The sequence below is a fragment of the Nelumbo lutea genome, chromosome 3 (genome assembly GCF_056320005.1).
Source record: "Nelumbo lutea isolate HS-2025 chromosome 3, American lotus-T2T, whole genome shotgun sequence".
NCBI classification, from domain to species: Eukaryota; Viridiplantae; Streptophyta; class Magnoliopsida; order Proteales; family Nelumbonaceae; genus Nelumbo; species Nelumbo lutea.
This window is the reverse complement of record NC_142686.1, coordinates 100600552-100672640: the sequence shown is the minus strand read 5'-3', so window position 1 is coordinate 100672640 and position 72089 is coordinate 100600552. Positions and strand designations below refer to the sequence as shown.

Here is a 72089-nt window from a genome sequence, read left to right as displayed (position 1 = left end):
TTTTCATTGTCATGGCAACTCATCTTCAAGACTTCAAGTTCTCAGATTCTTACCAGTCATAATCTCATTGAGTCCTGGACGCAATTTCTTTAATTTTAAAATCTAATTAACGTTTGAAAATAACGTGTTCCTTGGAAGCAACATATCACTCATAATTTAACAATGGATATGGCACTAAACTTGCTACGTAAATACGTTTTAATATCATAAGAAAAGAAGTGGAACTAAACAAAAATGAATGGACAAACAGCATTCGTATAGCTGACCCCATATCATTGGGATAAGTCTTAGATAATGATGATGACAACGATAATGATATTAGAAAATAACATGAGCTTGTGGAAATTTCTTTGATACTTCTCTACTGTCCCCACCCTTAATCCCCTTGTAATCTATAATATGTAATACCCAAAAAAGGTCCAATGCTTTATATATATATAATTAGGGTGGATTCTATTCGAGTTCAGCTCGTAAAAAAACACCAGGCTCGAGTTTAATTGGAGCTACAGACATAAGCTTGAATTCGGGTATCCCCTAGCCTGTTGGATTTTTGAATTGAATCATATAAAAAATAGGATTCATTTAAAAATAAAATTGGATCGAATTCGAATCACCATTATATAAAGGGTTTTGACCGAATCAAGCTTTTCACGAGTTAAGCTTGAATAACAAAAAATTCCGAAGAGTCTGTGTCAACACAAGTTTCGTGCTAAATTTAGAGTATAAAAGAATTATGTGGATAAATTCAAAGAAATTAATTTTTTTTTTGCAGAAATTTAAATGGGATACAAACTCTCTTTTTCTTGGAAAAAAAAACCCTCTGATTCTCTTGTCTTGGACAAAATCCGAAACCGAAATTAGAATTTATAATTACGAGACGCAAGTAACAATCAACAAAATTTCCCTCACAATCAATCAACGATTGGAACACAAACGGACAAAAAGAATGTCTTCAATTGTAAAAGGCTCTTTGAATGTAGCAGATTGGGGGACGTCTTCTTGGCTTCAAGGGTTCAACGAAAACCCTCGTAATTTGAAAGAAAGATCTTCAATGGTTTAAAGACCAAAGTTCTTCAATCGATGTAGCACAGAATTACAGCAGTTTCAAAGCTTCTAATCATTGTAGAACCCGAACCCTTATAAGAAAAGCCAAAAAAAAAAAAAAAGAGAACTTTGGATGGGAGCAGGAACCCTAAAAAGGGGAAGAAAAAAAATGTTTCTTCGACTGTTGAAGGATTTTAGTTGCAGCAGTTTTGAGGGCTGTAACCTTAATTTTGGTGCAGCATTCATTTCCTTCTTTTTTTTGTCAAACAAAAGGGAGTCAAGGGAAAAGGTTTGAGGAGCCGAAAGGGGGAGAGCTGCCGGAGGGCGAGAGTAAACCCCCCATCACATTTAATTTGGGGGTCTCACAAAATTAGGTATAGATGACCATTAGCAGATTCCCTCCACCAATTTTGGGTTTAATTCAATTAAGATTGATTGGTGAGAGAATCGGTTAAACGTGCCGATTTAAATGAAGCTAAACATGGCGGGGATTATATTTGTTGATGGGACGATGGGGCAATTCACCCTTGGGCTGAAGGATTAGTGGGCCCAATTGCTTCTAATTGGCTCGTCTCACTTCCATTTTTTTTTATCAACAGTCAATTAGAGAAGAGAGCAGAAAAAATCTATGAATATTTAATGGGGTAGATTCAGGTAGCCCACCAAAAAAAGCTCTGTGGGCCAAAAGGGAGGAGAGGAGAGGGGAGGGGGATGCACTTGTTGGGTTCATGTGGGTTTAAAATGCATAAGTTGAAGTGACCTTTAATGTTGCTTTTGAATGGTTTAGATCATGGTGTGGGACTCAAACAGAAGTACAAAGCGGTTGTGATGTGAGATTTCCAGCACTAATCCATTAACTACTAGCGAGGTTCCTTTGTCCTTGAATCACTGTGAGTCTGTGGGATCGGAAAAACAACTCACTGGCAATTGTCTGAAAATGGGGAACTGAATTTATGACTCAAAAATTTCGTTGATGGGTAGGACATGGATTTACGCTTTCCAGGTTGTCTTTCGTTAATTAGGTTGGTTGATGATTTGGATTGTTAGTCGTTGAACGTTACTTTTTATCATGTTTTCAAAACCGGCCAGACCGGACGGTTGGCAGGAAAACTTGGGAATTGCTCAGGTGATTGGTTCTGGTTTCCTTAAAACCGGATTTTTCATAAAAACTGTTGACTCGAACGATTAACCGTTTGAACGATTTTGACCAATTTTTATTTTTATTTTTTTGTCAAAACAGACTGACCATGCTTTTATTGTATCAAGGGTTCATATATGCTTCAAGTTATCATTATCATAAATGGTAACATAAAGGCAACTTTAGAATACAATTTGGATTATATTTACAAAAAAAAATGGTTAATGGGGAATAATTAAAAGAATTCAATTATAATGCATTCATATATATATATATATATATCAATTAATTATGTTAAAAATAAGTTTATTTAATTTTTATTGGTTTACATTTATAAAGTATATTTTTACGTATATACTATTTACGGTCAAGATTTAATGGCATCATAATTAAAATTCAGCTGTGGCATGTCGTCTTATCATCGTTGGTTCACATCTTTGATGCAGTTCATTCATCCTAGATTTTGCCTAATTAAAATACCTATGGCTATACTGAAAAAACTCATATGACACACACAAATGAATTAATATGGTGAAATTGAGCTTTAAACTGACTATAAATGAATTAATGTGTTAAATAAACTCTTTTTTATTTGATTTTGGATATTAGGAACATACTATCCTCCGTCTTGTGTAATCATACATATTCTAATTGAGGAAATGACCAACCAATGACTGATTCCTTGGTGTATTAACTGATTTGTTCTAGTGTTAACGTTAAACAAATCTTATAATCATCACTTTGAGAAAAAAGGGATCAAGGGAAAGTTATTAACGGTGATAAAAAATAATTAATCCTTAATGGAAATTGGGATCTCCCTGTCCCAACATGATTCCAACATGAAACTACTGTAGTCTTGATGTGGCATATCCAACCTTTTAGGCAATAGCCCATTGCCCCCATAATAAAGACTCTATTTGACAAGTGAGGAGACAGTTGATGCCGATGGATTGGATTAAGTGGGGAACCCGCAATGACAATCGAACTAGGGTTTGAAGCTTTTTTTAGTATAAATGGATTATATAGGGGATGGGTTGGGTTGAGTTCAATAAACCCGCTATATTTAATCGGGTCGGGTTGGTATAAGCTTAAGTTGGAATGCCACCTCCCGTGAGGATTGAATATTATAATGTCCACGGACCAACAGACAAGATGGGGTTTTGAAGCATACACAACTTGGAAAAATGGACCGAAGCACCGCCATAGAATTGGTCATGTCTATTGGGTCTCCATAATTCTAAACACCCATGCAGCATGCCACGACAGCATATCCAAGTGGTATATACGAGTAAGAATCAAAGAAAAACAAGCTCACATACAACAATGACAGGACATGTTACTAGAGAAGTTTGCAACCAATCCCAAATTATTGACGATGAGTCGGTTAGAAGTGAGAGATATGTGCCAATCCGCGTTTTTCCACGTGGCTACTACATCCACTTCCACACGGTGAGTTTTGGGTAGGAGACAAGAGAATGACTTTGTTAGTCAAATCCCCTATAAGTTTTAGTACCTGGGTCATGGTCCATGGTTAGGTAAGGTTAAGTAAGATAAGAGGGGTGCTATCGATTGCTTATTGATATAATTAATACGGGATGTATCGTATCAATTTTTAGCTTGTGGGGTATAATCTGGCCCTTCCGGCTTGATCAGGACATTCTCTTACAGAAGAAGAATAAGAATGGTAGTTATATATATATATATTCATAAAATGAAATAAAAAAAGAGTGGATATTTGATATATTGCGATATGACTTTTTGATCATAGTGTCCTGATTTAAAAGAGAAACATGGTCACATATATGGGGGATAAGGGACCATGCATGCATGGGTCCTACAATTGGAGAGTACCATACCAAAAATGAACATCATATTTTTCATCATTCAGTTTTTCTGAGAATTGGTGATAGAGGATGTGTTTGGTACCATGCTGTTTAAAAATGTCAGATTTGATATTTCAACTATAAACGTCTTGATGAACCCAAAATGTTTCAGTCAAAAACAGTAATGGTACAAAATACAATCAAAGTATGGGCACGCTTAACTGGAGACAAAAACATACACACCCGGCTGAACCATCTATCATGGTTGAATATGTCAGTATTTAGCATAGATGGGTCCCAGATGAGGCTCACAGTGAGCATTGGCATGTTCAACTGTGATAGGTAGTTCAGCCAGGTATGTATGATTTATCTCGAACCCATCCCCACACTGCCAAAGCACAAGTTTCTATCCTTGTCAAAACACAAAAGAAAAAAGTGCATACTGCCATACGTGGATCCCATCCTCTAATCGGGTGACAAAGATGAAGCCATGGGCTTGCACATGCAGGCACCCTTTGTTTACATCCATTGACAATTTCTTCTTCTTTTTCTTTGATATGGTATCTCCTGAAAGCAAAAGCAGAAAAGCAAATGAACATGCCGCGAGCATGGTTGCCCGTCTCACATTGGGAACAACTTTCATACTTTGTGTGTTAAATTTAGAGAAATTTCCAATTAGTACCCTATATTTTGGGTTTAGTGTCACTTTGGTTCTCAAATTTTAAAATGCAATAATTCAGTATCCGAATCATGATTTTTAAAAACGAACCAGTGATCGAATCGGTCAAGGGTCTAATGACCCAAACGGCCGGCCCGTTCTAACAAAAAAATAAAAAAATAAAAAATTAGAAAGCGGTCAAAACCGTTCGAACGGTTAACTAGCTGGTTCAGCAGTTTATTGGCCAAAATCAACGATTTTAGGGGAAAAAGCGGTTTTGGAGGAAAACAGACCGGTCAGGTCCGGTTTTAAAAACAGTGACCCAAACTTTTAAAACTAAATAATCCAGTACTTGCGTTAATCAACTATTAACTAGCCATTAAGTGGCATTTGAAAAATGCACAAATGCCCTTCGAGTGTCATCTAATTTTCTTTGTCAACCATCCAAACATTGACAAAAAAATTAATAGTCCCAAATCCTTGCCCCTTCCATTCAAAAAAGTTGAGGTCACCTCATATTTTAAAAGTTTGGGGACGAAAGTGGCACTAGGCCCAAATTAATAGGGAATTCTCCCTTAAATTTATGCACTTAAGAGATGGGATGGGCTATGAATATTGGCATGCAAATTTTCACAAGCTATGTAATCGATCACAAGTAAACATTTCAATGTTTATTATTATTATTTTTACATGTGGTCCCACATATAGAAACGGCAATAGGGTGGGATTGAGCTGGGTTTAGCAATTTGCATGCCCCAACCCTGACCCTGAACTCAAATACCCCGCCCCAAACCCCACCAGGGGTAGAAATCCCAACCCCATCCCCGTCCCCAAGGGGGAATGAAAATCCCAACTATATACTGTTGGGGCAAATACGATTCATGGTTGGGGTGGACAAATACCATCCCTACGCCATTCCCGGTCCCCAAAGTTTCGGGTTCCCCAAATCCTGATTAGTGGTAAAAAAACCTGCTTAAATCAGGGCAAGGCAGAGGCACCCAAGGATGGGTAAAATAGCTATATCTGCTCACACATATTGTGCGGCTCATATATATAAAACATTGGCATGTTCACTCATGATAGATTATTCTTATATTCACAGTAGATCCTGACACTACAACTTGTGTACATGCATTCACGAGCTGAACCTATATATTCTTTTTCCAAAAGAAACTTATCATGACTCAAATACCTTGGGTCGAGTTATGCCAATGTTAGTAAGGCTGTAATACATGAAGTTTCGACATCAATGTTAAAAATCCATTTTAAGTGCAGAGGCAAACGTGTTTATATAAATTTCACTAAATTCCATTAAACAATCGTGGTAATCTTTTAGAATTATGTTAGGGCTGTAATAAGGTTGGGTTCAGATCTCCAATCACATCTCAATCCAATATGATTATTAAAATTCTAAGTTTGAATTCAATCTAAAATTTGAAAATTTGGACTCCAATAATTTAGATTCAGATTTAATCTGAATTTTATTTACAAGTTTTTTTGGTATCATATCTTTCTAGTATCATAATTGAATTCCCTATATATATTATACAATAAATTTTTAATTGGATTTGAATTTTAATCTAATCAAAGGGTTAAATCCACATTTAATCTAATTATTAATTGAATTTAAGGGCATGCTTGTTTCCTCTTAACTCTTAATATCTTAAGAAGAATCTTATAACTTTAAGAGAAAAATGGGTATTCGTTTCCTCTTATCTCTTAAAGGGGAATCTTACAATTTTTTTTTTTGTTTTCTAATAATACCCCCAAAACGAAAACAAAAGTTTTCATATATGGGATTAAAATGGACATTTGACAATTTTCAAAATTTAGAATAACATTCTCTACATTCAGAATTCAGAAGAAAGAAACATTCATTAATTCTAATATACCTCTTAATGTAATTATTGCACTTGGAGATGTTAGACGTCAGAGCAATCATCTAGAATCATAAACGTGATAGCCAATCATGTGTCAACAATACCAATATCCAGTTTGACTATTCAAACCAGAATAGTCAAACCGGATTCAATATAGAAAAGATATGACATCTGAAAATTTTTTGACCAATCATCTAGAATCATAAACGTGGTAACCAATCAGGTGTTACCTATCAAAATTCATGGGTGGGTTTTGATTGGTCATAACTATTTTTATACCATGTCTTTCCCCACATCATATATATATATATATATATTATATATATATAGTTTTTAGCTCAAAAGATTTCAAACTTAAAAGGTGCCTTAATTTTTGGGTTATTATTGATATACAATAAAACTTTAATGGCACAATGATTATCCAAATGCATGTCCTTCGTCATCTTGCCAAAGGGGCTATTTTTAACAGTTGAATATGCTAAACGAAAATCTTATTGCTTTGTCTTTTAGTAAATAAGTTTTCAAGGTAGTTGTGGACTTCTTAATGGCTGAAACTAGAATTGGGCAGATCGTTATACCTTTGCTTTGAGAATTTTATTATTTAATTGTTTTAACAATTAGAAGACAAAGAAATGCCTTTCAGTTCAGTAACTTCAGCCGTTATCCAATGGCCCTTAAGTGTGTGGGTGCCACAAACTTTTTAGCCTTTCATCCGTTATCGAGTGCCACCTTAGGCTGTGTTTGGTGATTAAGTGGTTGTTAAATTAAGCAATTATTTATTTTAACAACCACTTAAAGTTGTTTGGTAACCCATTGGCCAAATCACTTATTGTGTTTTTTGAGCATTTCTTGGGTGGGGATGTTTAATGAGTTACTTTCTTTACAAGTGTTTATGTTAATATAAATGACAATTTTAGCCTTCACTCATACATATAAATAATGCTTTTCACATATTATACTATACATTTCAATGAAAAATCACCATATCACCACATTGTGACACATGGGAGTCCACGTAGGCCCATATGGACCCAAATAATAATGATAATAAATATTGATAAATAAAAATAATAAAAAATATAATAAATAATAATACCAATAAAAAATAAAGAAAAAAATGCAATCACAAATTAAGAAAAAATGCAAACATTTAACTAATAATTCATATAAAAAAATCAAGAAAAATTTTGTAATCACATATTTCAGCATTTTTTTTGCATGATTTTCAACAAAAAATATCTGAAAAATCCACTTATTCATAGGAATCATCACACAAATAATGCACAAAAAACCCAAAATAAATATTTCGGATTTCTCATCTATGAAAATCTGAAAAATCAATCAGCCAAATATTCATATAAAAAAAAAAACAAAAAACAACATCAAAGATGGAGGTGGTTTGTTTTTGGGCGAACTAACCTTTGTTCGCCGGCGTTTGAATGGTGGGTTGTCGCCGTTAAACTTGCCTAAAATAGATATGGGAACACAAAAATGAGAGGAGTTTCATACGTTAAATTACCCATAAAACTAGTTCAAATCAAAGAAAAAAATGCATAAAATGGTACACAATGGCAAAACGATTGGTTTTCCTGTCGCCAAGGTGGTTCATGTGCCGCCCCTGTGTCTCTTGCATTCGAATGGAAGAAGAGGGAAGAAAACCCAAGCATGGGGGGTATAATGGGGATTTGAAAAAAATCCTAGGGACTGAATTGTCCCATATTATTCAAATAAACACTTCTCCAAAAAGTACTGAAAAAAAAAGCAACTAACAGGTTACTTTTTGCATAAATAATTCTTTTTTATTAGTGAATTTTTTACCAAATATGCATAAACACTTAATTACCTCTTAAAGTGTGGTCCCAACACTTAGAATACTAAGTGAAATCAAACAGTGTCATAGTTTTTATAAGAAAACTGACAAGAAAGAATTTTTGGACTAATTTATTTTCTTCAGTAATTGTTTTGGTCGTCCAGGTATTGGTGGACAATGAAATATGGGAGATGGAGTTAAAATTGTTTGGTGCAACGATATAATTTCAGCAAAATTTATGATGCATCGGTTGTATCATACAGCGAAAGACAAAATCGATTGAATGTAAAAACGTGAACCAATAAAAATTAAATAAATTTTAATGTGATTTATTGACATCTTAGGAATTGGAGGTACCACTTTGTGTCAAAACAAAAGAATGCAAAGGTTAATAAGTCACTATCAAATTCACCCCAGCTAATAGAAAAAGCCATGTCTGTTGGTACCCTCTAACCGGAGCTTTCATGCATGATAAATTGGTACAAGGAGAAATGGAGAGAAACTGTGTTTATTTATTTGTTTATATTCAGAAAGTTTGGACCACGACCATCATTATTGATTTTCAAATCTAAGGTGGTGTTTGAATATGTGTTCAAAAGTTGATCTGAAAAATTTAGATCACGGGCCATCGTTGAACATGCTCAAAAATCTAAAATGCCCCTAATAATGTTTGAATAGACAATGTGTGTCCTTTTTTTAAAGCAAATTTCTTTTCATTCTAGTTCTTGAGCAACAAAGGGATTTTACGCACTGTCCAACCACCTCACTGCCCGACCGACAAACACCTAACCATCGGCGATGCAGCGGACAAGTCTCTCGGCGACCTAGGTTTCCGTTCTACTGGGGGTCTATATCCCAGCAATCAACGACTGTCAAGCAATCTATACTCCATTCTCCCGACGACCACCGGTGACTCATTTCTTGGCACATTTTTGCTGATGCCAAAAATTGTGATAGCAGAGAGAGAGAAATGGATATATTTGCTCTCGATTAATAGTTAGAAAACCATTTGATTGCTAGAATAGACTTTTTAAGCGGGCATCGTGTTTTTTTTTTTTTTTTTTCTCCTTAGTGTTCCAACAGGGTTTGATTGCTATAATAGATTTTTGCTCTATGTTCTCCCATTTTCTTCTTCTCTTCTGATGGGGTAGAGTTCGGTTTTGTTGGTCTCTCTCCCCAGTCTTTCCGCCACCGCCAATGCAACTCTCAGTAGCGGCGATAAACACCCTCTCCCCTGTCTTCCTATTTTCTAATTTTATTAATTATTAAATATTTTAATATTTTAAGATATTAATTTGCTAATTAGTAAATATTTTTTTCATTGCTTCATGGATTTTATTACTATTTTCATTATTATTTTAACTTTTAATAATTTATTTTAAATTTATAAATTAGCTGCATCTCCTCCAATGCCTTGTACTCATTAACAACTTCCTTAGCGGCCTCCTGCCTCAACTTGTCTCGCTTAGCGATCTCTCGCTTAAGCTCTCGGACAAGACTAGCCTGCTCAACCACCTCCCTCTTCAGTGCGGTCGACCGCTCCCCAGTGGCCTGACACTCGGCCAACTGGGCCTTCTGTCGTAGGTACTCAGAGTGTTCTTGCTTGTATGATGATCGAGGGTCTCGGAGATGATCATCCAACGCGACTGCCGCACAAGCATTCTGCAGACGAACATGATAAGTATACCGAAAAGCAGAGCAAAACGCAAGGAATAAGAATAAGAGGATTTACCTAGGCAGTAGACCGCAATAGTGCACACTCCAAGTCTCCGCTACCGACCCCGACCGGTTTCCGAGTTATTGACATTGTCATGATTCCCCGCGGTAACTGATGCTACACAATCTGGGCACTCCTAGCTGGCTATGACTTGGCATCTGACTCGAATGGACGACACTTGAGAGGAAGGAGAAGGTGAAGGGTTCCTCGGGGGTCTTCCCGATGGGAACACTTTGATGGCTAAGTTAGAACTGGAGAAATCTCAAAGAAAGAGAGTAAGAGTGCTGAAAGTGCTTAAGCTTCAATACCTTTGCTTCGTGAGAGTTGGAGTTCTTTTATGTCGGAGCTCGGTCATACCTGGCATAACTGCCACTGCCCTATCCGTTACTGTCTGGGCAGGTGTGGCAGGCGCAGGTTGCTACTACAGACTACTATCGCCAGGTACGGACTTGATTGACGTGCCATGCTTTTAAGAGACGGCAAATAGAACGTCGCTTGGCAGGTGGAACGCTGCCTGGCAAGGGATCAGAAACCTGCCATCGGGTCCAACAGGTATGGATGTCAGGCAGGCTTCCCCACAGCCTGCCGAGCTACTGTACGCCGGACTACCTGGGGCAGGTTTGTCTCGGTACCGAGGTGCTGAGGTGCCTGCGTTGGAGGTGGTGCTGCCTCGAGGTGCTTCTCCCTCGGGATACTTAGTTGAAAACCGGGGTGCTCCCTTCTTAGGAAGGGAGAGCTCAGAGCCCCTTAGGAAGAGCTCGGGCCTCAAGGGGAGCTCAGGCCCTGGGAGGAGCTCGGGACCTCCCACACTTGGTGAGAGTCAAGGTTAGTCGGGTGTTAGTCCTCGGCGAATCGCTTAACCCGCCGAGTGGCTAGTGTTGGACTCGCGTGTCTCTCCCATTGAGTCGTGGTTGTACTGTCAGGTTGAGCTGTTCACTGAGCTAGGTCACGCACACGTGTCCCCGTGCTACAAGGTCGGACCAAATCACCCTCCATCAGTAATTGCTCGGGAACCCTAGGCGTCTCCAAATTATCATCCATGCAAACTGACCACCTCAACACGTGCAAACCCAAGCTGTTGCCTGCCTTAGTTACCGATGCACCTATGGGACGACAGACCCTTCAAGGTCAACCACGACAACATCGTCCTCCTCGACCTCCCGCTACCAGACTCTTCTTCGCCAATGAGCCACCCTATCCTCGGACCGTTGCTGCTCTTCTGCCTCGGGACAAGCCTCCGGTAGCACACTGGTTTGTTCCTACCTTTGTCGGAGTGCCTTCATCCGGCGAACAATCTCTTCCTTGCTGGCCATACTCACACCTGCAACACAGGATACCTAAGGTAAGTACAAAGCAGGCAAGGTAAAGGAAACAAACCAGCCACCCTTTCCATTAGCCTGGCGAGCATCAACATCTCCGAGCATGTGTACACGAAAACATCGATTTCGTGGATCATGCTCAGGGCCAACCTCTCCTTCCAAGTAAGCGCCGAACATTGGGGTTGCGGCAAAGTCATCCTCAGCCCCCGCAGCTTGGCAGGAAAAGGGAGACCCTCGGGGATGCGCATAAAGAAGAATGACTCCTTCCAGTGCTTCATAGAAGAAGGGGCCCTGACCAACGATCGAATATTCCATCGGGTGGAGAAGTAATAGTACCTCTACTGGTGGTGTTTTAGTTGGAGCATAAAGCTCACCATCCCTAGGGTTAGTTCAATATCGCAGACGGTGCAGTAGGACATAAGGCCGAGCAAAAACCTGAAGGAGTTCTGCATCAGCTGCATCGAAAACACCATGTACGGTTTAGCACCTCGACGAACCTCTCACTCAATGGGAACCCCAGCCCAGCCTCCAAGTTGTGCTCATAAACACACAACTCACCGGGCTGAGCATCAATGGCCATCTCCCTAGGCAGCAGACACCTCATTTGGTATTCCGCGGCAATGGCATACGTAGTTTGGATCCAAGCCATATCCTCGGGCGCCAAGACGCCGGACGTGGTACCGAACCGGCGACCTGCCTGAAGAGGAAGCTCCGCCTCCATCCCGGAGGGACCAACTTTGGCTTCCTCTTCTTCGGCAACCACGAAATCTCTCAGCTCAGGCTCGTAGGTTGAGCCGTGAGTAGAGTTGGAACCAGAACTATTGGAGGACAAGGATGAGGAAGAGGACCAACGAGATGAAGGGGACATACTGGACAGTTTACGGAGCTGAAGAGCGAAAGCTACCGATCTATCTACCGAGCTATCCGTTGAGCTGTTTATCGAGCTATCTGCCCGAACTATATGACCTACGAATCTGCCGAGCATTGAATGCTAAACACTCTTGCAAGCAATACCGAGGATAGCCCCCCCCTCTTCCCTTTCATAACCATCAGGGGCACAGATCGAGGAGAGATCAATGGTGCAGATGAAGCACCTCAAAAACCGAGGCCTCGAAAATCGACGCAACACCCTCGGAAGGCAGTGGTTGCACCCATTAATTGCACCGATTCAACTACAGTACCAGTTCGGCCTTTGACATGTATACTCGGCTAGGGCATTCAAATCCTCAGCTAGGCCACTCAAATCCTCGGCTAGGCAGCTTACGGCCACAAGGCCGCATAGTAGTCTGGTCGAGTACTCCCCCTCCTCGACAGTAGAGTTGGGGGAGTGGTTCGGGAACCAAAATTTTGGTTATCATTTAAGTTCTTTAGCTGACAGTTGAAGGACTCCCTGGCAACGACCAACACCGCGCGGACAATACGCATGCTTGGAAGTTCCTCAGCCAAGCAACAAACCTAGGGAACCTCGTCCCTCGGCTTCGGAACTGGGGGAGTGATGTTGGGGACATGGCTGAGCTGGCCCAGAGGCCCATGGCCATCTGTCACAGCTCAGCCACGTCGGCACAGTCCGGCCGAGCTACGGCATTACCATGATCCCGCCGACCACGTCAGCTATGCCCCTCACGGATAAGCCCGCCTAGCGGATAAGGATGGGAAGACAACCTTGCCGAGGAGTAGGATTCTACCCCTATACCCTCGGCGGGGAACTCTGCCCCGATTTCCCTAGAAACCTACTCCAATCAAGATACAGACCCTTTGGCTACAAAAAGGTACTCCATGCTCGAGGTAAGCGACTCTCCCAACTTCTAACACCCATACTACTAATTAGTCCAAACTAGCATCCCTATAGCTCAGCCTAGCCATCCACCACCTCCTATTGACTTGAGTGTTGGAGTACTTACCCAGGGATAATTCCTCGAGCCTCTAACTTCTTCCTTGATCGCAGGTATTGGAGCGCGGCCTCGTCCTTGAAGCTCGGCCCTGACCTGTCAGCAAGAACTATCTAATTGGCATCCTCGATTCATGCACTACCTCAAATTGAGCGGCATCAATAAAATAAGCAATTCACCAAAATATGATAGAGATTCAAAGCTGGTGATTTGTATACAGGGAACAAATAAAATAGTTTAGAGATTCAACTGAGCACCATTGTTATGGAACATTTGGAATATGACAGTAGCACATTAAATGAGAATGATATCTCATGTCTACACAGAATGAAATCAATGTGTAGATTTGTATACAAACAAAGATAAAGATGAGACACAAAGGTGAGATAGAATGAGAATGGGCCCAGAACAACGTTTATTAGAAAGGCTAGCAACAACAGACTTTTGGGAAAGGGTTATGTCCCCAACTAATGTATCCATCTTTTCCATGACAGAAAGAGAAAAATTGAAAAAAAAAATAGCATAACCCTCATTTTTTGTTAATTCAAAATTTATTAGAGGAGAACATGAAGAAAGAATATTAATTTCTAATGTTCTTTATCCCTCTTATTATTATGATTGAAACTTAGATTTTTGGCCTGTTAAAAATATATAAATTGAGAATGAAAGAAAAAGGTAAATGCAATTTAGCTTTGTATCAAAGTACCAACAAAAAGGGTGAAAATAAAGAAAAGGAAAGTATGCTTATGCCAGCTGTTTAGATCTATCTCCACTTTAGGACTCTCAACTTTAAATGAGTGTTTTCAACCAGTTGTTGACATCGTCATTGAACCATTCTCTGGTTACAATTTCAGGTTGGATTACTAAAAACTGTTTACTTGTTAAAACCCATTCAACCAGGTGCATGGTTGAATTGTTGACAATCTAGTCTGGTTATAATAGAGACGAAAGTGATGTTTGGTATCTATGAAAAATGTTTGTATTTGATCTATCTTTAAAACGGAGAAAAAGTGGTTGATAAACGTTTATTTATTATTATTTGACAGTTAGATGTTATTAAGTGTTACATAAGTAGAATAGTGATAAACGCTTTGATGTTGAGGAAAATATGAAAATGAAGCTTTCCTCAAAAATAATTTGATGTTGAGAGAAACATTAAAATGAAGCTTTTCCAACGTATGCGTTACACATAAATCGAAACAAACATTTATTTAGTAGACATTCTTACCAAATAGCATTTTGGGACAAAAACCCATAAGAAAATGCCATTTTAAAAAACTAATTCTAGTTTACAATAAAGGTAAATCTATAATGATGGAGAGGCATGTTAGCTCAAGAGCTTTATGTCTTTGACTAATCAAAAACCCATGAATTTAATTTTGATGAATACCCACTGATTGGTTATAATTTTGGTGAATAGAGTAGATCAAATAATACGTGGATTTTATAATTTGACAATTTTAAAACATATGATGATTTGCTTTAAAATGTATTTTGTTATACATGTGTAAAGGCCTATACATGTAGAATAACTAGGATTTATACAAGCTCTCAACACCTCGTTGCACAACGATTAAAATACCTATAAAGCCTATTCTTCATTTTCAAGTTTTAAATATTCAAAACTTAAAAGAAAAATCTTTACATCAGTGTATCCATGTATATCTGGATATACCAATATGGATATGGATATGGGTATTATCATATTGATATTTTAATCATTAGTTGCATGGCAATTGATTAGTCTAGGAAGTGTAGGTAAAATAAGTGCTCATTAGGCTTGCACAAATTGGGGTCTGAATCGGAATGACAATATTCCCATTCTAATTCTAGTCATTTAGTTGGGCTGAATGGGATTTCAGTTCCCATTCTGGTAGAATGGCATTCTCCCATTTGAGGGAATGGCCATTCCGACCCAAGGATTAAAGTATTGATTGAGGTATATTGTATTTGTATATTGGTGTACCCATATATGCATGGATATATTGATACAACGATTTTTAAATATTTAAAACTTTAAAATATTGGCCATGGGTATTGGCAATATTGATATGTACTGATACCTATTTGAGGGCATTGGGTGTATCAACATTTTAATCCTTATTCTTGTACTTCTCCCCTTGGGAATGAGAATCTCACTACCCCAATTGGCCTAAAAACAAGAAAAAAAAAAGAAAAGGACAAATTATTTAAAAATCTCCCAAACCCTATTTCTCTTTATGTGATGCCAATCCTCTTAAGGAATCATGCATATCTTATTGAATCCAATTCCAATTTCTGTTTCAACCATACAAGCAGGGGAATAGGCAATTTTGATTCTGATTCCAATCATGAACAAAATGAACCCTAAGTCGATTTAGCAAATCCAGACTCTAAATACATATGCATACTTCAATATGTTCTACAGAAATAATATATAAAGAGCACATCATTTTTCAGCTTATATATATATATATATATATATATATATATATATATATATATATTTTCTAAACCGAACTGTACATGAATTTTTCTATTGTACTTATTATGCTATGTATTTTTTTATATAATCAGCTTATATGATGATCACATTTAGATTTTGAAGAGTAGATAACATTTTATCCCAATTTGAAAGTAGATTTTAAAAATGGCATTTTCTTGTATATCCATTATCCACAATTGGCTATCACTTAAAGTGGAGCTACACATGAAAAGTTAGGTATTGTATGGCAATTGGCAAGTCTTTTTAGGAAGAACTTCTGGTAGCTTAGATAGCTTGGATAGACAAAAGACATACATGTCAAGTTTTTTGGCTCTTTTGAGTTTTTTTACACCGGAACTGGGTCTAGTAGACACAACAAAGGAAGTACGTTAAATGAGCACTGATAGATGTTTTGACAACTGTCAAAAATGGATATTAATCATTTTCAAGAGTAGGCTGGGGGTATTTTAGGTTGTATTTTGTTTGAAGGAAAAAGTAGGGAAAAGAAAGGAAAGGTAGGAAAACTCATACGAACTTGTTTGTAAAGGTTCCCCTACCTTTTCTTTCTTTTCCCTACTTTTTCCTTTAAACCAAACAAAACCTTAAGGAACAGGTATCAAAAAAATTTCCAAGTGATCATTTACAGTGACTACTTGATCCGAGCTGTGAGTCTGTGACCATGTGACCATGCGTCTTATGGTCTTTCTGGCTTTCCATTACAAAACAGAAAAAAGATTGACTTTTGGGCTTCCAAACTTGTCAAAACCCGGAAGACGGCATGAAAGCATTTGCCAAATACCGCCTTAGTCTAATGGGTACTTTTCCCCACATAAAAAAAAAAAAAAAAAAAAAAATCATCTGAGCTCTCTTCAACAATAATAAAAGTCAATATAAATGCCATCAGAAATCTATATAACATACTAGAAGCAGAGGTTGAATGCAAAGAGGACTCACTCAAAATTTCAATCAGAAGTAAAATTTTACAAAAATTTTGGTTAATATATGACAAAATTCAGAAACCTCCATATCAGTTACATCTTCGGGTTGGATGTGTTTGTTTCTTTGTAAAATCTAAAATAAAGAACAATTTTTCAGACCGGAATATTTCAACAACTATTTCTGCCTCTTTTATCATAAAAACCTTTTTTCCCTTCCATTTGTTTTGTTTTGATGTAAATGACAGGAAAACAAAGCTTTTATTGTAAAAAGAAGGGAAAATAAAATATAATTCTCATATTTCATTTTTCTCCTTTGATTTCACATAGAAATAGAGTTGGCTCTACCTGATAGATTGAGTCAACTGAACCGATTATCTTGATTCTGGTTCAATTCTATGGTTAATGTCCCAATTAATCATTGGGTTGGGATGGGTTCTTGTTATTCTGAACTGATTATTAATAATATATAAAGGTCTTCTGGTTTTTATTGTAATCTTTGTTATATTTTGTTTTAAAAAGGTAAATTTAGGAGGTATTCTATAGTATAGATGAAAAATTAGTAGGTGTGGATCAGTCAACTATTCTAAATAGTGTAGATAAGACTAATCCTCTCTCAATCACAAATGTCTAATTTTTGCATTTTATATGATAAATAAATTGAAAAAAAGGTATTGATAAATTAATATTAACCAATAAACATTATTTTTAATAGAAAAGATAGTAAAATAATTAAAAAATATTATTTTAAATATTTAAAAATATTATTTTATTGATAAAAACATTAAAAAAATAATATTTAAATAAATAAATAAGAGTGGAAAAGGAGAACTGCTGGACTTATGCTATAATTAGAAAAAATAAAATTTAAAAATTATTATATCAAAATTTAAAATTTAAAAAGAAAGAAAAGTATGTAAAAGAGATGTATTGTATCAAAATAGAATGAATAAATGTTGTGGACCGGCCACATCGAGAAGATATGTGTGGCCGAAATTTTGGTTGTGGATGAAAACTGATGTAATCGGTTCTGGTCACGTACCAATTTTTTGTGATGTATCATTTTTTTTTTTTGGCTAAGTGCCTCGCCATTTGACCTACTCCTAGGAGAGGATGGTGGAGCTCCCTGGTGGTGAACTACTTGGTGACGAGCTCTCTGGTGGTGAGCTACTTGGTGACGAGCTCCCTAGTGGAGAGCTACCTAGTGGCGAGCTCCCTGATGGTGAGCTACTTGGTGACGAGCTCCCTGGTGGTGAGCTACTTGGTGATGAGCTCCCTGGCGGTGAGCTACTTGGTGATGAGCTCCCTGGCGGTGAGCTACCTGGTGACGAGCTCCCTGGTGGTGAGCTACCTGGTGATGAGCTCCCTGGTGGTGAGCTATTTGGAGGCGAGCTCCCTGGTGGAGAGCTACCTAGTGACGAGCTCCCTGGTGGTGAGCTACTTGGAGATGAGCTCCCTAGTGGAGAGCTACTTGGTGATGAGCTCCCTGGCGGTGAGCTACCTGGTGACGAGCTCCTTGGTGGTGAGCTACTTGGAGACGAGCTCCCTAGTGGAGAGCTACCTGGTGACGAGCTCCCTGGTGGAGAGCTACCTGGTGACGAGCTCCCTGGTGGTGAGCTACCTGGTGGTGAGCTACCTGGTGACGAGCTCCCTGGTGTAGCGCAACCCGACTACCCTCTGCATGAGGTGATCTCCTCTCCTTTGCAGGCGGCGGGAGCTGAGGGACCTGCAAGAACTGAATCAGAGGACTCGGGGGTATTTTCCCGGTGGGGACTCTCCGATGCCTAAGTTAGCATTATGATTGTAGGGAGCTTAGAGAGAAATGAGAGAGCTAGAGAGCAAGGATTACCTCCATTTTTTCATTCTCTCTCCCTTGTCTTTGGAGGTCGGAGTCCTTATATAGTGGTGTCCTGTCAAATCAGGCATAACAACCTCTGTCAAGTTAGGCGTAACTACCTCTGTCTCTTTGCCGCAACCGTTACTGCCAGGGCTGAGGTGGCGGGTGCAGGCGGCTGTTGCAGAGTACAGCTCTGCCAGTCAAGGGACATCTCTCAGGATTGGCAGGCACTACGCCGCCTAGCGAGAGACGTGGGCGCAGGCTTCCGGATCTGTCAGGCAGGAGATCTTCCTGTGATACGCCGAGCTGCCCCTAAGTGTCGAACTACCTATGCCAAGCTACCTGTAAGTGTTGAGCTGCCCCTAAGTGGCGAGCTCTTCGTAAGACGCTAGGCTGCCTGCGGAGTGGCTAGCTGCCTGTGGCGAGTTGCCTATGCCGAGCTACCTGTAAGTGCTGAACTGCCCCTAAGTGGCGAGCTTTTCGTAAGACGCCAGGCTGCTTGCGGAGTGGCCAGCTGCCTTTGGCGAGCTGCCCCTAGCTATACTGAGCTGCCCCTACCTATACCGAGCTCCTCGAGCTATGCCGAACTGCCTGAACTGCCCAAGCTGCCCAATTGTCAAGAGGCTACACTTGGTTTGCATGAAGTACCAGGTGTCACAATTTCACTGGAGGGCCAAATCCGCCCTCATAAAAAACGATCCACCATATATTGTGGATTGCACCCGTCCATAGCCAACTGAACACTGTGACCATCTTGTAGCATGGACCGAAATGCGTCATCCATGAAATGACCACAAAACCAAAAACCACCTTACTAGTCAATATATAAGACAATTTTGATTAAGAACACTTATTTAAGACTATCCTATTTTATTGAAAATTGGTTTTGGATATTTATATTGCATTTTTATATATTTTTATAAAAAATATGTATATATATGACACAAATAGATGAAAATTTTGTTTTTCTCTATATAAATTGTCATATAATTTATCAAAAATTTCTGAAATTAAATGAAATTCGATTAAATTTGAATATCCAACATCCCTAATAAATTCAAATTCAAACCAATATTTTCTAAAGCACAATCAAATCTTTGGATAGAATCCATAATTTGTATCACTATTCCCAAAACCGTTCCATATGAATCCATACGGTACCTTGCATAGCACATCTCTCACCGTGCATCAGAAACATCCCCCATCAATCTGAGATCGGCTTCTATCAAGGTAAATTTATATCTAGACCAATACTCTTTTATAATCTTACATTAGGATTATCTCCTCATGAAATAAAGCACATAGTATAAAGATATTCTCAATGCATGGCAATAAAAACTGGCCAAATGAGCTTTGCCAATGCATGGTGGGTGTTGATCCTGTTGGAATGTGGAGTGAAGCTTGGTGAGTGGTGAGCCAATGCAAATTCTTCCAACATGTTCTCTGATACAAGTAAGTAAGGAATTGGGATATGCTCTTTACACATGGCGCCTTACAATGACGGGAACATCCCACTGTGTTAGGGGTGAATAGGTGTGGCAACGGGCTAAGCTTTTCACGAGCTGTTCGATTCATTGGCTTGATTAATAAATGAGTTGAGCTTGAGCCTATTAGAGTTCGGCTCGTGAAGCTCGTGAGCCGACTAGAATATATATATATATATATATATATATATATATATATATATAATAAAATTATAGAAAAAATATTATAATTATTAATTATTATAATTCTTAAATTTTAAATATCAAATAAAAGATTTTTTTATGTATAATTTTTTATTTTTATAAAATATTTTTTTCTCAAAATTGAGCTCGAGCTGTGCCAAGCTCTAGCTTATGAATTTTTTACTTGAGCTGAGCTCGAGCCTCGTACTATTCGGCTCGGCTCGACTCGAATCCACTCCTAGGGGTGAGCATTCAGTTTATTTGGTTAAAAATTGAACCAAATAAATCAAAAATTTAGAAACCAAACTAAATATATTATAATATATAATATATGTTATATATTATGAAATCAGATTTTATTATATTATATATTAATATATAAATATATAATATATTATTATTATATGTTACATATTATATATTACATACTACACATAATAATAGAAAGTTCGGTTAATTCAGTTAACCGAATTTCTAATTCTAAAACTGAAACCAAAAACTGAATTAATTAAAAATCAAATTAATTGAACCAATTTAACCAAAAACTGAAAAGACCGAACCAAAAATACCAAAACCAATTTTTTTTATTTGATTTTTCATTTTAACCGAATAATGTTCACCCCTATGGGGATGTTTGGAACTGTAGCCATTTTTCAAAAAAATGGTGCTACGTCGGATCCACATAGGCGTTTCAACAAACGTCCATGTATCTCATTGTTTGGTTCAACCGATTATTAAAAAATTAGGCATGCCTAAAAAATCGGGACCCCACCAATGCCTGAAATGCCAATGCATCGATGAACCGTTTCCCCCAATGGTTGACTGATATATATCCTATGTGGTGCTTACCTGTCATGCCTAATTGGCAAAAACATTTTTTTTTGTAAAAAACAAGTTTTAAAAGATTGAGCGTTTTTTATTAAAAATCAGTCCCAAAAAACCTCTACGCTTCCAAAAAACATGTATATCGTGCATTAGAAACTATCTCCCATAAATAATAACACGTAAATACGGGATATGTTCCCACTACACGATGGGATGTACCTGTGAGATCGGTGTGAAGCGACCTGTGTGAAGGGCAAATCCGGTCTCTGTAGGTAGTAGGGTTCTTGTGGTAGGACTTGGGAGTTCGAAACTGAATCTGATGGTAAAAACGTGTTGGAACGTATTGGGTTGGGAGCAGATCCGGACTACGGTCACATGCCAACGATGTGACCTCTCCCGATCAAAATCCAGCTGGACGCTTTTCAGTTACTAATGATGAATTTACACAAACGCCCCTATGAGTTTTGTTCTTTTCCTTACGAAATTTCTCAAAAATAGCCTAGAAGGATTCGATGGTCCCCATCCGTATACCACCAATAAGGAAAAACCATCATCATGGTCCCACCTAAAACAATAAATTATGATCATCGTAGATCTCGTACGTGGACCCCACCGACTTAAGTGGGTCTCCCCCCTTAGAACTCTAAAACGTCGTCTGATAGGAGAAAGGCGGATCCCTAGATCAAATAGCTTGTCGTATGACGAAAATACCCTCGCGGTTAATTGACGCAGACGCTGTTGACATTCTGGGGACATTCTTATGTCGAGTGAATTTTATAAATTCTTCAGAAAAAATATTTTGGTAACTAGATTTAAAAAAAAATGGAGGGGTATATTTGTAATAAAATTTAATATAATTGACTGAACCTAGGGTTCTCTGTTTCCAGCATTTTTTTTTTTATTTTCGGACTCTGCCTTACCCTTCTTCTTTTAGTCTCGTCTCCTTCTCGAGACGCGACTGTAAACGAGAGACTTTGAGCTTTCACGGTAACGCACAGGACTTCAGCTCAAAGAGTTGATTTTGGGTTCGTTTTCATTGGAGTAGAGATTGGAAATCGGGTCAGAAAAAGAGAAGTTCTTGTTTAAGAAATGTCAAATGTCAGCGATTCATCAATGAAGACTTCAACTTAGTTGAATGCCGTTTCCAGAATTGCAAAGCGGATAAGCTTCTTTAAAGGGTAAGTGAGAGCTTCGTTTTATCGTTTTCGACAAAGATTTAACAAGGTTTCCCACCATTCTCCTCCATTCTTTTTGTTCTGGATTTTTTCTACTACCTCAGTCGAACTTATTGACACGATTTCATCAAACTGAAATATTTCTTGGGGGTTGTGGGTTTTGGTCGTCCCACTGGTCTGTTTCCCTAAACGATCTCACAGGTGTTGAAACTGGATACTTGATAGGCGAAGAAATGGTTCTGCTTTGCTCATAACGCACCTGGGGGAGGTCTTTTCTAGGGTTTTTGTTATTTGGATTTGTTGTTCCTTGACAAGTTTTTTTTGTTTTGACTTTCAGAAATACATCTTTTCCCTTTGTTGCTTGTTTCCATTTTCTGAGAAAGCTTGTGGAGAAGGAAAATATTTTCTTTTCATTTAGTATTAGTCTTGGGTTTCTTGTATCCCAGAGGAAATCTCAAAGCTTCCCCGGTTCTCGCCTGAGTTGTAGACAAAGGTCGCCATTGGAGGATATCTTCCCCTGTTTTCGTCCATTGTCTTCCCCTGTTTCACGCTAAATGCAGGGAGCCGGTGAAGGGGCGACGATTTCTCGGCAATTTTGATTTTCGAGGGCAGGTACGGTAATTTCAAAATTCTCGTGAATTGGAATCGTGGTTAATTACTTAATTAGACTTCGTATGTAACGCTCTACGGTTTTATAATGGTACATTAATCATAGATGTACGTTGAATGTACTTGGCCCCACAAAGACCATCCCACACCCCGGTCTATCGACTCATCAGACGGTCCTATTTTCATTTGGCCGACATTTTTGTTATGTGGTCAATCGGATATGTCCTTTCCGCCCATCTAACGGTTGAGATTAGCGTCTCTTCCTTCGCTGCGTGTACCTCACTGTATTAGTCGGTTACTCGGTTCACTTATTATTTTGTCATGAAACAGTAATTAATTTGTCTTTTCACCTTGAATTTATTAAATGCACCCGTTGTCTCACGCCTGGCGTAATCACCGCCTTCGTTCTGTTGATCTGAACCGTCCATTTGGCGTTACGACGTTCATTCAGAGAGTGGCCCACTTGATTGGGTGGCAGAGATTAATCGATATTTCTTGGGGAAGTATGTGTAGGGTCCACCAGCCATCATGTAGTATCTATTAAGAGTTATCGTAAGGTTGAGAGGTTGTTGGGTCGCTTCTCTCTCTGTTCTCTGTTCCTGTCTCGGTTTCGAGATGATGAAACTCTGTTCATCTTTTTCTTTTTTTCCCGCGTATAAAATATACTTTTAGACTTGAAAAGAGCGAAAATCGGAAGCTGTGTGAAAAACTGAAGAAAAATCCATGCCACCACCAGCACAGTAGCACCTCCATTGGCCTCGGTCGCAGTGTTAAAGCGATATATCCTTTTCTCTGTCTGAGTCCGGCTTTTCTTCGAACACGCTCGTCTGTTCTTTCTTAAAGGCTTTTATCTTTTTCCCGTTGGAGATCACACGTCGAGATCCTTAGGCCATTATTATTTTCAGTTCCCTTCTTTAGTATCAGCATCTGGGTCTGATTATTCATTCTGTTTCAGATGGATTCCGTTAAGCCGGCGGCGGCGAACTCGAACGTCGCCGGGTTAGTGCGCAGTTTTGCTAAAGCACTTCGCTTTAAGGCCGTGGGAGTCGCGCCTGATGATGGAGTTAAGAGGTTGAAGTTCCGGGAGGAGAAGGCAAAGAGTGGTCCATTAACAGGGCATCGATCTCGGCCTTTTGCGGATAAAGATGAAGATGAGAAGCTTCGGAATAGAGCTGCCCTGGAGGCTTTCCTTGCGACACTCTTTGCTAGCATTTCGTCTGTGAAAGCTGCTTATGCCCAGCTCCAGATAGCTCAGTCCCCTTATGATGCTAATGGTATTCAGACTGCAGATGCGGTGGTAGTGTCTGAGCTGAAGCATCTCTCTGAACTGAAACAGTGTTACTTGAAGAAGCAGATCGATCCTTCTTCTGAGGTTACACCGTTGTTGGCTGAAATTCAAGAACAGAAAAATCTCTTGAAGACTTATGAAATCATGGTGATGAAGTTTGAGTCCCAGCTTAAGCTCAAGGACTCTGAGATTACGTTTCTGAGAGAGAAATTAGAAGAGTCTGATAGACAAAACAGATTGATTGAGTGGAAGCTAAATCCAAGCGGGCCTTTATCCGTTCTAGATGATCTGCACTTGTCGGGCTTGAATCCAAACCATTTTATTACGGTTCTGCGACATGCCATTAAGTCGATCAAGAGCTTTGTCAAACTTATGATCGACCAGATGGGTACAGCAGGGTGGCATATTGATGAGGCAGCCAGTTCAATTGAACCGGGTGTCGCCTACTGCAAGCCCGAAGACAGGAGCTGTGTTTTTGAATATTTTGTCTGTCGAGAGATGTTTGATGGTTTCCATCAGCCAAATTTTTCTCTTCCTGTGGAGCCATTGTCCGAAAAGAAACAAATGCAGCGCCATTTCTTTGACAAGTTCACAGAAATGAAGTCTATAAGAGTGAAGGAGTTCTTGTCACGGAATCCAAATTCGACATTTGGGAAATTCTGCCGGGCCAAGTACTTGCGCCTTGTACATCCAAAGATGGAAGCTTCCTTCTTCGGTGACCTGAACCAGAGAAACATAGTAAACTCCGGCGGGTACCCAGGTACTCCATTCTTTGCTACGTTTGCAGAAATGGCAAAGAGGGTTTGGTTCCTGCATTGCTTGGCCTTCTCGTTCGAGCCCGAAGCCTCTATATTTCAGGTGAGGAAGGGGTCCCGTTTCTCAGAAGTATACATGGAGTCTGTAAACAATGATGCATTCTTCTCATCCAGCAACCCCAATGTGGCTTTCACCGTCATCCCTGGGTTCAAGATCGGCAAGACTGTTATACAGTGTCAGGTGTATCTGTCTTCAGCTTAATCTCAGGTGAACATTGGGGCGAACCTACCGCTGAACTGATGTTGATCGTCTGATGCCACCGTTGTTTCCTTTTCCTCGGCCGACCGGTACCTGACAAAGCTGCATTAGCAGTTCAGGAATCTGGGTCCACCCGTGAAGAGGGTGCAGAGGGACTCTGATCTGGAATTTGGAGCGTAGAGGGAAAAAGGTGAGCTCAGTTGCTCAGGTTGTGGGGACCGGACATGGTTTTCTGGGTTCCTCTCTTTGTTTTGTGGCAAAAAAACATAACATTGTGTGGTCTTCTGTGGGAATATACGCTATTTTGTTATTTCCCTCCTTTTGGAGAGATTTTGTTAATAGCCAAGCAACAACAGAGCTTGCAAGAAGACACTTTCATAGTTTAACTAATCTTCGCCTAATATAAACATTTTTCTAATTTTTGTTTGTATATATGTATGTAATCGTTGAAGTGATGATGGAAATTTTTAATTGAACATCTTTTGATTTGGGATCAGCTGATGATTTAAACTGTTCCAGTCAAAGAGTGGGGTGTCTGGTTTCTAGGTCCAAGCAGCACATTCATGGAGGTTGGGGCTCTGGGTCTGTTCTTTATGATCATATGTGTTGGTCAGGACTCTACGGTGTGTATACGGGAGGGCTTAATGCTGTCTGAGGTGCTTGGCCTCCCTCTCTGTAGTTGTTGTTGCAGATTTGCAGGCTTGCAGATTGCGGCACCTGCTCAGCTCTCCGGGAACTGAGAATTTGAGTGGTAGAACTCCGTAGTTTGAACTCCAGAAACTGAAATCTCCTCATTCCTTTGCAATCCCAAAAGCATTACATAGCCATGATTAGAATTGATTAAAGAGAGAGAGAGGGGAAGCAGGAGCATCGATGAATCCGACCTGATGTAAATTTCACATATAATGGAATTATTTATGATTATTGGGGGTATTGAGAGAAAAGGAATGGAAATCGTTTCAAAATTGTTTTTTTCCTTCAGTACAAGAAATAGAAATTGCTATTCAAAAGAAAGTGAATCTAGTGTAGCTTGTATGTATTCATTCAGTTCCCTGAGGTGCCAAATTGCCTGTTATTTGGCTGGTCTAGTGTCGGATTATCCAAACTTGGAACCAACAGGATGTGGTTATACACCCATGTTCGACCCATTTAGAGCCCAACTGTGTGGAACTGTCCAAAAGATGTACTCACCTTAGCTTCGTCTACTAGTAGCTTTAGAAATGGATGAATGGGCTGGTGATCAGACACTTTTTATTTTTTTCTGAATGTCTGAAGCATATGGTAGAATAATTACTGACGGATGGACAGGCGAGACCAACAGTGTAAACCTGAGTCCAAGGCCCAACCCATGAACAGGTCATTGATTGATTATGGGCTGGGCCCTTCATCAGGCCCCGGTAATTCTTCTTTCGACCCATGCTATGTGTCCGATGTATTTATGCATTGGAAATTGGGAAAAAACGTTATGGGTAAGTAACACAATTGTTTATTCTGTGCCATTAAGAGTACAAAGTATTTTTATCCCATCAACCTATCAAATGAGATCCAAACATAATCACCAATAGGGGTGCCAATGGATTGGTTTTGGGTTGGACCCTCTTTAAATCAAAATCATTTTGGACGGATTGAAAGAATGAATAAGACAGAGAGAATTGGATCGGATCCATTACATCCAAAATGGATTTATAATAGAATGGGTTTGGGTTGGATTGAGTCAATATCTACTCTATTGATAGAAGATATTACATGTGTCAATGAATCAGGTTTAAGTTGAAAGCAATCTAAATTAAAACCAATTTAAATAAATTGGACAGTTTAAACATTGAATTAGACCATCCAAAGTATTCATTGGATTCGATTAGATCTGATGCATCTGTAACGGACTCATATTGGAGTGAATCAGATCGTACCAAATCCAGTCCAATTAACACAATACCCTCATTGACCAATATAGCGCCGATGTATCATTTCATCACAACAGACACACAACACCACGATACCATTACCAAATACTCTGTTTTTTGTTTTTTTCTATTGTCTACCAAAAAATATTTGATGACGTCATGATGCTATTACAAGTTAGAAAAGAAGAGATGTGATGTTATGTGCCCCAGCAACTCAGCAAATCCGTATTTATAAACGTTGCTCTGCTTGCCTATTATTTGTCTCATTCTTTGATTGAGATTCATAAACGTCCTTCTACTTATAAACCGGTTCAAGTGACCAATACTGGGCATTTGGCTATATCGAACCCATGATGAACCAGTTGAACCACATGATGAACCAGAACGGCAACCCGTTCAGGAGGTTGGGCCGGGAGCTAAAGCCCTTTGCAAATTTGAATATTTATTACAAATTGCATGAGTTCCACATGATTTGTTAATTGTCGCCAGATGGCCCAGATCCAGCTTTTGGGAATTTGGATGCATGGCTTAATGCTACGTGCATATTATTAATTATTTGCACCAGCTCACCCACTCACTATTTCCTTCATTTACGTGGTTGGGCATTATTGTACCTTCTTTTACATCACCCACACAAAAACACCAAAGACCCACCGTAAGCAGTTAAGGATTTCGTGCGGATGCACAAGTATTTTGTGAAAAGCAGTAGGGGTATTTGGGCCAATAAAAGTGTTATTCGATCACGTTCATTTACCAGAATGTCCTTCCATTTTGCTTTGGGCCAAATGTTGGCACCACTAGCTTTCACGAGAGTACAATTGTTGGAGCTTCTCTGCTTCCTTTACACATATGGGCCATTAGGGGCGTGATGGGTTAGGTGGCTGATCCATCAATCTCTGAAATAAGTCCAAAAGTTCCATTGGACTGCACTGGGCTTCACTTGACCTGATGCTTTGAGATGTGTGTGAGGGGGTGCTCACTTTTAGGTGGCTTTGTTTTTCTTTCTTTCACCTCCACACTTCACTTCTTGCTCCGAGCAGCAGATTCATGAATATTGGAGTTTTTTCGGTGTATGTTTTTTCCTTGTTTCTTGTGAATTTTCCATTCTAGTCTCATCTTGGTGCATTGTTTTATTCAAGAGTTTATTCAAGGGAGTCCATTCCTAGGGCAATATAGTTGGCCCCTAGGACATGCCTCCAATCAGTCTTGATTTTCAGATTTAAACACTAAAACCTAAACCCTAAGTATAAACCCATAAATCCCTAAAACCCTAACCCTATATCTTAAATCCTATGATTTAAAGTCTAAACTCTAAAACCTAAATTCATAAACCTCTAAACTTTAACTCCTAAATTTTAAAGTCTAAAGCCTTAAATCCTAAAACCTAAGTCCCTAAATCTCGATTATCAAACAATCACTAAATCTTAAATTTATTATAAAAAATGCCTTTGATAGGACACATGTCCTTCAATGAGTAGAAGCCAAGTATTTTTTTTTTCATCCTATGCATGGATTAGGATGTTTTAGGAACACTTAAGTAATGGGTCCCACCATTGAAGAGTAAATGGGCCAAAAAAGTAAAATAAAAAAACAAATATTGAAGTTCCACTTCAACTATTTTAAAGTTTCATACATAAATTAGATAGTCCAAAACACATCCGATCATGCACTTTTTTTGGTGTGGGCCCTGTCTTAGGTAGATGGCTGGAAGCCATATTCCGCAAGCCTAGGTTGTTATAAAAAACGAAGAATTTTTTTTGAAAAGAAAATGAAAAAAATAATAAAACAAAGAATGAGTTAAAAGGGAATTCGACAATCTGAATGATTTTGTTTTCTAAAATAAAAATAACTGCTGTCAACAAAAATGTATTATTTTCTTGTTCTGACATGACAGGCATTTTTGTTTTAGAAAAAACAAAATCTCATTGTTCAATACCCATTTATTCCTATACATTTCCCTGCCATACGGGTTAAAGAATTTGTACGTGCGAACAATTTTACCAGTATGAAATTACTTCTGTTTCTTTGTTTCTCAAAATTTGTAAAATTTAAAATTCATTGAAACAAAAAAGAGGGAGCCATTCATAAGTTCCAGGTAACGCTTTATAGAATGTGAGTGTGTAACAAACTATCATCGGTAGCAGAATAAAAGTGATAATCTGAAAATAGAGTTTTTGTTGAAAGATCACGAAAGCTTAATGGAATAATTGTAGAAGATGTAAGATTGGATGGATAAAAGAGAGAAAAACAGGGGCAGAGTGTTGGGAGAAGAAGGAGAGAGAGAGAGAGAGAGAGAGGGGTTATGTAATGCCTATTACTAATATAAATTTTATTATTTATAATATTATCTGATTGGGTTTGGGATTGAAAAAGCCCGAACTTAACTCAAAAAATAATCAGTCGTAATAGTTATTAGTTACGGCCTGAGCCTGAACTTGAGGGCAAATCTGATGGGCTATCAGCCCGTATAAAGAGGTCTATTCACCAGTTCACATGGTTCCTATACTCATATGGAGCGTTGGTCAATAGAAATCCCAAATGGGCCAACTCAAAAGATGGAAACTTTTAACTCATGGTGCTACCTTAGAAAATATTTTATTCTAAGATGGTCACTGCTGATCGCTTTTGGTCCCAAATCCTTGGAATTGCTTTTTTCAATAAACGTTGGTTACCTTCCCTTATATTTATTTGTACCAGTAACCGGTTTATGGCTGAGGGCTCTTGGAGTAGTCGGTCTGACTCTGAAATTCGTGCAGCAGAAGATCCTAAATTTGAAACTTTCTACACAACAAATATTCTCTTAAACGAAGGGATTCATCCTTCGATGGCGGCTCAGGATCAGCCTCATGAAAACCTTATAATCCCTGACGAGGTTATGGCTTAAGGCCATCTGTTGGGTCATGGCGTGGTTTTGAAATATGGATCGGACCGGGCAATTGGACCGTTAGACTTAGGAATCAGTAATGGTTCTGGGTCTGGTTTTCTACTCAAAATATGTGTTGGGGGTTTGAATGAGACAATTGAAATTGACTTAAGAACTGGTGGTCAAAGTGGTTTTATTTTTGAGTCAATTTGAATTATAGGATGGTACCACTGAGCAGTATTAGGTCTGTTGAATGATATAGATCCTCTGAGTCTTGATCTCCAATCAATAAGATTGTCGCTTCTACTTGTAACGTTTTAGATTTGTTGATACAAATTTTATGATAATATATTATTTGATACCATTGTTGTTTTTTTTTTTTTTTTTGAAAAACAAATTAGAGTTGGTGTTTCTATTATAAATGGCAACACTCAAATCCAATGCTTATATTTTTTAGTGAAATGGTTATCTGGCATGATGTGATAAGAGAATTTCTCAAAATTTTTTATCAACTAACCTTTAGACTATGTTTGGTTTGAAGCAAAAAATAGGGAAATGAAGGAAAATATAAGAAAACCTATATAAGGTTTGTAAAAGTTTCCCTGCCTTTTCCTTCATTTCCCTACTTTTCCCTTCAAACCAAACACAGCCTTAATGAAAGTGGCAATGATACCAAACACAACCATAAATCATTCCGTTGCCCTATCAAACATGATGTGCAGTGTCAGATCTATTGGTAGGGTGTTAGAACATGTTTTGTTGGCAGGAGATCTCAGCTCAGATCCTCTTTGTTTCTTCCCGCTTCATCTTCAACTAGCGATGGCAATGTAGGAAACTGTTCTGAAAACAGTAGCGGGAATCAAACCAGAAAAGCCCTAGTTCCCAGTTTTCATGGGTGAACTTGTAAAGCTTTCAGTTTTCCGGTTTCCAGTGAATCGAAAATGGGTATTGTTCCCATTAAACCCGGTTCAATCCACATTGGCCAGCTTTAAGGGGAAGTAGAACAGTAAACCAATGCGGTTCTGGTCTGGGGTTTGGCTCACCATTTGGTTCCATACCTTGTTGTATGCCATATATTAACATTTCCAAAGCGAGAGCAACAACCGATAGTTGAAGCCTGGTAGATTGCAAATACAAACTGACAGTGTCATTGAAACTGAACTTAATCTAAACCTAGTTTAAAGAAATAGGAACATTTGATAAAAGAAAATAAGGAAATTGGACTGACCAAAAAACTTCAGGTTGGGTTAATGGTTCACAATAGCTAAGGATGATCTCATCCCAAGATAATCTGGCCTGATTTACACCCTTACCTTTAAATTTGTAGACCCAAAATCAAAGCCCAATACCCTAAAAGTCAATTATCAGAATATCGATACGATATGCTGCATATCAAATGTATTATTTCTATATCAATGACCATAGGGATGCATGGATACACCATATACGCAAAGGTTTTTTAAACTTTAAAACTTTGGGATGATGGTTACATTCTTATAAAGCTCATCAAAATGAGTTCAAATCAGCTCCCTACAAGATTTTCCCCCACAACGTCCCACAGCACATCCCGGCTGTATATTGGGAACATCTCCCGATGATGACATCATCATTTCTGATATTATTATTGGGAGATGTTTCCAATACAAAAATGTACGATGGGACATTGTGAGTACAATCTTGGGGGGCTGATTTGATCTCCATCAAAATAAAAGAAAGGAAAAACAGATGGTATCGGTATCGGTTATATCGATATGCATTGAAAAGTATTGGATGTATCAGTATCGGTTATATCGATATGCATTGAAAAGTATTGGATGTATCGGTATTTTTATCCCAATTCGCCAAAGCTACCCTAATTTGATTTGATGGGCAACGAATCTAAGCCTAGTCCAGTCGATGAGCATCTAAGCGCTGGGTTCAACACCAAATATGATTCGGTGTCATAAAGGCAAAAAGTGAAGTTCAATGCAACGTTATGTAACGCATATTTATATATGGGCCCCCAGGTCTGATGTAATACTCATCCAGTTGCAGTCCTAAACTCCTAGGAGGATAAGGCCCTAACCCTAACTCAGTAGTTCAGCTCTTCTGTGGAATTGGATTGGGCCGAGTAAGTATGATTTCCCCTAGAAAAGTTCACTTTTACTGAAGTGAAGCAAAGTGGGGTGGGGTGGAAAGATGGTTCACGGCATTCGTTTGCAGAGAGCAAAACTATTTGCCTTCATTTAGTAGCGTTGGATCGTGTGAAGTCTATTGAATTGTTACTGGAATCCCCTGTCACTCTGTCAGCAGCGGCCACCAATTAATAGGGGAAAGAAACTTTTGTTCCAGATTAACGGTGATTGATAGGGCCACGCCTTCTTGTTTCTGAAAAATTTTATACTTTCCAATGACGTGGCTTCAACATCTACCGTGAATCTTTCGGACCCCTTCATCTTTTATGATAGGAAAGTCAAATTCACCAATAGGTTGGTTGCCCATCATGAACTGGGCCCAGATATACTAGATTTAAAAGAATAGCCCAGCCTGACCCAGAAAGAAGTAATTGATAAAGAAAAAAATGGGGTTATGGGTAAGGGTGTCAATTGGACTGGATTTGGTCCAATCGGGTTCGGTCTAAATGGATCAGGCCTAATCCAATCCGGTGAATATTCTGGACCACTTTGGGCCAGTCCAATTCAATTTAATTTAGATAGGTTCCAACCTAAGCTTGGTCCATTGACATCTGTATTCTTATCTTCTATCAATGGACCATAGGATATTGGTTCAATCTGACCCAATCCAATATAAATCAATTATGAATGGACCAGGTCCAATCCAATGCAATAAACACATTATGAACGGACCAAGTTCAGACTGGTCCAATTCAATATGTTTTATTGGTCCATCCAATCTGTCCAAATTGTTTTTGATTTGGACAGGATCCAACCCAAAACCGATGCATTGACCCCCCCTAGTTGTGTGTGCAGCTAATTTTGTTTTAGTCCCTGACCTATCAAAGTGATTGTCATGGGAGATGAGAAGCCCATTTGAACATGGAAATGAAAAAAAAAAAACAGTTTATGGTGGGACAAGAGAAAATAGAAATAAATTTGGTTAAGCAATGATTTATTCTTTTGGATATCTCTTCTTGTTGCTGCATCACGATCGAACCCAATCCAACCCAACCAAATGATTTATTCGTGACCCATTTCATTATCAAATCATCATTACCATCTAAAGCCCCACCCCACATATGGGGTTGGTACATGAGTCCTATTATCCCATTATCAAATTATGAGCCTTAAATCATTTCTCATCGCTTCTATCTGTCTTTTATTTATTTATTTATTTATTTATCTCCAATTCCTTTTGTCTTCTCTTCTCAGCTTGCAATAAATCACTTCTTATTCTTATGAGCGCGGTAATGATTTTTTTTGCACGTGACCAAATCATTATTCAAATAAATATTCTTTTTTTTTTTTAAATCATAAGGTTAGCATTCAGTTAATCATGAATCAGTACAAGCTTCATTACAAATGATGTGCTGAATTAAAGAGAGGGGCCAAATGACACATCTTGATTAATAGCTCCAAACCTTGCCAAATGATGTTCTGCAGAGTTACTACCTTATGTTTCTCTAAAAAAAAACTCTATCTCTAATTAAATTCTTTATTTTAAAAAAAGTACAAATTAATCAAACCAAATGATTGGTCAAAGCCTTTCCGGTATCATAGAATTTCCCTAGAAGATATTCCATTTAATTTGTCCTTGTTCTTCCTTTCCTACTGATGCTGCTGCTACTTTACTAATGTGATGGAATTGAGATTTATATGGAAGACCATCCTTCAGAGCCATTAAAAGTTAGAAATTGATCCATTCTAATAGGAATTGGCACCATTCAAGTAAGGAATTGTGAAGCTTTACCTACATATGAAGGATCCATTGAAGTGACAAATTGTTGAGCATGAGAACATATCAGTGTTAGTCGTTAGTACATTAAACGAACGGTTATGATCAATGTTGCGATTTTTGCAACTATTATACAACTTAATTTAATATTTTTTTGTTAAGCAGATAGTCTTAATTGTATAACATTTTTTTGAGATGGGAATAGAGAGATGGTTACCATGTTGGCAAGGGTATTTTTGTCACATTAAAAATAAATAATATGACATGTATATATATATATATATATATATATAAATTTTTATATATGTTGGAATGGTTTTGCCTAATAACAATCTCCCTTGAATTTTGATGAAAACCCCCTTAAAAATTTTATGATGGTTAATTGGTTGTAAATTTTTCCGAAATCATGTCTCTGGTATCATATTATAGTTTAGTCAATAGTGATATATAAATTGCATTTAGTCTAAAGTCTCTAGAAATAAGATATAAATACATAAAAAAAATTATATATTCCAATATATGATTCTGAAATCATGTCGTATCAGTATCAAGGACCAATGCAATGCATAGAATGGTTCAATATTGCACCGTTCTTTTCGTATCGGTGCAATATTAATTATGTATGTATTGATCGGAACAAGCCAAGTAATTTTGAAATTCAGATTTAAATGTCTATTAGCTACAACATTAATTATGCCATTAATTGTGCTAATCGTGGTTATTTACTTATTTTAGATTTCAAATTTCAAAGTTGGTTACCACCATTAATGCCATGAATTTTTGGATTTACATCATTACTTATAATCCAAATAATAAACAATGTTGGTAGGATCTATGACATAGCAGAGACCATGGATCAAATCCTTCTTCTGTGTAGCCAAATGAAAAATAAAGGATAAATATTTTAAACTGCCCTTAAATTTAAAAAATTAACTAACTTTACCCCTACCCCTACTATTTCAGTATTATCTTAAACTCCCCCTAAACGTTTATGAAACCCTTCAACATATATGTGCATAGCAACAAGCGAACCTTTCTTTGTGGTACAGACAATTTACTTGTTTGGCAAACAGATTGACGACAAAATCAAACCCAAACACGAATGAACCAACCACTACTTTTATATGCTAGAATAACAAACTCTCCCAATTAAGCTATCTGTCATTATCATCATCATCATCAGCTTATCCTAACCCACTGGAGCACAATTGCCATTCCTTCATTCCACTCTAACTAGAGGCTAGAGCCATATCTCCTGCTAAATATTCTCGTCCAATATGAAGGGATTTAAATATATCTGCACCCACAATCCACACAGCACATATGGTTCTGGATTTAGATACAGAAGAAGAAGAATGAGACGTGTAGTCAAGCTCGCTCAGCCATGGATGATACCCACAGCCAGCCTTCTTCAAGTAACATCTCACCTGTCCCCTATCGTAGAAAAGAAGGCTGCCTGTCTCATTCACTAAAAAGGTGAATGATGCTATGTATATATTTGTTCTTCCTAAAAGAGACAACACACAAGGGTCCCATTCTTTGTTTGGAGATAAGACAGACACGTAAGGAATGACTTGTACTGTTCTAGTCAATACCTAACCGCTGCAATGATACATGGCCAATAACATGAATCGAAATAAAAAATGCTGACTGTGATCGGTTAATCAAAATATTCCCCGCTTCATTATAATCTATGGATTGGCCATGAACCCTGGCTGTAGTTTCTGGGTCTTTGTTATTAGTGGAGAAGCAGTAATAGGAGAAGTAAAATTTGCTCTGAATTTACAGATTCAATAATCCAACCAATTGTAAGAGTAACAAAAAAAAGGAAAAAGAAAAGATTTCACTCACAAATGTAGAATGAAAGGAAAGAAAAATGGTATTATCAGTCAATATTAACAGGACATCTCATCTACCAGGCAGTATCTGATTATGTTCTACCGGATTCTCAAAAATCCGAGACGTTACATAGCAAGTTCAAAGAGAAGATTGCCACTTTTCCCTCTAGCCACGATTATCTCACCTCCTCGTGCTGCTGGTGTGATAAGCCTGAAAATTTCTCTAGGCTAGCTTGGTAGCTTTATACGTCTGCAATGCAACAAAAAATAGTGATTATTTTGGTTTTGAGTCAGTCATCCTCCATGAACAACTTCTGTAACCCCTGTAAACTTTGTCGGCTGTTTGAACTGAGATAGCAAATTCTGGTTTTGTCCAAGTATTTGAGTTTCTCTTTCATTCTTTCATGGGAAGATTCAAGCCACTGGTGTCTGTCCTAGACGTAATCTCAATTTCTCAAATAAAAGGGCAGACCGTCTCCTCTAACAAGTAATTTTCAAGAGATGTATATTGCTACCTCCAGTTCTGATGCTTTCATTTCCTATATAGGTTTGCTTCATGGAAGTGAACAAAATTAGCTAAGGCAAGCAAGAGATGGACGGATTTGAGCAGAACTTCCAGCTGCTGCTTTAGAGGGTGAAGGTTTTAGATTCAGATGCTTCAGCAAGAGCTTCAAGCATGTTTATGACCTCAGTTGTATCATCCAAATAATACTTGGCTTTGCTTGGCTTCTGCCCCACTGTGCAAGCAAATACTGCTGTGGTGGAAGAAAGAATGTTCCTCAACATTGCATTACCAATTGTTTCGAACATGTCCTCATCAGATCTATCATCACCAATACACATCACAAACTCGGCTTGCTTCCCATTCTCAGACATTGATGTGAAGATCTTTTCTGCAACTAGGCCTTTGCTGACTCCCTAGAAACAGAAAAAAAAAATCATGTATAAAAGTATCAAATCTGGCAAAAGTTAATAAATTTAATATTTTAAACAGTGGGCAATAGAAATTTAGTAACTTCTCTTTCCATTAGTTGCTATTATCAATTGGTGTTATCAACTAGGAAAAGATAAACAAGGTCTGTTTCCAGTCTCATCGACATCGTCCATACCACCAATGATGCATGACTACGAGATGAAAATAACTACGGACCAAACATGGTTGGTTTAAAAACAGAGTCCAAAATATTCTCAGTGATGCAAGATACAGTGCTGATACAATTAAGGCTAGCTTTTTATCCTTTTTACCCTTTCTGTGTTTCTTTGTTTCAAAAAATTAAATTCTTTGATTAAGAAACATATCCATATAAAATAAATAAGAGAGTTGATGCCATTGAACATACCTGGGGCTTCACCTCAACAATGAATTGACCACTCTTCACAGCAACAGGTTCATTGGATAGTACACTCTCTAGGTGATCCAACATCTCCTTTGCTTGACTAGATCCAAAGCCTGGGTCTGCATCCCTGTGGTGCCAAACGAGGGCACTCTCTTTGGTTTCAATGGCAGAACCATCAGTAGATTCTGTATACAATTTCATTACGGGCTCAGCCATCTGTATCCACCCAAAATCGGTACTCGGGCCACAGACTTCCCATTCCTCATTGGTCGGCCACCTGATTTGCTATGAATTAGAACAGCAACAAACAAACTTCCAAACAAAAACAAAGATAAGAAAGCAAGAAAAAAAGGAAAGGAAAGGAAAGGAAAGAAGAAGAAAGGTAGCATACTTCATAAAGTAGCCATGCTCTGCTGCGATCCCAAGCTTCTCACATGGAGAAAACCACTTGCCTAAGCTCTCTCTCCCTCTTCCACTGACAATGAAAACAGTATTCTTAGGATCCCCACAAAGTGTGTTTAGGATTGAGACTACCTCTTGACTTGGAGTCTTATTGATGGATGTTTGAGGCATAACAGTGCCATCATAGTCCAGCAGTATGGCCCTACTCTTCGCCCTTGCATATGATGACACAATGGTATCAATGGAAAGTTTTCTAAAATTAGGATCAAGAGCCACGACTCTGAAGCCAAAGCTCAACCCAATTCCCCAGCATCTTCTCCTAAAGTGGTCCTTACAAGTTCTTTCCAAATCTTGCAAGAAGCTCTTCGACCAATAAGCCACATCATGGGTGCTAACATACCTATAATGCTTCTCATGTCTGAGTTGTTTCTCAGGCTCAGCCATTGAGATTGCTTCATTCATTGCCTCTGCAGTAGTTTCAACATTCCATGGGTTGACCCTAATTGCCCCACTGAGTGACGGGGAGCATCCAATGAATTCTGACACTACTATCATGCTCTTCTTGGGTCCACTGGATTCTACATCCGTCTCCGACACAGAGATTCCCTGTCTACACGCAATATACTCATATGGAGTGAGGTTCATCCCATCCCTGACAGCTGTTACCACAACACACTCAGCTATGGTGTAAAAGGCCATCCTTTCACTTATTGAAACCGGTCTATCAATAAACTCTATTGGTTCATAATTGGATGGTCTGAATTGTTCATTGATCCTATTGTAATTTGCCTGTATCTCAGCTTGTGTTTCCTCCAAATCTCTTCCCCGCCCCCTTGCGGGATTCACAATCTGAACCAGAACAGCTCTTCCCTGCCACTTTGGGTGTTGCCTCAGCATCTGTTCCATTGCTAAAAATTTCAAATTAATCCCTTTAAAGATATCCATGTCATCAACACCAAGCAACACGATCTTACCTTCATATTTCTCTTTAAGCTCTCCTACCCTCCACTCCTGATCAGCAAGACTTAGCACAGACTCAATCTGACCCATATGTACTCCCACTGGCATGATCTTGATCCCCACAGTTCTTCCATAATATTCTAATCCAATATAACCTCTCTTTGACTGATATTCCAAACCCAACATCCGGCTGCAGCAAGAAAGGAAATGCCGAGCATAATCAAAGGTGTGGAAGCCAATCAGGTCCGAATTCAGAAGCGCCTTGAGTATCTCCTCTCTGACAGGTAGAGTCCTATAGATCTCAGAGGAAGGAAACGGGCTGTGAAGGAAGAATCCCATTCTCAACCGATTGAAGCGCCTCCTTAAAAAGGTTGGCAACACCATCAGATGGTAGTCATGGATCCAGATATAGTCATCTTCTGGGTTAAGCACTTCAATCACCTTCTGTGAGAACAACTTATTAGCATAAACGTACGCTTCCCATAGAGATCGATCAAAGCGCCCGCCATGCTCAGATGAGAAAGGGAGCATATAGTGGAAAAGAGGCCATAAATGCTGCTTGCAGAAACCATGATAGTATTTACTCAAAACATCAGGCGGAAGGAAAGCAGGTACACATTTGAACCTCTCTAACAGTATCTGTGAAACATCATCTTGTTCATTCACATCCACGTCCGCCCTCAATGACCCAACATATATGACCTCCATGTCTTCAGGCAAACCGTCCTTAAGCTGCAAGAGCAACGAATCCTCGTCCCAACTGAAACTCCACCCATTATTATCCGGCCTCCGCTTGGCTTTCACAGGTAGCTGGTTGGCAACAATGATTATTCGGTCCTGAATGATCGAGGACGGAACGTCCGAAGACACACTATTCGCCTGATCATCATCGAGCTCAGAGACTATACCGGGCACAGTCATTACCCGCGGAAGCCGCTTCTTTTCACGCCCCAACGCCGGGAAATTCCCCGACGCCAGATCTAAAAGATTGGTATACGATCTAGACAACATTTCGTTTCTCCTTCTCCAGAAACTAACAAGATCTCCTCCTTCTTCGAATGGATAAGTCTCAAAAGATCTATGCAAAAACCTTTTCTCTTCTTACAAAGGGATATTCAAATCAACCGAAAGCCAGAAACTGTAGGATTAAAGAGAAAGAACAGATCGATAAAAGAACCAGAAAGAACCCTAGATTTTCATGATCCTAACAAGAACACACAAAGGCAGGCGGCAACCCCACCAATATTCTTTATCGATTGGGAACAAGTGATTCGAAGAAATACCGAATTCAAAGAAGAAGGAAAGATTCAGAAATAATTTGTCGGGGTCCCCTAAATCCTTTAAATTTCTACAACACAACAGAGAGGAAAACGAACAAAGAATTGGAAATTAGGAAACTAACCGCTGCTCTTCGAAGAAGAAAAATAAACTTGCTTCCCTTTCTTGTTCACGTCCACCCCTCGATCTGGAAATCAAGATTCCAAAAGAAACTCTGGATTTCTATTTTGGGTTTGAAGAGCGAAAACTCTAGGGTTTGGTCTTCCACTTCACGTTATAAACTCTCTCTCTCTCTCACTCTCTCTGCCTCCACCGGTAAAGGCCAGCGAGCGATTTGAATATTCAAGGAACAAAAAAAAAAAAAAAATCAAGAAAAATGGAAATATAATAAAAGAAAATATTTAAATTTCTGGAACGAAAAAGGAAGAGGATAAGGTCGACCTGCCGACTATCCCCACCCGCCAGCTGGCACCACGCAGTCATCCATCACGCGCTCCTTTTTTTGGCTTCGTACAAGCCGCTCGTCGTCAACGTGTCACAGTCAAAGATGCGCCACGTGTTTTCACGGCTCCGGATCAAATGGCAAAAACGCGTCGAATCTCGACACCCGTGCAAAAGGATGGGCCATCGAACCGGTCCTGGTCCGGGCCGCCCGGGCTAGCTGGCCGAGTGGCCGGTCATCGTGTCGCCAACTAATCCAGTCCAGTGCCCAAGGATAACGCGACGGCACATGTGTGACGTGGAGGTACACCCCTTAGTCGTAATGACGTCAGCAACCACCACGTTTCTCTTGCTCCCCTTGTTTCCTGTCTTCAGTCTTCACTCTTCTCAGTGTTGTGAATTGTGATGGACTGATGGAGTGGAGCTGGCCCGTTTTTTTTCTATTTTGGTTCTATGCACATTAATAAATAACTACTCCCGTCAGAGAAATAGTGTCACGTTGTCCTTTCTGCTTTTCGTTATGACAACCGTATCCCCATGCTTTCCTTTGTTTTGTAACTACTAGTGTACCTACGATACCGTCGTTTCGCATTCATTAATTCACTTCATCCTCCACGCCCACGCTGTCTGTCGCCTCCTGCATTTTGGTATTTTACAAATTCGCCAAATGTGGATACGGGTGCCCATGGATCAGATTGATCTTCGGATCGGATTCAGAGCACCCCTATGCGATCCGAAGAGATTCGATCTAATATAAATGTTATATATTTATTTATATAAATATAACATATATACGTTATTTATTTATTCAAAAATATATTTTTTATATTGTATTTTTATAAATTTGTTATATTATTTATATTTTTTTATAAAAACATGTATATATATGATAAAAATAATTAAAAAATACTTATATTTTTTATTTTTTTTATTTAAATTGGTATATTTTATTTATTTATTAATTTTTAAAGAAAACAAACTGGATCATATCATATCCAAATATCCGATTGGATTTGCATTCAAATCCATGTCTATTAGATCCGATCAGATCAGATCAGTTCATAATAATGTTGGATTGGATTCGGATATATATATCCTGATTCAAATCTGATTCAATCCATTTATATAGTGCAAAGAGTCGGGTTAGTCGATTTGGTCAGGTTAAGGTCAACCCTAATCCAATACAACCTAGATTTTGTGCGGGACAATTGCCATTTATCAGAAAATTGGCGCTAATTCAGCATCAAATAAGTATTTCTCCCAATAGAGCCTGAAATTTTGTTTGGTTAATCTGAAATCCAAAAACATTTTTCTTAATTTATGTGAAAGTCATTCATTGGGAGGAATAGCAATGTTTCCCTAATGGTAAGGCACTTTTTCACTGTATGTGGTGTATAGGGTGTTGAGTTGTAAGAAAATGTTTGAACTGTTAAGTATATTTTTCTCAATTTTCAAGACAAAAGTTAATACAAAACATTTATCAATTAAATGCCCTCCATACAAAACAAACATCTAATCAATCTTAGCATTGACCAAATTTAGGGGTGTAACTGGACTATGGTTTAAATGGATACATCTTTGTCTATTTGTAGAGGTGTACGAGTACTTTATAAATCATGTATCTTTTATTATTATTATTATTATTTAATTTTTGTTTTATGTGTATACATGCATACTTACATATATATATATATATATATTGGATAACTTTAGTTGTTGTGGGCCAAAGTTACCAATTCACACTCATGTCTATGTTTATGGTCAAAAGGAAATAGGGGCAATTACTATTTTACCCAATTTCATGGCAATGTGGCATTCCCAAGAATGTTCTCAACAATCTATCCTGTTGGCCCCTAACAGCCAAAGTTTTTCCACATATATACATACATATTCAATAGAAAAGTGGGTTCCTATAAAAAACACTTGTAAACATGTATATTGGATATTCAAAGACACGCTACAATATGCCTGATGTGGAGTGTATGAATGCCAAACTCCTCAACCCTAATACAATGAATAAAACTCAGGCTTCATTTGATTTGTAGGAATAGGGGTCTGGAATCAGAATTGGAATGGGTTATTCCGATTCCAACTCTTTGGTTGGGTGGAATCAGAATCTTATTCCTATTCCTAGTAGAATGACATTCTCTCATTTGAGCCAAACAAACTATAGGAATAGACTATTCTATCTGAACCAAATACACTATGAGAATAGATCATTCCAATTTTGATACCAAAGGATTTTGATTTCAATTCTAATTACCACTGTGAATCAAATGGACTCTCAACTTCTAACTTCTATGACATTTGAGATCTGTTGATCCATCGTTGTGTGAAAGGCGGCTACATAATCAAGGTTCAAAGCCTTGATACTGTATTTTTTTTCTTTTTTTTTTTCTTTTTTTTAACTTCTTGGTTTGGTAATTGAACAAGGGATGGAACACATTAGTTTTGAAATTTGAGGCTACAGATTTGAAATTTGAGAGTGCAGGCAATATTGAATATATAAATTTTTATTAGTATTTATCTACTTGATGTTTTTATTGGTTTTTTAATGTAGAAATGAAAAAAAAAGAATGTTTCAAATAATCAGAATCTATAATTAATTATGATGGATGTCTTATTGAAATGAAATAAACTATAATAAAACATACAATTATAAAATGAAAATCACCAATGACAACTTGTTGTTAGGGTTAGGACTTAAGAGTGAAGACAACTGGATTGTGAAAATATATAGCCGAACTATAATACATATATACAATAGCAATAGCAATAATAGATTAGTGGAATTGAGTTCAAAATTGTGTAGGATTGTCCAAAGAATCAATATATCATAACCCTAACCAATTATCAACCCGATCAGACCCAACCCGATATTTCGGACTAGGTTAGCATTGGGTTCAAGTTAATCTGGCCCAACGCTTAAGCTATATTTGATTTAAAGGAAAATGTAGGGAAAGGTAGGGTTTGTATGGGTTTCCCTACCCTACCCTATTCTTTCTTTTCCTATCTTTTCTTTCAAACCAAACACAGCCAAGGCACGCTGGGGTTGGTTGAAATTTGAAAATAGAGTCAGATTCTACCTTGTTTGGGTCCATTAGGTTCCCTGAGTTTCCGGTTGAAATATAGATGGGACTGACTGACTAATGGGCTTAAAAAATAATGGAAATCTAAATCTTGTCCATGCAACTTATCTAATAGAATTTGAATAGATTGGAAAAGGCACGTCTAATTAATGAAGTTTTGGACTTCATAGCCCACAGGTCCATTTTCTCCAATGAAGGTGTTTTCTGCATTTTCATTTCTGTTCACATTTCAATTGTATATATGTTGACACACTGACACCGACAAGGTTGGGCAATCGGAACAGTAGTTGGGATGTTTGGCTCACTTCCTCCAAATCTCCTTAAAAATGAAAAAAAAGGAAAAAATCGAGGGTAAAAGAAAAGAAATATATGAAATGAGTCTTTAAGAGAAACCCATATCACAAAAATGATAAAAAAGGGGCCAAATGGTAAATAATATATGTAAAATATTAGATTGAACCGGTTCATTTATTTGATAATTGAATCCGGTCCAGGTAATGAAACCACTGCTTCCATGTTCAAGAGGATCAATGTAGCTTTTTAGACAGAAGTAGAGCTGTCAATGGGTTGGGTCTGATTTGGAACAGGGTGTATAAGTTCTGCCCCAATTATTACTATATCTTATACCCAAAACCAAACCAATTATTAATCGGGACAATCAGGTCTGAGTCTGACCTAATAAGACTTGATTATTCTTGGCATCTATAATTTACAATGGTAACGAGAAGTTAGAACTTCATTTTGGTAATATAATCTTGATAAAATTGACATATGATAAATATGTTCTTTAAATCATAATCTTGATAAAAATCAGTCCTAACCCAATTATTAATCAGGACAAAATAATAAGACCAGTACCAACATTCAGGCAGTTCAGTTCTATTGTATAAACCTACCGCATTGACAACCCTAGGCAGAAGGTAACCAGGACCATTGAAAAGTACTAGTTGGAAGATTGAGTGGTTATGAATTTGGCAAGGAAGGATTAGGATAGAAGTATCTGGTTTGGGTTGGTTCAGGAAAATTACTCTGTATAAAGTTTTCAATTCCTTCAATTGATTGAATTGAATTGAACGTGAAAAGCATTTAAAACATATGGAATGTGGAAAAGCACTGAACAACTAGAATTTGGGTATTTGATTGAGCATTTTCTTCGTCTGATAAGAAATCCAAGTTGGTTCAGTCCATGGAAAAAGAAAAGTTGGTTCAGTCCATGGCAGGTCTAGTTAGGTTTGGATTGAGAAATAGAGCCGACTATCAACCCAAATTCAGGCATATAATTATATAACTGGGTTAGTTGACACCTAACTTGTAAAATAAAACCATAAAACCATGTAGGTTGTTGCCTTGGAGTGCAGATCTCCTCCTCACAGCATATTCCAGCGGTATATCGGGAACTTCTCTAGTAATTGTTTGTTATTATTTATGGAAAATGTTCCTAATACATGATAGGATGTGTATGTGAGGTTGGTATGAAGAGTGCTTTATGAGGAGCATATTCTAATTTGTTGTTGTTGGAAGGTCACGAAATGGAAAATTTTGTCTTTTGACATATTTTGCCTATAGATGTCAATTGATTGGGTTTACATGATATTGGCGGAGAGGGCCTTGCGTTGTAGTGGTTCGCTCATAAACTATCAGGCTTGAGCTTAATTCGAATTAGAGACTTGAGCTCGAGCTCGAATTGGGCTTGAGCCAAAAGCTTGGAAGTTCGAGCTTAGCTACCTTTGATTGTAGGTCTCTCAAGCAGCTGAGGTGCCGAGCCAAAGTCCCCCTCAATTGCCGAGGTGCCAAATCGAGGTCTCCCTCAACTGCTAAAGTGTCAAGCTGGGGTTTCCTTAGCAAGCAAGGTGTCGAGCTAATCTCTCCCTTAGTTGACAAGGTGCTAAGCCGATGTCTTCCTCAATTGCCGAGGTGCCAAATCGAGGTCTCCCTCAACTGTTAAAGTGTCAAGCTGGGGTTTCCTCAGCAAGCAACGTGTCGAGATAATCTCTCCCTTAGTTGACAAGGTGCCAAGCCGAGGTCTCCCTTAGTGGTCAAGGTGTCATCTAGCTTGAGCTCGATTTGAATTAGAGGCTTGAGCCTGAGCTCAAAAGTTTGAGCTCGACTCGACTTGAACTCAACTACCTTTGATTGCAGGTCCCCTAGCAACTGAGATGTTGAGCTGAGTAGGGGTGTCCATGAAAAACCGAAAAACCAAAAAACCGAACCGAACTGAGAAAAATGAACCATAAAATGTGGTTAACTGAACGGTCGGTTTGGAATTTTTGAAAAACTAAAGGACCAGTTCAATTTTCGGTTAACCTACAAAAAAACCAATGGTTAACCGAACCGACCGGAATATATATTTATATGTATATTTTATATATATTTTTAATATATGTCACATATTTTCTATGTATTATATATAAATATATATTCATTATATATATATATATACTTATTTTATATTTATGATGATCTATTTATAAATATATTATATATATTATATATTTTTAAAATATTTATAATATATTATATATCATTTATTATTTATAATATAATATTATACATATATTTATATAATATATTATAAATATAAAAAGCCAAAAGCTGAAGAACCGAACTAGTTAAAAAACGAAACCGGTGGTACCGATTCGATTTCGGTTTGGCAAAATGAAAAAGCCAGTACCACCGATTCGGTTTACAAAAAATGGCCATGGTTCGGTTAACCGAATTGTGGACACCCCTAGAGCTGAGGTCTCCCTCAGTTGGAGAGAGAATGCCATTATTGTAATTTATAAGGAGAGAGAGACATGGCAGGAGAGAGAGAGAGATGACATTCTTGTAATTTGTAAAAGAGAGAGAGAGAGAGTGGCATTCTTGTAATTAAAAAAAGCAAGAGAGAGAGAGAGTTGGTAGGAGAGAGAGTGACATTCTTGTGATTTGAAAAAAAACAAGGGAGAGAGTGGCGGGACTTCTTACATTGAACAGGATGCTGTGGCTAAATAGGATTTATATTGCCCAACTCTATATAGTTGAGACAAGGCTAAGGTGATGATGATGTCAATGGATTAGAGTGTTAAGTGGTGAACTTATATTGAACTAACCCTATTAAGCTAGAGTTTGGGCAGCCTTTATATTGGCCTTGTATTTGTAAGGTACATATTTATATTTGTATTCTTTCCAAAATGAGCCTTAGGGTTTAATATTATTGGATTTCCCACAAACAAACCCAATTTTGTATTTAAGTTTTTTAAATTAAGCTAAAAAATGTGCACAAATCAATAAATTATGTAGAAAGAACTAATGTAAACCCCATATTACTGTATTCGTATGACAGCAATGAGTTATGATTAGGATTAGTCTTTTAATTAAATTTATCTTATCTTATCTTTTACAATTATAACACTATGTATGGGGCGGCTGTTTCAACAACCCATTCTCAGAAATCTCTCTCCTTCCCTCTTCTCTTTCTTTTTCTTCTTCTCTTTCAGTTTCTATTCAAAATCTAAGACTAATTGCAATCTTGTACGACTACTAATTAAACACCATAAATTTATGGTATTTGGCATATCTGGGTTGGTCATGTGAATAGAAGAACACCTTCAAGGCTTCAACATCTATTAGGAAAGCGATCTATTACAAGTTGAATCAATTAGAAAAGAGTAATGGGCAGGCTAAAGTGATGTTTGATAAAACTGATGAAATCAGAAGCTTGAAAAGCAAAAAAAAAAAAAAAATCCATTTAACCATGTAAAACACATTTTGAAAACATTATGCAACATGGGTCACTTTCTTACCAAATCAGACCTTTTATCACTTTTTAAAGGTATCGTCCGGATTTTAATACAAATGGGATCCAACTTCTGAAAAAGAAAGTTTTCAGATTCCAAATCCTCTATTTAGAATAATAAAACATCACCTAAAAAAGTAATTAGACGAAAGTAATAAGAAATGATTTAAGCGCTAATAATTTAACAATGAATAATTAATGTAATGGCCGAACATGATTCATTTAGTCAATTGTTAACTTATATAGTTAGAACAAGGCTTAGATGATAATGATGATCTAGTTAGAAATATCCACTAATTTTCCTACTCAAAATTTCCTCTAAACTCAATTCCCTCTAATTTAGCGAAAAATAAAAGATAAAAATTTTTCAAAATTCTAAAGAATACAGATGTAAATATATACAGTCCAAAAACATGTACTTTATATTTCTAAACCTTATTTTGCACTGTGCATATATGTATTTATACTCCTTCCAAACTGAGCGTGGGAAGCAATTTTTAGGTGAAAAAAATAACGATTTAAAAAAGTGGGTGCCTTAATTAAAGGTGTCAATGGACCGGTTTTGGATTGGGCCCTGTCCAGTCCAAAATCAATTTGAGCGGATTGGATGGACCAACAAGACATATTTGATTGGACCAATCCGGTCCAAAATATTTATTAGATTGAATTGGACCTGATCTGTTCATAATAAATTTATATTGGATTGGGTTGGGTTAAGCCAATATCTAATTCATTGATAAGATAAGAATATATGTATCAATGGACCGGGTTTGGATTAAAACCAATCTAAATCAAAATAAATTTAAACAGATTGGATGGTCCAGATATTGAATTAAACATGTCCAAAATGATCCAAAATATTCAATGGATTAGATTGGACTTGATCCATTTATATTGGATTCACATTGAACGGGATCGAATTGGACCACATCCAGTCAGGTTAGACTAATTCCATGAATTGGCTCTTTCACATCTCAGATGGATATAGACTTTTTCTTCAATAATCTCCACTTTCGTCTCATCACCTTTCAATTCGAGCCACTTACTTTGACCACGTTTTTTTTTCTTTTGTCTAACTTTTCTCTAGGACCAACCATTGATGGTGCTTTCAAAAGAATTGCCTTTTCCTTTTCTTGATTATCTCACTCTCTAAACCCTTTTTTTTTTTGAATGAGCTGCGATTCTTTTTAGTCTGAAATTTGAAATTGAATATATCACAATTCCATTAGGCTCCATTTGTTTGCAATGCAATTTCATTTAAACTAATACAAATGCATGTAATTGCAAATGAGGAAAACAAAAATTTTGATCCAATTTAGGACACTGCAGTTCTCCTACCCAAAAACTGTTTCCACATATATACCCACAAGACACTGTATATTGAAAACATCTCCCCTAAATGACAAGGGAAATGATCCCAATGCGCGTTTGTAGTATTCTGTGGGTATGGATGTGAGAACAATTTGTGGGTATGAGATCCAAGCTTCTTTAGAGTCTAAAGAGTGTTGGAAAATGTAGATGGTTTTGTTTTAAAAAACAAAAACAACCACCAATGTCACCAAAAGATAATACAGAAATGCTGATGTTCCAGTAGCTTTCATTTTATAAAACAAAACTATTCATTGAAACACTCGCTTAATTAGCTTCAAGTTTTAATTCATTTTCTGTAATTCAAATAAATAAAATAAAACTGAAACTGAAACAAAAATAAATCAGAATTTGCACTGAAATCATCATTAGTGTCTACCATTTTAAGCCTCATTAAAAATGATTCTTAATTCATTTTTTTGATAATACATAATACCAAAATTTGATTAATTCTGATGGATAATATTTGATTCAAATTCAAATATTATTGCTAATAGGAATTCAAATCTAGATAGATTTGATCTGGATCGAACCCATTTACAGCATTGAATAACAATGAAGATTCAAGAGAGAGAAATGTGCAACTCGGTTTGGTTTGGGTCTGAGGTCAATTTGAATAAGTAGCCCTAACTCACCTTTTGCAGGGCCTGGTCGGGTCAATCGGGTTTTGGATTGTCATGTGCCAAATTAGGCCCTAATGAATTAGATGGGATGAGTGTGTACATCCAGACGGTGGGTGTATGCATGCCTTTTCAAAATCCTTATGTCTCACATGTTCAAATATGTTCCCTAAGCTCGCAAGAAGATATTATGATTGATCAGTTGGGACCCACCATCAAAAGGGCTCCATCTGATAGTGATTACATGTGGGATAAAGGAAGGATGGGAGAACATCCAACCATCTGATGGAGCAAAATCTGTTTCACCCAATGATTCTGATAGTTGGTGTAGCCAATCTTTATAGTTTGGAACCAACTATATATAATTAGCAATCCTCTGTGCCACTTCATTGTACCAGTGCTTTCAAACCTTATAAATCCATGAATGTACTGAGACTGCGAGCCCTACCAACATGGCTGTCTAGATCATTCTTGTTGAATTATTGCTGTGGTTGGATGGATATGTGTGATAATTTTCTATGCAACAGGTTATAGGTGGAGCCTAATCCATTGCCTTTTTTAAGTTAATTGATCAATGGGATGGTTCTTGGGAGGGCAATGAGTTGGATTTGGTAGGGTTTGGGTCTGGGAGACAACTCCAACTCTGACCCAACTGTCTGAATTTCATCATCTTTGACACTAGTCTGGCTATTCACCCAACTGACTCAAGAATAAGGGGTGGGTGGGAAGATGAGAAATCAAAAAATAAAAAAAAAGAAGAAAAAAGAACAGTCATAAAAGTAGTTTGAATCATTCAAAGTCCAAACTGCAAAGCTAATTCAAATTTCCAAACCAATAAAGTTTCAGCTTGTAAACAAATGCAAGTTGAAGGGATGATGTTGTTAATTATCTATTAGCATAAAATATGTTGTAATATATTTTGAATTCTTACAACATAATAGCATTTTATAAAAAAAAATATAGCTTCTTCTTCTTCTTCTTCAATAATAACAACAACAACAACAACAATAATAATAATAATAATAATAATAATAATAATAATAATAATAATAATAATAATAATAATAATAATAATAATAATAAAGGGCATCCATGTATTCCATTTGGAATAATGTGGATAAATATTTCCTGGTCTTTACCAAAAATGGTGGTGGATTTGGGTATTAGATTGCTTACCGACAATGAGAAGATAAAACAGTGATGGGGGGTTTAAAAAGGTGAATGAATGTGGGCCAACAGTGTTATAGCCTAATCATATTCGAAACAATCCTGAATTGTCTGCCCTTTCCTAAACCCAGAGCATCCAGATGCTAAAGTAAGCAAGTGGAAATGACAGGATAACTATCAACTTCCTCATCCACTCAAAACCCACCCACCCACACCCATACACCCATACACCCATAATCACACAGAAAGTGGCTTATCAGTCAAGGAGGTATTAGGTTTTAATTACAGCCCAGAAAATCCATCATCTTTCTTTGCAACGAAAACCCTCATCAGTTTTGACACTATTAAAAGAGAGTGCTGATAGAGAAGGGACTTAGGCAGGCAGACACTAGACAGCAATGAGAGCAAGAACTGATAGCAGCTGCTGACTTGTTTAGATCAATATTGGTAGGGATGTCAACAGGTCAGGAGGTCAGGTCCTCTTAGGGGGTGGAACGTGGGCAGTCTTGGGTTGGAAAATTGTTAAAATTTAAATGGACCCTGCCAGAAAGTCCGAGCCTGTACCTGACTTGTACCCTAGGTTCGGATATAACCCTGCAATCTCAACTAAGCCTATATATACAAATATTTCAATGCTGCAATTTGAACACGGGGGATTCAGTACAGACTCACCTCAATCCAAACCCCAACCCAAAACCCGACAAAGGCCAATCTGACCTCAACCCGATAGGGTCGAGCCGTGCGGGCTTACCACGACAACCCTAGCAATGAGGAGTGAGGACTGGGAAGTGGTTGTAAGATCAACATTATCTTTCGACAAACAATTGGAGTGCAAGTTACCCCGATGGGAAGATTTTAACCAAGTATCAAGCAAAGGTCCCATTCGTCCTCACTGATTTGATTTATATTTCCAGTGCAGCATGGTTGAGCCAATTGGCCCATTGCTTGGAAGGCCTCTGCCCTCTGGTGTACATAGACAGGAATTCGCATCAACGCCCCCACAGTCCATCCCAAACATGTACTAAGAACATCTTCCAGGTGACAAATACGGAAGATGTTCCCAAAGGGCGCTTAGATGTGCATGAGCAGGGCCAATTGCAACTGGCCAAATTGGGGATGTCTCAGCTGCAGGCCTCGCTGGCTGATTGCTTAGTTTTCCGACCCTTTTGTCCGGGGGACAGTCTTTGCAAAAGACAATACTGTGACTGTCGGTACATTATTTTGTAATGTGTGGGTACTAAAGTCCTCCGGTCCCTTTCGGTCCAATTCTGTGGTCTATATCTCTACTCTATGGTTTATTACATTATTTCGTGCAATAATTCCATTCCTCTTATCCATTCTTTATAACATCAACATCATGACCCAACTGCTTTAATTGATTATTGGCTGGAGAATCAAGCATCGGGGAGAAGCTAATTGGGTCCTAGTTAATAATAATGGAGCTCCTCAAAGGAAATCAGCCAAGTTAGTAATTCTCTCTTTTCATTGTAGTAATTAATTTAAAACCCTTAATCTTAGATAGTGTTTGGTATCAGTCATTTTTTCCGTAAAAGTCATCATGACAATGTCATGTAGTCATTTTAAGCAGTTTCTTATTTGGTTTGATTGATTAATTTTAGGTAAAAGTTGATTGTAACTGTTGCTTCAATTTCCGTGCAAAACACTTTTCTAGAATTCGTTTTTCTTTTTCACATTTCTTGTTAGGAGAAGCGTTTTTTTCCTACCTGGCGTCCAATGACTTTAGGTGTCTTGAAATGAGACTAAACAGAAAAAAACATCAAAACTTGAGAGTTTGTGTTAGATTCAGCTTTTTTTAGGCCAAATCATGGCTTGGATACCAAACGCCACTTTAATCTACCATCTTTTCAATTTTCTTTTTTCAAACTATTTTGTTAGCTATTTACTTTACAAAACATATATTTTTTGGCATCAGAATGATGAAGCGGGATTATTGAACTGAAAATCTTGGACACAAGGTGCAACACTTTTCAGCTTGCAGTGCTCTAGGGATACTAGTTCCCAGAAACATCCTTTTGTGCTATAGAATTTGCATTTTATTATGCTATGTTTGGTTTGAAAGAAAATATAGGAAAAGGAAGGGAAAAGCAGGAAAACCTTTTACAAATCTTGTATTGATTTCTCTGTCTTTTCCTTCCTTTTCTAACCTTTTCCTTCAAACCAAACATGGCTTTAATGAATCAGAAAATGTAGCAACCAAATTGTAATGTTGGCTTCTTTACCATCATGCATCCAATCTCACCAGCCAGCAATCAATTTCTTCCCTTCTCTCTCTCTAGAAAGGAAGAAAAAAAAAACTAAATAAATATCTGAACTTAGGTTTTTCAGTATTTGATTCTTAATTATAATTGTTGAAACATGTAGAAAAGGGGTTAGGGGTGGATTAGGGTGGGTGGTGGATTACTTGGAAAGTGATCCAATTGGCTTTTCAAAGCCATAGAACAATTTCTGCTGGCCACTAACCTATATTTTATTTTATTTTTCATTAAGTTGGGACTGGTTGGAATCTTGAAAACCCAATCTATTATCTATCAACAATACCAACTTACTTTTCTTTTTTTTTTTTTTATAGATTTTTGTAAGGTCAACTAAAAAAGTAGGTTCTTGGCTTATTTTTTTCAACTATACTTGAACATATATCTATTAAACTGTTAATATTTAAAGCCATGGTCATTCTGATATGACCTTTTTTTTTTCTCAGTTGAATATTCAATCTTGCGATTTTTTAATTTATTTTTGGATGCTGAAATTTAATGTTTGGATAAAAATCTTAAGAGTCTGTTTGGTTTACAGTTAGAATCAGAATTGGAATCGGAATGGTCTATTCCCTTCACCTGTTTGGTTCAGCTTGAAATCGGAATCAGAATCAGAATTGACTGGATTGGATTCTCATTCCAGGGGGAGGGGGAGGGAATGGACCTTTCCTCATATAGGGAAATGCCATTCCACCAGGAATGGGAATGGGATTCCAATTCTGTCCAACCAAACAGTTGGAATCGGAATGGACCCTTAATTTTCATGGTAGAGGGTTGTTGAAACTGGGCATATCACCAGTCAACTAAATTTCTGGTTCACTGGTTGATCCAACTTATAGACATTTGCTTGGGCTCGTACATTCATTTCCTTTTCCACCTTAATTCCATGGAGTTCAAATGATGCCCCTTCCTTCCAATAGAATTTTGAAATCTTCATGTGGAAATGGATGCTAAAAAGTATGCTAAATTACAGATAGGTACTCTATATTTTGGGGGTAGTGACACATAGATACCCTGAACTTTCAATTGCAGTACTTGAGTATCTTGAACTTTCAAAAATAGACACTTGGTTCCATCTGTTAGTATTCCATCAGTTAAATATTACATAATATCAAAAATACCCTTCTCGTGCATTTTTTAGATTATTCTATGGAGTAAAATCATCACCAGAGAATGCTGTCGTTAGAAAATTTGAATATGTTAATTTGCAGTCCATGTGAGAACGTCATCGTGGGGAGATGTCTGATTACCTGAGAATGATCTCAGAAATACATAGAAAGGGTAGTTTTGGTATTATATAATCTTTAACTGATGGAATATTAACAAATGGACCTAAGTGTCTATTTTTGAGAGTTCAAGATACTCAAGTATTACAATTGAAAGTTCAAAGTAATTATCTGTCACTACCCCAAAGTACAGAATACCTATCTATAATTTACTCTAAAAAGTATGCTAGTTTCACTATATTGGCATCAATTATTTGGTTCAGAGAGTTTTGTTCCACAGAATAGGCTGATAGTTCCTTTAGGCCATGGAAACGATTAAACCCCACAACTTTGTAAAAGAATAGGGGAAAAGAAAAGCAAATTTTCTGAACCAATTATCATTGGACCAACAATAGTGATTTAGACCTACGGTAATGATATAAATGAAGAAGACAAGGAGTTAATCGCCTTGAAAATTTTCAGGGGAAAAAGAGTAAATTGGTCATATCCAGCAGAAATCCCAGAGTATGACTATGTTCTCTCAGCTCCATGTTCACTTTCTGTTTCAAAGATATTTACTGTTAGAGAAGAATTGGCTAATTAAACAAGATATTTCCACTTTGTTATCTGCAAACGATCTCTTTATCAATTCTAGCATATTTATTTTATGTTAAATTGAAAAGCTTGAATGGGTTATTGTGTATACTGGACACACTTGTTGAGAATGCTTTACCTAAAAATTTTGATGAAATGAAGGAATTGCTTTGTTGCTTTTAGCTTCATGTGTCCTTGTGTGGGTCCTTTGTTTTTCTGTTTTTGCTGCAAATTTTATGATATAAATACTTGTTTCATGGTACTATTGTTACTGCAAATAGGGGTGAAATTTAGGTGGTCTCTGGTTGGGCTTTTATCAAAATTTCAAATGAGACTGGCCCAAAACCCGAGCTCAAGATATGTAAAATGTTAATTCGGGCCAACCCAAGTTGCACTCCTAACTGAAAATGCACTATAGGCTGTAAAACTTGTACACTGAAACTATGCAACATTTACAACTAAGGGTTCGTTTGGTTTATAGTCAGAATCAGAATTGAAATGGTTTATTCCCAAAGTCTGTTTGGTTCAAACAGGAATGAAAATGAGAATTAGAATAAGTAGGAATGAGATTTCATTCCCAAAGAAGGGGCAGGGAATGGCCATTCCCTCAAATGAGAAAATGTCATTCCAGTAGAAATGACAATGAGATTCAGATTTCGCCCAACCAAACAGTTGGGATCTGAATAGCCCATTCCGATTCCAATTCCAATTCCAAACCCCTATTCCTGAGAATCAAACGGGGCCTAAGGTTTAGAGTGGTATTCAAGTGCAAAATTTATGGGTGAAGGTGCAAAACTAACGGGTAATGAATGTTTAGGATGCAGCTTGGAGGGAGTTCAGGTTAAGCATTTCTTAAGTTTTGAAACAGCCCAACTCATGGGCTAGGGCCTGGGCCTGTAGTAGAATTTCTTCAAATTGAGTATCAAGTTTTGTGTCTCTATCAGTAGCATTGTTCACTGACCACAGAGTAGGGGTGTCAATTGGATTGGATTTGGTCTAATCTTATCTGGTCTAATACAAGTCCATGACAGAGGGATTCTAATTCAATTCGATGAATACTCTAGACCATTTTGGACCAGTTCAATTCAATGTCTGGGCCATTCAAGCTGTTCAAATTGGTTAATTTAGATTGGTTTTAACCCAAACCTGGTCCGTTGATACTTGTATTCTTATCTGCTAAATGAATCAGATATCAACCCAATCCAATATAAATCCATTACAGATGGACCAGGTCCAATCCAATCCAATAAATACTTTGGACCATTAAGTCTAAACTGGTCAAATTCAATGTTTTATTGGTCCGTTCAATCCGTTCAAATTAATTTGATTTGGACGGAGTCCAATCTAAAACTGATTCATTGACACCCCTACCACAAAAACTTCCATTTGATGACATCCAGATCCGGTGAATGATATTGGTTAAATTTTATTGGAGCAGTTCTATGGTTTAGAACCTTTTTTTTTTTTTTTTGTACCAGTACTGCAAATTGCTCCCTGATGATCTATGAATGTTGAGAGACTGGATCTACTACCTTAGGGTGCACTTGGGTGGGCTCGAGTTGGGCTCTTTGTCAAAATTTGAATGGCCTGACCCCGAGGCCCTAGCCCAAAGCAGTGAATGCTAAATGGGGCCAACTGAGTTGCACCCCTAATACTACAAATGTGTTGATAGCAACATTGCTTCCAACATGATCTATATTCACACATCTCAAACATGATTAGTACTGTCTCTATTGCATCTTCCCAGCAATGATAACATATAAATACAAAACATGTTTGAGATGTTTGGCTATATAGATCAGGTTGAAAGAAATGTTGCTACCACATGTTGGTATAGTAGATCCGGACTCAAATGTTGCACCTCAGGCACTGTAATGTTGCACTTTGACAGTACAATGCTAATATTTCAATGAGACTGGATATGCTTCTCACACCTGGTGCCTCACAGGCATCTCACACGCACATCCTATTATGCATTGGGAACATTTCCGATACTTATTAATTATTATTCATTGGAGATATTCCCAATGCACTGTGGATGTGCCTGTGAGGCGCCCATTTGTGAGGGGCAGATCCCGTCACTATTTCAATCACATGAGGTGATGCTCATGTTGCAAGATTTATAGTTGAGGTGCATTTGGGTATTAATATATAAGAAAAGCTTTTGTACCATAAAATTTGCAGACTTATATGGATTTGCAAGCATAAGAAAGTAAGTCCAAGTCTAAGATCATCCACATTGTAGAAAAAAATGCCAAAAGTTAGGTCCACATCCACTTGGGTGGGCTGAACCCAGCCTGCAACTTTACACGGGTGCTGAGTTTGGTTTTTGGGTCCTCAGGCTGGGCCTAAGTTTAAAAGTTTGGGCTTTTTGTTTTCAGACTGGGCAGGGGCTTAGCCGTTTAAATAGTCTGAACCTGGCCTGAGCCTGTTCCTATCTTATTCTAACCTGAGCCCAATCTGCCTTTGTACATACATATATGCGTTTTTTTTTTTTTTTATAAATCATACACATACGCGTACATGCGTACATATATACACTCATTTATATTAAATTTTAGTGTGGATTGATTGACCAACCCAAGTGTGGCCCAGGCCCAAGCCTGACCCAAATGCATTAAATTTCAGTTTGGGCCGGGCTTGGGTCTTAGACCCAATTCTTAGGATTGGCTCTGGATTGAGCTTAAACCTGGCCCAACCCGCCCGGTTTATACCTCTACATCCAACTCACCCCTCCCTAGATCCTTGGACTCCACTTGGGCTTTGTTTGGCTCGATAGAAAATAGGAGAAAATTACAGGAATCAACTTATCTGTTTCTCCCTTGTGTTCTATGAAACCAAAGAAAGCCTTATGTTAACTGAAGGTTCTTTCAATCTGCTAGACATGAAGGAAATGGAGAACATTTGGTTATTTTAATACTTTTTTTTTTTATTATTATTTGTCTGCATTAAGGGCCTGAAGAAGGGAGATCCCTATCTTGGTCATGGGGTCTGTACATTGCATGCAGAATCAAATGTGAACTGCAATCTCCAAGTCAAGCTATTGTGTTGTTGGATCCTAATCACCATGATGTTCCTCATGGGGTCCCACTCTTTAATATATTCTACCTGCCTATGTGGCACTCTGATCTGCCCAAGTGGCATTACCATGTCCATGCTTATCAGGTTCATTTTTTTTTTTTTTTATTTTATGTAAGAATCATGTCTATTCATTCAACAAGGATATGTTAATAGAATATTAACAACCAAAATTTCCAGGATTCCAGCATATTTCAACTACTCTATTCGTTCACACTTCTGGTGTCTCCTTTACCGACTTATGAGTCATGAGAATCCAAATGATCGCTTAAAGCGGAAAAAGCAGGGAGAGATTGGATTAGATCCCTCCAGTCGAGGAATTTACGTCACAGTGAGATGCTTAGCTTGAATATATTTGAGAAAAAGCAACAAATGATCTTCTGGTTCAGTTTTCAATGGTTAAAATGATCTATGATTAGATAATGTTTGGGTTTAATTACTTACCAAAGAAAACAATAATAATGTTTGGTTTGGCCTTTTGGGGTGAGGTCTCAATGGAAGACCTGCCAAAAAGTCGATCCAACCCAATAAAAAAAAACAGTTTAGGTCCCCTATTCAATGACCCGAATCGAAAGACAGCCAACCCGACGACTGAAAAAAATCTGAATCGGGCTCATCAGATCTGCTACTCACGAGACGTTGTAGTTGCGCATTTGAAATATTTCCCTTATCATTCATGGAAAAATGCTCTCAATACATGATGGTGGTGGTATGTGGATAAGGATGTGGGAACAATTTATTTATGGGTAGCAGATGTGAATGATCTGAATTGATCAGTCACAGGTCACTACTGGATCACCTATTTTCAAATTGGTGTTGATCTGGGCAGTTGAACCATTCAAACCATTTGAGCCGGATGATTAAGCCTATATTTGTGGTAAAAATGTTGATTTAATTTGGTCAAAGACAAGTTGACCCGGGCAATTAAATGATTGACCCGTCTGACCCGATTTAATCTGCACTCACCATGCAATCTTGGCCACTTGTTTTGTAGGGACATCTGGAGTACGTGGGCCCTTGTTCATCAAAAAATCAAGACCACTGATTGAACGCTAAGACCCTATAATCCAAGTATCCAACGAGTGGCAAGTGGGTCTGTCTCCACAGGAAAGTCAGAATTCCAAGCACCTCACAATTTCATTCTCTTAACTCAAACTTCAAACTTGAGAAGACTAAGTAGATAATTCCATGATCATTTTCATTGCATTAAAGTTTGAACCAAATCTTCATGGTCCCTACATACATTCCGATAAGGCGATAGCCATCGAGTCCAGCACTACTCATCTTATTGTATAAACAATTAAACATACGTAGACCACCTTTAACCCTCTGGATTAATTTGAAAAAAATAAAAATAAAAAGAAGCTATCGATACTGTCCAATATACTTCTGCAAAAAGGATTGACTAAAAGAAAGATGGTGGTATCATTCAATGTTGAGAGAGGCTTTCAACAACTGCTCCCTGACGGCTTCGACCACCTATGACGACCTAACCATGCACGTCGCAACCGTGCCACAGTTTCTTCCTTGTTTGCTTATCACAACTGCTAGTTCCTCCTTAAGTTACATCGTTTTCCTACCTTTCTTCCACCGCTCTCTCATCCTTTTAAAAGTCAAGACATTCCACCACTGGACCAGATTTCTTACACTCACATATTCTTCATCTTTTCTTTGAAGTGACCTCCCATCGCTTAACTCAACCTATTCATCAACCCGGATTTTATTTGTACGCACTCGGTCAGTTTTAATTTAGGTGCTGTTTGGTAGTATAGTCGATTCACGAGATAGTGGGTTTCAAGTCACACCACATCACTTAATGTCTTCTCTTATGTATGGTGTGGTTTAAAACCTACTATTATGCCACACCATTATACCCTTCTCTCTATTCCTTACTTTGCATGTATATTAATTTATACAATAATTTTTTTTTTTAATTATTTGTCTTATATCTAATTAATAATATTTATCTTATCCTTACAATTATTATTATTTGCTATTGAAAGTAGGAACTTTACTTTTTTATGTTTTTACTAACTTTAACAATTCTTGATTAATTTTCTTATTAATTCTTTATCATGAATATTGGTTCTCGCGTGTTTTATATTTATATATTACTATTAATTTTTTTAGTCTTTATTAAAATTTTGAAATCATCCGTTAATTTTTTATTAATTTGTATTATCTATAATTAAATTGATCATATGTTAAATTAATTTCTATTTTACCTAAAAGATAAAAAAAAATACTTTTTATCAAATATCTCACATTATGTATTCAAAAAGATACATACAATCAAAATTCAAAACACAAGGTGTGGCCCAAACCACACCACATGGATGTGGTGTTTTGCTGTAATATAATATATTATCAACTATATTACATGGTTGACAATATCTATATCTATACTATTAATAAAAGAGCGAATAACCTCATTTTTTAGACTTTTCATTACACATTTTTACCTTTTATCTAAGCAATATATAATGGGTAAAAAAATGGCATATATGTCTTGTATTTTCACTCAAAAAACTGCCTACTTATAACAGTTAAGAGAAAATGCTCACTTATAATTGTTCAAAAATTGTCCACTTATAATTGTTCAAAAACTGTGCATGAATTATAAATAATTTTGTCTTGGAGATACTATCATGTGCAAAATACACGTATATATTTACTAGTATCATAATATTTCTCATCTATACTACAAAACTATTGCACGTACATATTTACTAGTATCGTAATATTTTTCATCTACACTATAAAATTAAGAAATTGTAAATGCACGTATATGAATTATAAATAATTTTGTCTTGAAAAACTAACAAAACTCTCTCTGTTTCTTGACCTAGTGAGTCGAATCGGCGAGGTCAACTCTCTAATAACTCAATTCGCGGCGTGGCGGTGGGTTTCGGTCTTTTCATTGGAACCATTAAAGTTTAAAGCTGTATCTTTCTGATCCACGCCCAAGGACGTAGTTGCAAATTTCTCCAGTCAAATCTCACAAACTGTCATATCCAGGTCAGGCCCTACCCAGTTTCCTCTATATAAATAAGAATTCTCTCACTCTGCTTCCACGCTTCTGCAAATACTACTCACTGATCGAATCCCATGGCAAAAACCTTCTCTCCTCCACCCTCTTCTTCCTTCATCATCTTCAGCAGCTGCCTCGCAATTCTAGTGCTGTCCATGGCCATCGTCGGCACTTCGGCAGCTCGGTTAGGCCTTCCGCCTGAGGGCGCTGTGTCAGCAGCATCACCTCCAATGGCGCTACCAGTAGCCAGAGCCCTGCCGGCGCAAGGTGGTCTTCATGCCGTGGCCTTTCATGTTCTTCTGAAGGGACGAGCCCCGCCTTCCGCTCCTAGTCGGAAGGGCCACCATGTCGCACCCAACTTCAGGAGACACCTCCTGAAGACAAGTGCTCCGACGACTGACCGGCCGAGGTTGCAGAGTGAACTATCCGTCCCAAGCCCTGCCGTCGGCCATTGATTTTTCTCTTCTTTTCTTCCTCTTTTTCTGTCCATTGAGTGTGCTTTCTGGGGTTGTTTTAACAAATTTTGTCATCGTTAATTTGATTAACTCTGTATCTACGTTACTACTGTACTACAGTACTCCATTGATTCTGTGGGTTTTTTTTGGGATCCCATGGAGAGAGAAATGAAGAACTAATTGCAGTTGAATGAATTTCTTAGAATTTACGTTTCATTGTGCTATTAATTAATGCTAATTTGCTATTTAGTTCGTATACATATGGGACAATTATTGAAGAAAATTGCTGATTAAAAGTAAAACAAAGAAACAAGATAAACGAGTATGTTGGAAATTTAGCCACGTTAATTTTTCTGTTCAAATGAATTTCAATTGGTGGTCGATGGATTAGAAAAGAGAGAGAGAGAGAGAAAGATTACGAATCACAAACTTTATACGATTTTGCACACTAATAAAGAAATTGCTGCCGACAATTTGGAAGTGTTTGGGCGAGAAAGTAGAAGAAAACGTTGTTTTCAGCTAAAAAGCAAAATCTTTTTCTCGAACCCTAAAGTGTTTATACGTGGGATGGAATTTTGGTTGTTTGGTACACTTGGTATCTTGTATGTTAGCTATACTAGGAAGCAAGGAATCAAATTTTTTAATTCATCCTCCCATGTGTTGAATGATGAGACGTGTGTTCTGGAAAGCTTGGGCATTTGTTAGGCAGGCTTGGTTTTGACAAACTTGGTTTTAGTTGGAGTGGTGGAGAGGTGGGGTGGGGGTCCGTAATGGAAAGCTGCAACTTTCCCATGTTGCTTTCAGGACCTCTGGTGGGTGGGTCATAACAACACAGCCCAAATCCATCCTCTTTTTCTGGCTAAGCCCAAACCCAACTTCCAGACTCTCCCTTCCATCAATCCATATATGTCAGTCCTGTACTTCTCTCTTATTTAATCTCAAATTCCCAATGCACTTAATTAACATTCTGGGATAAAGGTTGATTAGTGTTGCTGTCAGGATGGGCCAAGGGCAATACAATAATGAAATGTAATTATGTTTTGATAGACGAGGGCTTGTTGATGTGTGTGAGGGCTGATAGAGCCGAGGGCCTGTAAGTCTGACCTGTAAAATAAGAAGTACGTCAGAGGCCTGGATGTTTATAGTCAAGTTAGTAAGTTAGTAACGAGTTTAGAGCAGTAAATGCCAAAATATCTTACATGGGGAGTTACACCACTTATTTATATTTGAACTTATTTGGAGTTTGTTATGAGTGGACGGCCAAGATGCAATCTAGCCTATGCCACACGTCCTCGTCATGGGCCTACAATTGAGTCTGCCATGTGTGCTTATATCATTTGCTTCCCATTCTTGAAGCCGTGGTGGAGGTCTGAGTGGGGACCTTGGCTTCGGCCGAAGATAGTGCATCGTCATCACTGGGAGGCACTAAGTGGTGTGTTCTGGTGAGGACCTTGGCTTCGGCTTTGGCTACATCAAGGAGAACCTTGGCTCAGAAGTGCGGAGGCATCAACTTTGGCTTTGGCTTTGTTGGAGGTAGCCTACTGCAAGAGCATGGAGGCGTCGACTTTGGCTTTGGCTTCATTGGACATAACCTAGCTTAGGAGCGTGGACACGTTGGCCACGACTTCAGAGGGCTTCCTTTACTTGTGTTAATGGTAACTATTTTGCTTATTCCGCCTCTTGAGAGAGTTGTGGAGGTCCAAGAATGCAGAGGCATTAGCCTTGGCTTCTGAGAGCTCAGTACTGTGCTTTGTACGAGTACGAGATGCATATACCCCCTAGTCATGTGCTTCAGAGATGTGCTGATGAGTCTGTGCATAGGTCAGGTGTCGGCCTTGGCTAGTTGCTACCGTATGAGGTAGGGTGACGAGTGGGCATGCCGTGGCCATGCACGAGACGGGTGTTAACGTCAACGAGTTGTGTCCATACAGAAGACGGGTCTCGGTGTCGGGTACTAGCCATTTGCGCGACGGGTCTCAGGTCGATAGGTTAGGACCATGCTCGAGACGGGCGTCGAATCGTGACTGTATGCGAGATGGGTTGTCACGTCGTGACCGTACGCAAGACGAGCATTGGCCTGAGTAGAAGAGGGCATGTTGTCAAGGATAGGCCAAAGGCAACAATGTAGTTACGCTTCCATAGACAATGGCTTGTTGATGTGTTTGAGGGCTGATAGAGCCACGGGCCTGTAAGTCTGACCTGTGAAGGAAGAAGCATGTTAGAGGCATTGGGTGTTATCCTAGGGGCGGAGACTGCGACGATCATGTTAGTAAGTGCATATTGAGGGGGTGGACGAGGCCTAAGTAGAGTAGCTCATACGATGTCACTAGGGAGCTTAGAGCAATACATGCCAAGATAGCTTACATGGGGAGTGACACCACTTATTTATACTTGAACCTGCTTGGAATTTGTTATGAGCAGACAACCGGGATGTGATCTGGCCTGCACCACGTGTCCTCATCTTGGGCCTACCATGTGCGCCTACATCAACTAAGTGTTTAAAGTGATTTGAATTAATATTATAATATATTTATAATGATAATTATGTGACATCTCAGCCTTTTCAAATTTCCATGTACCATGTCATCAAGGTGATTTAAGATCTCAAAGCAATTCAAGAAACATCAATTTGAAGAACGAAGAAGTATGGATACACCCAATGCAGATTTTTGATTCCCACTGCACAACTATGAACATTCAAAATGTCCAAAAACCACACCCTATGCACTTATACCCGCCCGTGAATTGGCATCAATTCCGAGTTGGCACCTACCCCAAATGTACTTTGAACCTACAAGTTCTGACACTGGGGGTATCGATCATTCTCCCTTTGAATAAATCTCTTCTTTCTCAAATCCCAAAACTAATCATTACAAAGCCATTTTTCTGAGAAAAACGATTGCCAAATGCGTTTTTCTTGTCGATTCTATTTTATTGCTGATGTGGCACACATGATACATCAATAAAAATGGAATAAACTTGTAAAATGCACCAGTGCCAAATGCCAAATAACTACATTGTCTTTGTATTGATGAAGTGAAAACGTATTAGAGAATAAATGTCTATTTAGGAACGCCACTTAATAGCTTAAGCTTTTAGGCTGAACGATTAAATATATTTTTTATATGATATTAGAGCTTATTTGACCAAATATTCTAATATTCAATTTTCATTCCTTGATAAACTGTGTTTCTCGGTGGAATTCGAATGATACGCTTGAAATCTCATTATCATCATAATCGTATTATCATCATCTAAGCATTATCTCATTTATATGGGGTCGACTACATGAATCCTCTTATTTTAACGTCGGTTGCCAACTTCACGCAATCATCCTCTTCTATCGAGTTCAAACCAGTAAACTCAGATACTTAAAATGTGCTAGTGTCCAAATTATGCTTGGCTGCAAAAATGAACTAAAAATGTTGAATCTGGACTATACAGAGGTACGAAACCGGCGCCCTAATTTTGTTTTACAATAAAAAGAAACAAAAATCCAGCCTCACTTCCAAGTTTTGATGTTCGAAACACAAATAACAATGTCTTCAGCAATTGATGAGGTTTTGGCCTTTTGTCTTTTTGTGATCAAAAGGCTGAGAGAAGCCTTTGTGGTGCATTGTGCTAGATTCCTCCTGACGTAATTCACAATTTTTTTACATGAATGATGTCCTCTAGTGGGACCAAGTAGAGCCTATTCACGTAAATTGCTGACACCGGGGCTCTCCCGAAGTCTCCAACCATCGCTAAAACCTCCCATATCTGTTCACGGGCCGGGCCTTTTGTTATAATCCTCTAATAAGACTCACAAAATTGTCCAAAATACTTATATAGTTACTATTGAGTATGGTTTCTATGAAAAAAATAATACAAACTTTTATGAATAACAAAAAAAAAAAAAAGATTAAAGTTGCAACTTTATCTCAGAGTGATTGATAGGAAGAGCAAAATTTAAGTACAAATCAGTTTTATAAAAGAGATTGAAAGGGTTTGGAGTAGTGATTCATACGAAGAGAAAATTTGGAAAATAAACAATTTTGTCAAAAGTAACTACATAGGTATTTTGAATATTTTCATACCTTCTTTTAGAAGATTCTACCAAAGAAGGTCTATGTGTAGCTATGACAAAAAGTCTCTATCCATTGTTGAAACCTCTCCTGAAGGTTGATAATTGCAATCATCTTTCCTCAAATTTCTGACAGTTGCAATTAGAACCCCTTAGTTAAAATCTTTTAACAAGAGCCATGAAAATGTCCAAAATGCCCATATAGTTACTATTGATGTTGGTTTCTATAGTAAAAACAACACAAACTTTATCAACAATAACAAAAAAAAAAAAAAGTTTAAAGTTGTAGTTTTACCTTTGAGCGGGTTTATATGAAGGTAAAATTTGGGGAATAAATCAATTTCGGAAAAGAGATTAAAAGGACTTAGGTAGTGATCAATATGAAGATAAAATTTGGAAAAAAACATTTTGGTCAAAAGTAATTGCATGGGCATTTTGGACATTTTTGTGTCAAAAGTAATTGCATGCATCAAAATCTTTAGGGAAGGTTTTATTAGTTTATCCTAAATGTCAAGAAGAATTAAGAATTCTTACCATTCTACATCAAAACTTGATGAAAATACAAATAAGATAAATCATGGTTTTCAAAACCGGACCGGACCGGATGGTCGGACCAGAAAAACCAAGAACCGGTTCTGTTTTACCCCAAAACCGTCATTTTGGCAAAATACCATTGATTTGGTCATAAAACTACTGACCCAGGCATTTGAACCGTTTGAACCGCCCAGCGGTTTTTGGCCATTTTTAATTTCTTTAATTTTTTTGTCAGAACATGCTGTCCATTCAGTTTGAACGGTCAAACCGTTTGACTCGGGAACCGAACCCCTGAATGATTTGTTGTCCGATTCAATTTTAAAAACCTTGAGATAAATAGAAGCTTAATTTCCTTCAATAGATCAAATTCTTTCGACCCAATTCACTTTTTTTGTAAATCATTTATCTACGTACCCAATAAATGTTGTTTTAACCAAAATTGCTTTTTCAATAAATTCAACAATTTAGCATTTTTATCCATAAATTTTCATTATTATTAGGAACAATCTTATCCTATAATTAATATTTTTACAACCTTTCCCAAATGGAAAAATATATTTATGCACATGAAAGATAAGCATAACTTATTTGGGTAAACAATACTCACAAAAAAAAGCAATTTATCACGAGATCCATATTTACCAAAAGAGCAAATTGTTGATTCCCCATCCCATTTACCAAAAAATGAATGGGGCTTTATTAGAGTAAAGCATTAAGTAGTTGGATGGAAACTTGTTGAGAATCATGAAACATATGGTAGAGAGGACAATTCACATAAGGAACTACCAAACAGGCATGGAAAACATTATGCTTTGAATCTCCTTGTTATGTACTTCGTTTTTTCCATTTAAAATTCATCAGAGCCGAATTTTTGCAAGGTAGGGCCAGTTTGAAAATTGAAATTCCAAGATTTTCAAACTCCCCACCCTTGAACTAGTACAGTCAAGAAATTTCCTTTTTTTTTTTCTCCATGGATTCATTTATTACACAGCAGCCCAAACACTATCAATCTCTGGCTGATCTGATGGGTATTGGCTGTGTCGGTACTCAGGAGTCAAACTGACGGACTAGAAATTGCTCAGCCATTTCTCTTGAACAGTGTCAGCGAGACATTCTCCACGTTCACTATATCCAAGAAAGATAAAAACGTGTCAAACTCGTCTTGTCTTCCGCCTTCATTCATTCAGGCAATGCCATTTTTCTACTAAACTTCTCATTCCATTTGGCCCGGTCATCGAATGAATGCGCTTTGCTCCCCCTTTCTCTCTCACTTGCTAGTCGATAGTCAAGAAATGGATATGGCCATTTGACTCTTAAAGAATCATTCAATCTAAAAGTTTAAGATGTTAGATGGGGTTTTTGAATAGTTTGATCTTTTTTATCATTCTCTTTCACACAAGGGTTTATTGGGTTTGAAGTGTAAATTAGTATAGGTCCACCTATACTTTATGCTGAAATTTAATTAATTATAATAGTGACAATGAAAGTCTAACATTAGATCACTTAGTCAAAGTAACTCTGACAGGATTCTTGAATATACCATCCCAAAGTAATTCTAAGGAGTATTGAGCATTATACCATCTCAAAGAACCATTCAACCTAAAAACTTAAACTGATTGTTAGCTGATAGGATCCTTGAATAAATTGATATGGATGTTTTTGTCTCACTGGCTAGATTCAAAATAAACCTCAATAGAATAAAACGTGTCGAACTCATCTTCACCAACTTCAGCTCTCAAGTATCAATAGGAATTTGAATTAAAAACCCATTAATGAATCAATACTCTCTCTCTCTCTTTCTCTCTCTGTGTCTGTCTTTATACATTTTGTTGTACAAAGGCAGACGTCATTGATGTCCCAGAGCATCTCGCAGTTGCTGGATGAAGGAAACATGTGGTTTGAAGTTTATATGAAGCATTCGCATGAGGAGACTACTAGAGTAACTAGACTAGACCTGCTGATGGAAGTAGGTGTCCATGCCGCCCCACCAGCCTATATTTACGTGAGAATTATTCTCAGTCATGGCCTGGGGGCTTGGGCTCTCAGCATTTGCTTTGTCCGACCACCTTTTAATTCTTTTCTCCATACAAGGTTGACCCGGTTCTCAACTTCTGATGAACACAATAGAGAAAACAAGAAGAAAGAAAGAACACATTTACTTTGCGGCCCCTACTCACATGCTGCTGCATGAGAATGCTTTATCCCTTCCTTTACAAGAGAAATGACAAATGAGAAACTTTCCTGGAAGGACCAGAAATTTGGTGAGTGGTCTGACACGTAAAGATGAACAAATGGTGCTGGTTCATGAACCAATGTCTCTAAATTTTCCAAGTTAGGGGGCGGTTTGTGGAGCCCTTCTCATGGAATCGACAATAAATTTTTTAAAAGAGAGCTATTTTAATTTGCTGTTAAAATTAACTTGGTTTTTCTGTTAGTGCTCTAGTGGCCCATCTCTACGATCGAACCAATAATTAAGCAGATCCTTCCTAAGTTCCTAGATAGGGGTGAAACTCGGGTGCATGGGTTGGGTTTGGTTGAAGTTCAACCCAGGCCTGACCCTAAAGGTGTAAACATCGAGCTTAGGCCTGGCCCAGCCCGAGGTTAATCCCAAGTTTATCAACCCAAGTCCAACTTGAGCTTAATCCAACACAATTCGAGTTGGGGGGTCAGGTTAGTTATGCTTGGATAAATTGGTTAGGTTTGAAAGAATTTATGTATATATTTTTATATAATCATCTTTTATTGGGTTTTATGGCCTAATTTAAAAGGATAATTAATTGAAAATATGTATAAATTTCATGGGCAAATGTATATATATATATATATATATATATACTTTATACATGTACATATATATATATGTAATTAGGAAAAATATATTTTTATAAATATAATATACATATGTATGTATTTTTTTGGGCGAGATCAGATTGGGTTGGGCCAAAATAGGGTCAGGCTCTCGGGCTACCAAAGGCTTCAACCCAAGCCCAATCGATACAAAAAATGTGAGTTGGATCGGGTCGGGTCCGGATTGGATCCGCCCCAAGTTGCACCCATATTCCTAGGTTTCTACTGTGTGCAGAAGCTTGGTTGGACCCATCTTTGGCCTACATTTTGTTCACACAAGTCCAAACCCCTTGTCGCCCTATTAACAGAACAGAATCAACAAAGTCAATCCACGTTATTCGTTGCAGAAAACGTGGGAAGGAGCCATGATATTTGAGAAGAACGGTTAACGCAGAGTTGGGGTAAGAGGAATATTATCCACCAACTCGCTTTCAGCTTGGTCTAATGAAGTTGAAGGTTAACCAATCTAATAAGCTTCTGAAGAAAAATGGCAGAAGGAAAAGACCCACTTAGAGCCTATCTATTTCTATTCTATCTCCAGTAACGTAAGGGAAAAGCTAAGCTTGAAGCTGTTGGGGGAAGTGGGAACTGGGAAACTCTCACACAGACACACAAGAAATAAGTAGGGACTACAGAGATCTACCCACCATTCAATTCAACCACTCCCACTTATAGCTCTTCTTCTTAATGAACAGAGACTCGATCAGACTATAAACAGATAGTTACAACTTACAACTTAGAACTATTTTGTTAATTCATCAAACTGGGCCATCTCTGTAGAGTGTCTCATCCCTGTAGAGAGAATCATTCGACCCTTTCTAACTGGAACCCATTTAACATATCTACACGGTTTCTTCTTCTTCTAGTAAGCTTACTCTGACAAGGGCTTTAGTTTTAGATTCTTTCTTTCTTTCTTTTTTTTTAATGTGGGTTCTTTCGATCTGGAGGAAAGGAGCCACTATTTCATGTGATGTCATGGTTGGGTCCTGCTGCCAGTTGTTATTACGATTTCATGACTTCATGAAATGCAAAGAATGCTGTTGTAGGCTGCATTCTAGGGTGATGAGATGACCAACTTGACGATTAATTTATTTTCAGAACCCAGTCAGGAATGATCAAACGGTTTCGTTTGGATTATTTACTGTGAGGAACCAAAAAGCAACAAACAAACAACTACTCCTTCCTTAGAATTCAAAAACGCGTAATCTCTCTCTCTCTCTCTCTCTCTCTCGTGTTTAACACTTGTAACGATTTGAGAGGGCCAAATCGCTGAAGTCTCACGGGATGATCGAGAGACAGGATCCCGGGCATCTTGGCTTTTACTAGAGTTTCATTTCGTTAATTAAATACCTCCAACTCTCCAAGTTACGAACTACAGTGTTTGATTGAACCAATCGTGTGCATTCAGAATGAAAATTAAAATAGAAGTAATAAATACATTTTCTTACAGTTTTACATCTCTCTTCTTCTTCTTCTTCTCCCTGAGTTTCTACCAACCAACCAGTAAATGCTCTCTTCTCTGAAGAGCGAAAAAAAAATTAAAGACGAAAATCCCTTATAATTATATTCCTGTACAGTTCCCTATCATGAAATTGTAGTATAACCTACCGGCCGAGAAAAAAAATTATGTAAAGAAAATCCAAAACTGTGAAAGAAGAGAAAAAGAATAAATGGAGATGGGAAGAGAAGATTCTAATGGCCTACTCCGGGACTGGGTACAGACTGTAGACTCCGGTCGGCCTCGGGAAGATGCATGGAGAAGAGTTTCTGGTCGACAATCACGGAGTGACCCTTGTCGCTCGGGGCGGAAGGTGGCACTGCGCCCTTCGGAAGGGCACTTAGGACTAGACTGTCTCTCAGAGCCGCAGGAACTTTCTTCTTGCTCTCCATTTTCAGGAGCTTCCTTGCTTCCAGAAAGGGTGCAAAGCTAGCGAATAAAACAAGGAAGAGAACCAGCGAAGCAGTGACAGAGCGAGCCATTTGAAGTGGAACTCGGAAGAGATGTTCAGAAACACAAAACGTGGAGTCTGGACTCTGGAGAGGAGAGGTTTTGAAACCAAGTTGGAGGCTGTAGAGCAATTGGAGTCTGCAGAGGTTCTAAATTGTTGCCATGGGGCATGGGCGAGCTCCTATATATAGTCTCCTACGGGCTTCGGCCGCGTGTTAAGTCCTCCGAGGCCAGGTGCGTGGAGATCAAGTTAGGTTGAGGTTTTGGCCTTTGGTCAAACCACAAATGTTTTTTTTTTCATTCTGGATTTTTCCTCTCTCTCTCTCTCTCTCTCTCTCACACACATCTGGGTGTGTGGAAATGACCACGTGGAGGCTTGAAATGGTGATTTTGAGCCAAGGTGCCGGGCCGCCGGCGGTGTCTCCGCTTTCTTTGTAATTTCCGCCAGCGTCAATCTTCGCTGGATTGACTGACTCCAAAGTTGAAGCTTTGAAACCCTCGAGTCTCAACTCTCAACTCAACTCGGCCCGCCTTGTCTGTTGTCTGGGTCGACTTATTAATAAAATCAACCTTGATTTCAGTGAGACAAGACACGAGCAGAAGCCCTGAAATTGCGGTCTACAAGTACGGATTTCACTTGAAAAGAAGATTAATTTATTGCTATTTTCACCCCCTATCATACTTTTCTTTTTTTTACAGGGGTAATAATAGCATATAAAGGCAATTTTTGGGTTTAATATCAATAAAAAATAATATATTTAAAAAAATTTCAAAAATAAATTAATTTTTTAAAAATACTATCAATAAAAGGTAAAAATAATATATTGTGACTACGTTTGTAGTTTTTGTAGAGTGAAAATTGGGTCACCTGAATTCCCCATCAATATTCTCTCACTCACTCTCCTTTCTCGCTAAACGTCCATTAATTCTGTATTTGGAGAAGGAAGGTAGCCAAGTCAATGAAGTCTATCTGTGGGGGGTTACTGGTTAGGTCGGTCTTCACCTTCTAAAATCTGTTGGCAACAAACTGATACCCACCTCTAATCCCTCCTCAGTATTCCAGCTGTAGAGTTTATATCTCCGTCCTACAACCCCCCGCAGCATATCCCTACTAGTATCAGTTTTGATAATGCCATCATCGAGAGATATTCTAAATGCACGGCGGGAATGTGCTATAGGACGGAGATGTGATCTTCCAGCTGTAGTGATGATCTTGTATTCATAGATACCTACCAAAGAAAAAAGGGTTGTCATCCTGATATTTTCAGTAGTATTCTGTAAAAGCCTCAACAGCTTGCCTAAAAACATCCCTCCAATCCGCTCTTGCTGCATGACATGAAAAGGAAAGCAGCTGACAGAGCAAATTGGTGCTGCCGAAGTATGAGCTGGTGCAATGCTAAGGTGGGGACTGGGGGGTGGGGGGGTCCCTGACCCTAGCTAAAGGTGGTGGTGGTCCAGTAGTGGTTTGGCCTCCAGCTGAGCTAGTGAGGCACATTATATATCTATAATGACTTTTGTTACATGCAGGAACAAGTGGGGTTGCTACCATTGGCGATTCAACACGCATCAATCATCATTTTTTTTTTCTTTTTGTAAAGCTAGGCTGCTTAATTTAACCAACTCAAGAAGGGTTAGCTACTAGCTCTCTTCCAGTCTTCCTCCACCATGCAAGGGAGAGAGAGAGAGACGTGCTTGATGCGGATTTGATAATGGATGGAGAAGAGCATAACTGGGTCAATCAAGAAAATGTCAATGGGTTGGGTTAAACCGTAAACCTGTCCCACCAAGTCATTATACCCTATATATGTATAAGGTATTCTTTTAATTTGTTATGACTTCCAATAAGAATGCAAACAGATCAGATCGGATTTGAAGATCCGATTATTCATGTCGGATCTAATCCGATGTGTCGGATCTTCAAATCCGATCTGATCAGATCTGATAGGACCGATCTGAATTCGAATCTTATCGAATCTTTGGATCTGATTTGATCTGACTTGTTTTCCTCAAAAATTAATAAATTATTAAAAAAAAAG

The 72089-nt window shown here is 38.1% G+C and overlaps 3 protein-coding genes across 8 annotated transcripts; 1 reads left to right on the top strand and 2 right to left on the bottom strand.

The window, feature by feature from the left end:
• Window positions 1-21869: 21869 nt before the first annotated feature.
• On the top strand, window positions 21870-25588 carry LOC148867169 (protein GRAVITROPIC IN THE LIGHT 1-like). 5 transcript variants are annotated; one of them, XM_088978893.1, is made up of 3 exons: window positions 21870-22184; window positions 22628-22793; window positions 23746-25588. In XM_088978893.1, exon 3 carries the CDS (start codon window positions 23746-23748, stop codon window positions 25093-25095), a length of 1350 nt encoding a protein of 449 aa, XP_088835019.1. In that variant the 5' UTR covers window positions 21870-22184; window positions 22628-22793; the 3' UTR covers window positions 25096-25588. The 5 variants fall into 5 exon arrangements, with proteins under 5 accessions (XP_088835019.1, XP_088835020.1, XP_088835023.1 ...); XM_088978894.1 differs by having other exon boundaries at window positions 21876-22184; window positions 22383-22793; XM_088978896.1 differs by having other exon boundaries at window positions 21886-22184; window positions 22669-22793.
• A 10018-nt stretch (window positions 25589-35606) lies between these two features.
• On the bottom strand, window positions 35607-39954 carry TPS7 (trehalose-phosphatase/synthase 7). Of its 2 annotated transcripts, none has more exons than XR_016110317.1 (4): window positions 39690-39932; window positions 37317-39425; window positions 36929-37237; window positions 35607-36506 (listed from the first exon to the last, which is right to left on the bottom strand). XR_016110317.1 is itself a non-coding variant. In XM_088979657.1 (4 exons), the coding sequence occupies exons 2-4, from the start codon at window positions 39296-39298 to the stop codon at window positions 36216-36218; spliced, it is 2547 nt and encodes an 848-aa protein (XP_088835783.1). In that variant the 5' UTR covers window positions 39299-39425; window positions 39690-39954; the 3' UTR covers window positions 35607-36215. The 2 variants fall into 2 exon arrangements, 1 of the variants encoding a protein (XP_088835783.1); XM_088979657.1 differs by having other exon boundaries at window positions 36929-37202; window positions 39690-39954.
• A 29531-nt stretch (window positions 39955-69485) lies between these two features.
• Window positions 69486-70218, bottom strand: LOC148867167 (precursor of CEP14-like). The gene has a single exon (XM_088980278.1). It carries the CDS (start codon window positions 70083-70085, stop codon window positions 69798-69800), a length of 288 nt encoding a protein of 95 aa, XP_088836404.1. The 5' UTR covers window positions 70086-70218; the 3' UTR covers window positions 69486-69797.
• Window positions 70219-72089: the final 1871 nt, after the last annotated feature.

What these genes read in the sequence shown, in the direction of transcription:
- TPS7 (XM_088979657.1), bottom strand. Translation starts at nt 39,298, where the DNA reads ATGTTGTCTAGATCGTATACCAATCTTTTAGATCTGGCGTCGGGGAAT. An exon ending in GAGCATGGCTACTTTATGAA is followed by an intron (nt 37,203 to 37,316) that starts GTATGCTACCTT and finishes ATAGCAAATCAG; the next exon opens with GTGGCCGACCAATGAGGAAT. An exon ending in TTGTTGAGGTGAAGCCCCAG is followed by an intron (nt 36,507 to 36,928) that starts GTATGTTCAATG and finishes TTCTGTTTCTAG; the next exon opens with GGAGTCAGCAAAGGCCTAGT.
- LOC148867167 (XM_088980278.1), bottom strand. Translation starts at nt 70,085, where the DNA reads ATGGCTCGCTCTGTCACTGCTTCGCTGGTTCTCTTCCTTGTTTTATTC.
- LOC148867169 (XM_088978893.1), top strand. Translation starts at nt 23,746, where the DNA reads ATGGATTCCGTTAAGCCGGCGGCGGCGAACTCGAACGTCGCCGGGTTA.